The following is a 72,089-nucleotide window of genomic DNA, read 5'->3' on the forward strand; positions in this document are numbered from 1 at the left end:
TACGAATGACAGAAACAATTAATTGACCCTTCTAAGAGACTGATGGCAGATGCGACACTTCTGATGGTCGACAGTGATAACCTCAGCTTACTGTTTGCTACTCCCTGCCACCATCTCACCCACTCGGCCCTTACCCTCGATTAACGCTGTGGATGGACACTGCTGTCAGCAGTGCTGCTTCCCTGACAATGTGCTTTCAATGGCCCACCAACTCTATCATCTCCCTCGATTCTTATCTGCAGAATATCATATCTTGTCCTTTCTACACTGATAAGCCACAGCGTTATGACCAATGCCAACCACAGCGTTGGATGCCGTCGGTAGCGTTGTGGGCATGTGACGCTGAAGCAAAAGTATGTAAGCAGAGCAGATACGGACAGGAGGAGCACCCAAGCGAATATATGAGTTTCAAATGGGGAAATCCATCGATACAAACTACATTGAGAAAGGGCACATTATAATTACACAGATCCAGTCATGTAGTATCTCGAAAGTGTCGAATTTGGTCAAATGTGCACATGCTACTGTCGTGGGTAACTACTGAAACTAGCACTAAGAGGTAAATCGTTGGACGTCAATGACTCACTTCAGAACATGGGATTCTTAGGTTGCTCTGTAATGTAGGACAAATCGAGATCTGTGGCATCTGTGCTGAGACAGCACAATTCAGGTGCACGCACAAGTGTTTCGGAGCACACCATTAATCGAACGTTGTTGAAAATGGCGCTCCTCAACGAGCCACCCATACGTGTTCACGTGGTGACTCAACGATATCTTCAGTTACTATAGCAGTGGGAACGGGGCTATCGGCTGGCCGTGGTGGCCGAGCGGTTCTTGGTGCTTCAGTCCGGAACCGCGCGACTGCTACGGTCGCGCGTTTGAATTCTGCCTCGGGCATGGATGTGTGTGATGTCCTTAGGTTAGTTAGGTTTAAGCAGCTCTAAGTTCTAGGGGACTGATGACCTCAGATGTTGAGTCTCATAGTACTCAGAGCCATTTGAACGATTCTTTTGGGACTATCGGGACTCACCGTCGATCAATAGAAACACGTTGACTCTTCGGATGAATCCCAATTTTTGAAGCACTAGTCGATGGTCGTCTCCACAAACGCAATTGTGGAAATGAATGGCGAGTCGAAACATGCAGCGCGCCACGGACGCAGGGTGATGGGAGCAGTATTATGCTACGAGAGGCATTCTTCTGCACCTGGATGGGACCTGTTGTTGTAATCAAAGACAAGTTCACAGCTGCGAACCACCTGCATTGCTGCATCTTTGATATCTTCCCCTGTGTCTTGGAGCCAGAACCGTGGTTTGTCGAGCATTACAGTGAACTCACGTTGACTTCTCGGTGACCAAATCTGTCTGATGCATATACATTGAAATCCTTTGGTCCTCTATCGGGCGCCATCACTGCGTACGCGAATCATCGGCCCATTATCTAGGCGAATTACACGACCTGTGCATAGACATATAATACCATATGTCTACTAACACATACCAACAAACTGTGTGTTCCCTGATAAGCAGAAACAGTGGTGTGTGTTGTACCAAACATGGTCAAACAAGCTATTACGTAGGTGGTCAGAATGTTTTGGCCCTTCAGTGTACTGAAGGAGATAGATAGCACTTCGTATCATTTAATTTTTCGTGTAATTCATACGCTGATTATATGTGTTGCATTCCTTATCAGACGATAACAGTATCGGAACATGAGAAGAACTTACCACTAACCTGTGATCTAGTCTGCAGTGATTTATTCTTGTTTTATCTCATTTTTGCGTAATATATGAAGAAGCGGCTTGATGCTACACTGTCAACTTTCAGTAATGTGATCACCCCTACATTCGGCGTCAACTTGCAACGACCACTCATACACGGCAGGTTGCAGCACTAACAGTGCAAGGTATATAAAGACTGCCGTGGGGTGGGTGGGGCGGGGGGGGGGGGGGGGGGGGGGAAACGTGCCGTCGTTGTTGCAGTACTTAAACGAAGCGATTTATCTGACGTCCAATACGGCATAATCATTGGCTTTGTAAACTGCTCGCTGTTGCCGTGGGCAAAGAATACCATGCACGGCAAAATGGCGCTATCCAAAACCGGTGCCGGGGCAAGTGTTACGAACCACGGAGTATGGATGACAGGGGTGAACGACAGTTGCGGAGATGTGTACGGGCGAACAGACCTGCAACTGTTGAGCAACTGACTGCTCATATGAGCCAATGAGCAAGCAACAGTGTCTAGCGACCTACCGTTCAGCGAACGTTGCTGCATATAGACATCTGCAACAGGCACCTGATTCGTGCATCCATGCTGATTGCTGTTCATCTACGAAGAATGCTGGAATGTGCACGGAAGTAGTGCCACTGAGTGGAGTCAGGTGACCTTTTTAAACAAATCACGTTTTATGCTTCGCACTGAAGGCAAACACCCTGCGACAATGGTCGGAAGTATGCACGGCGGAGGTCTGGGGAATATTTTCGTGGCATTCTCTGGGTGATTTCGTCATTCTGGAAGGCATAGTGAATCAACAAACTTACGCATCTGCCCTTGGGATCATGTCCACCTTTGCATGCTGTCTGTTTTTAGTCGACACGATGTCATGTGGCAGCAGGACACTGCAACGTCTCACAAAGCGCTCAGTGTACGCGCTTTGTTCGAGGAGCAAAAGGATCAGTTTACCGTACTTTCCTGGACACCAATCTTGCTGCACGCCATACGTTCACAATCGGCAAACCTAGGGCAGCCGGCCACGACACTGGAGTTGGCATGACTCCACATCACTGTCGATGCCTTCCATAACCTCAATAATTCTCCTCCTGCGGGTCTCTAAGCCGTCCGTGCTGCAAAAGGTGGCTATTCAGACTTTAACTTGTGGATACGTTAATATGGCCAGGCTATGACTAGACGATGGAAACTACTGACTGCACTGATTTCCCATCAACTTAGTCCCCTGAGATGAATAATTGTTCTTAAATGCCTGCCAAAAAACATGTATTTTTATACTGCTGCACCGTGCTTTATCTTTCATTCTTTGCGCGACGAGTTTTCGTAGACGATATTTGTCTCACTCCCATTTAAAGGTGGGCGTTACTTATATTGAGACTTCCTCACTATATTCTTCGGTTATAACGGCAAATGGTTGCTGGACCGCTATCGATGTACAACAGCTCTACCGATAGTTCAGCTACAGCAGTGCCGGGGTGTGACACGGACAGAAAGATAAATGAGCACAGTTGTCTCAAAACGAGGAGCTGTTAGCACATGGTAACAGATGGATCATTGTGGAGGGGGGAGTGACTTCGAATACCAGATTGGCTTGTCTTGTGCCCTGGCTGTGGCTCACATCCAAGATCTGTACATATGAATCCCTAACTGATTCGTGGTTTATTCAGCTGAGTCGCGTTCATCGTGTATCCTTCTGTTTCCGGATTCTTGCCGTTGAACCATTTTATCATGTTGAATGCTTTCGTGTATCAGCAGTTGAAAACATGGTGATATGGAAGCTATTACAGGTCTTGTTGAATGAATCTTCCGAGACTTGGAATTTTACAATGGTGCTCATTATCACAACGTGGAGTACTAAAACCAACACTTTTCTTTTTCTGCCTACAGTCGTACAAGGCAGGCACTGAAGCCTCGTGTGAGGTGCAAGAGACGTTTTAGACTGTATGAAGAATTCGAAGTAATGTGACATACAGACAACGCAGAATGGACGGGTATTGGTAATGTGAAGTAAAAGTTACTTACCGCGTTTTTTAAAACAGTCGTAATCAGTGCGATGCACTTAACGACGTCATTATCTTGTGGGAATCGATGGTGCAGTGTTTCATCAATTCCTTATACTAAAACGATTGCTGTAAACCCAGGAAATTCCGATTAGTTTAGCTGATAGACGACATCAAGTATCTAAGGAGTCTCGTGTAAATACTCCAGGTGAATGAAGCTATCATAAAATATTATTAGGGAAGAAAAGGCTCTTGTATCATTCCTTGGAGGTGTTTGATGATGTCACACTTGGAGTGTTCAATCAACGAGTCAAAAGTCCTTCTGATGAAGCTAATTAAAGTAATTATTCTATAGGCACCTGTAGATTTCGATTTTAAATTAGTTTCGGAAGCAGTTTAATAGACATATTAGGCACCTGTAGATTTCGATTTGAAATTAGTTTCGGAAGCAGTTTAATAGACATATTCTTCCATCAATGCGGAAAGAATTATCCCTACCACCTTAATTCTTCTCCATTCTTAGTTGGCGAAACATTTCGTAACGTACCCCTCAGTACCACTGGCTACTTAATGTAATAGACAACGCATATCGTAAGTTTCCTTTAATTTACGTCTATGGTCACAAACTTTTTGTTAACAGATTACCAGTTTCGGTCTATAGTGAACGTCATGAGATCTGTTTTTATAAAACAGATCTGATAATGATCATTACAGACCGAAACCAATAACAAAATGGAAACGAGCGTTTGGGGTCATTGGCCGGGAGGCACCTTACGGGGCAAGTCCGGCCGTCTTGGTGCAGGTGTTATTACATTAGATGCCACATTGGGCGACCTGCCCGGCGGATGGGGATGAAATGATGATGAAGGCAACACAACACCCAGTCCCTGAGCGGAGAGAATCCCTGACCCAGCCGGGAATGGAACCCGGGCCCCTTAGGATGCAGCCCGTCACGCTTACCTTTCAGCTATCGGGGAAGACACCTGATAACAAAAAGATTGTGACCATAGACGTAAATTTAAGGAAACTTATTCGATGTGCGGATCACTGTTTTATTCGCGACAATTTCGCAGCTTGTGAAACGCATAGTATGTTTTTCATACCAAGAACGGACAGCAGTAGAGCTCTAAAGTTCTTGAGTCAATGGATTTACGTTCCCCGAAGGAGTGGATAAGAAAAGCTATTAAAACGTAGAAACTAATTTTATAATGACAATTAAGTTTCAAAAGAATCGCGAAGTTGGTGGCTAATGGCGCTCCGGTGAAGACTATGACGACAGAAACAACGGAGACGACCGACTTCTGAATAGTGAAGCTGACAGAGGGGCACCGAAACTGCTGTTTACGGAGGCGAAAGATCTTCAAAGGCCAAAAAATCAGAAGGTCACGCCAGTCTGAAGGCAGAGAAATGGCAATACAAAACATACCCCTCGCACTGCCAGTAACACCGCGGGGCAATCCCTGCAACATAGCCTCGAGTTTCAACTATAAGATGTAACAGGAAAATGATTAACACTTCAAGAAAAGTAAGAACATTATCAATCGATATCTTTTGTTTATTATGGTAACTGTGTTCTTACTCCCAGATACCAAATGGTTCAAATGGCTCTGAGCACTATGGGACTTAACTTCTGAGGTCATCAGTCACCTACAACTTAGAACTACTTAAATGTAACTAACCTAAGGACAACACAAACATCCATACCCGAGGCAGGATTCGAACCTGCGGCCGTAGCGGTCTCGCGGCTCCAGACCGTAGCGCCTAGAACCGCTCGGCCACTACAGCCGGCTCTCGGATACCCTCGAAGAATTCTCACCACAGCGTATTTTCTCTTCTTGATGAGGCTCCTTTCTTCAGAAACTTCAAAAAAATGAAGTATGTCTCATCAGCTGTTCTCTTTGTAATCTACCACATTGTCGCTCACCTGTCACTGGGATTTATCGCTCCGCTACAAGGAATATTCGTACTGAAAAGCTGTGGACAAGGTGATTCTTATTTGTGCTGTGGCCCACTCAATGCTCGACTTTTAAGTTCTGCTTCAAAACATTTTACATATTCACTGCGCTGTTCACGCTGCAGATCATTAACTTCCGTAAACCCCGACTTTACTGGATCTGTACTCGTCTGAAACAGACAAGTCCCCCATATACTCGGCATTTCTGCGCGACTGTTAGGACACGTCTGGCTAATCGAATGATGTTGTGGATAGAGAAGGTGCACTTGCGAATGTCAGTAACTTTAATATCTGCAGCATACTTGGTGTACGGTACAACGGATCAACAAGTTAAATATTTTCATCATCTAAATTGTACTATGGTCTTTGACACATTGCTAATTCTACTTCTAAAGTATGTGGAAAGTATGTCCGCAATGCCAACTTGGAATGTTTATGTGAAGTGTAATTTCCTTTACCCCTCCTCCAACCCCCCCACCCCCCACACACAGACACACACATTCGTAACAGTTTCTGCGTAAAACATGTTTTGGAACTCACAAATTAACTGCTGCCAAGCTATTTTCATGCTTGAATAGTTACAAAACACGTGTGGCTAAACGATAATTTCTTAACAGGCAGCTGAAATTTCATGTTGAGGCCTAAATAAATAAACGCAACGAAAAATATAACTGCACAAAACGGATGTTGACTACGATACTATATTAAGCTGGAAAGCAGACAAGCGAATATGCAGTATTAATTACTGCCAGCTACTGGAACAAAGCGGTTAATCCAGTATTTAGTCCTACACTTTGTGAAAGCGACAGTAGACCTTCAAATTAAATATTTCCACGTCTAAATTGTTCTACTATGCTACATAAGTGTCATGATGTTGATTCAGCGATTAAAATGTCTCTGAAATTGAGTCAACAAAGAATATTTATGTCAATGCTATTTCCTCTTCCTAAGAAAGAATGCATGAGCAACGCGCATTCTGTCTATGTCAAGTGTCACAATGCTATCCCCTTGTCTGAAATACGTAAGTGGTGATAGCGTCTAGATCTGAGGTAATGTCATGTGTGGGTTACAGAACGAACTGGCGTCACATGGTGTTTTTACAAGTTTCCAGTAATGGGTCACATTAGCAAGCATCAGTATCGAGGAAAGAAAATAATAGGTCTCGAAAACTAGTAAAAATGTTCGATATTATTAAAAAGCTAATACCGATTTTTATTTGCAGTAGAACTTGACCTACTCGAGGTTCTGTACAAAAGGATCTCCCCATAATCAACTACGTAATAACAAAAATCGAGTGAAACCATGCACAGCATAATCAGAATCAAATGAATTTGCGAAACATGATTTTAGGTTGGAAGTAAGACCTTTGATGGGATTCTTATACCGAAACGGTATTTTCGTGATACACTAGAATAACTTCATCATATGAGTGTCTGCATACAACGCCACCAAAGAAAGTGGTGGAACATGACAAAGATGAGACATAGCCAATGACAGTGGCGGCACAACACTGAGATGAAAGGGTGATATGTCGAAAACACTGTCATTATACCGAAAAAACTATAAGAAATGATTTATAGTGTACACACACACACGCACACACACACACACACACACACACATACACACACAAACACACACACACACACACACACACACACACACACACACACACACACAGGTTGCTTATCATAATATGCAAGTAGGATTACAATTGACGTATCATTAATGAAAATTCTAAATTTGCACCTAAGTAAAATTGTATTATTCTGAAAATATGTAAGACTTCGACTACAAAACGCAAATGGAATTACCGTCGAACCTCCATTGTTCTGTAACAATCAATGAAAAATACTCATGACTGGCATATAGGCACCACAGAATAAATCTATAGGTAAAGCAAACACTCGCGAACTTCGTAGGCTTTCCTTGGTAATCTGCTAGAACGTAAAATCAACATGACTCAATATTTCGGCGGTCCATTTGTCCACCATCTTTAGGAGAATATAGATGCTAAGTCGCACTGAAACCTGTTACCCAGGCTGTAGCCCTCCGTATCACACACGACTCTAGCCGAGCCCAACACAGTTGCCGCTTCCAATACTGGTCTGGTGGCACTGCCGTTAATAGAACACCATCGCCAGCGGTATATCACACTCAAGGACTTAATTTAAACGCTCTATCTGGGCACACCAAAGAGCTTTGGTGCTTGGTTACACGTCCTGCTAGGATGAAATTGCTTCTCTTTATTGATCATGTACCCTGCCAATCTTATTTCGTATGCAAAGCCCGAAAGTACTGGCAACTATCAGAGTCGTATCAAATCTCATTCCGTGTCCCTCGTTTAAACAATATTCCGATGTCACTGATTTTTCAAGCTGTTATAGCCTCGTGTTCCATTCACCTTTCCTGACCGGTGCAGATCGATTGGACAACGTATATCTCCCCACACTGGCAAACAATGTTGTATACCACAGGCTTCCTGAGTCCCACGTCATCTTCAACACAGCCGAGTGGTCCCTAATCCTGGAACGCGGAAAGAACACACTCGTAATGTTAAAATTGCTTGAAATATTTCCAGTCTTCAACAATACGTCCCAACCGTAAGGAATAAATGCCACTTATCTATGATGGATTTCATGAATTTCTGGGGATGGAATCTGCTTCTCGGGGTAACCATTTTCGTGAAACAAACTGCAAGTTTCTGGGATAAAATGTCCGCGTCAAAAATTGCATAAGCTATGCATGCAAAGTCCTGTGGACGCCGTTGTGAGAGGTCAATGGTCTCGTCTGTGCTGCTAAAGGGTGTGTACATGCGGAAGTGGCCTTGGAATAAATCGGCCTGTTACCGGTTACGCTACAGAATAAAACGGTGGTAACTGTTCAGGTTCTTAAAGTTCTGCTGCATATGTGTATACTGAATTTCATGGTGTTTGCAGTTAACGGCTCTCCCAGTGTTTGTTTGGACGCCCACGTTATTTGTGTCGTATTGACCACTGGTGCACAACTTATTGAACATTGATTACTTGTGTGAATGAGGTTTCCCTGTTTCTGACGGACTTAAGATACGGTTAAGGAGTGCATACCTCCAATATAACCTGCTGGTATTTAGGTAATGCGTTTAGAGGTTAACAAGCTGGGGGTTAATGATGAAAAATTAATTGTGTGCTAGAGTCCTGTCATATGGTTATTATTATGTGTGGGTTTATGGTATATATATATATATATATATATATATATATATATATATATATATATATAATTAATCGGCTCTGGGATTATGGTATGAGTTAAGTTACGAGGAAGTGATTTGGCACTATGACCAGCTTCTTATATATTTGAGTATATCATCACTACCTGCTCTGGCACTAATATGCATGTCTGCTCACATTATTAATGACAGACTAGTGCAGATATTTATTTCTGATTAGGAATTTTTTCTAATGTTTAAGGATTGTGTTACTCTGGATACTGCCCAGTTGCAGTTGTGGTTCTGTGTTGTATGATCAGCGGTGCGCATCGTCCGTTGTAGATGGTCGTTTAAGTGGGGGACGCCGCCTTGGCGGTGACCACTTTGACTTGTAATCGATAGCGCTGTCGTAATGTTTATCAGTAGTTCTTCGGCAAATTTCAGTTGTGTATTTTATTATTTGTTCCTGGTGCGCCGAGGCGTTCGTCTTTCCTTCTTCACCGTTCCTTTCAGCTTTCATTCACACTCGATCTGAGTTATAGTTTCCGCGCACAAATGATGTGCCATTGCTTGTCACTGAAATTTTTTGATACCTGGAAAATGCCTTTCATTGCACTGGGTTTTTAATATTTTATTCAGAAAGAGGAACTGTGAATTCTTTCTGCTGTTATATCTTAAAAGATGTCCTACTTCTGCGGGAGTTTTTTTCAGAGAACCATTCATTGTTTGTATGGTACTTAAGATTTATGTAAAGAGGGTTTTAAAGTTATTTATTGTTTGGGGTGGGCCTTGACGCCCGTGAACATAAAAGAGCAATTACGTGTATTACTCTAGGGTAACAGCAGTTTGCTGTTGTCATGCAATTGTTAAACAAAATCCGCTGAAAATTAAAAGCCAGAGTTTGTGTTTGATTGGTAATTATTGCCTTGAGTTGAAGTAACCTTGGGCGTGTCTCCCACGTCTCATATGTGTGTGAGCGTGTATGTGTGTGTGTGTGTGTGTGTGTTTCTATGTGGAAAACATATCAGATCGTTTGGATACCGTTTCAGTGGCTGCTGTGGGGTCTATATTCCCATTAGATTTCGTTATAATGGCTACTAAAATATGTTGTGTGGTTATTTAGTTTTAATAGTGGGTAACATATTAGGCTGGCAAACGGCCTTGCCGCAGAGGTAACAGCGGTTCCCGTCAGATCACCGAAGTTACGCGCTGTCGGGGTGGGCTATCACTTGGATGGTTGACCATCCGGTCTGCCGAGCGCTGTTGGCAAGCGGGGTGCACTCAGCCTTGTGAGGCAAACTGAGGAGCTACTTGATTGAGAAGTAGCGGCTCCGGTCTCGGAAACTGGCATACGGCTGGGAGAGCGGTGTGCTGACCACATGCCGCTCAATATCCGCTTCCAGTGATGCCTGTAGTCTGAGGATGACACGGCGGCCGGTCGGTACCGTTGGACCTTCATGGCCTGTTTGGGAGGAGATTAGTTTCGGTTTAAAATGTTGGGTTCAAATGGTTCAGATGGCTCTGAGCACTGTGGGACTTAACTTCTTAGGTCATCAGTCCCCTGGAACTTAGAACTACTTAAACCTAACTAACCTAAGGACATCAGACACATCCAAGCCCGAGTCAGGATTCGAAACTGCGACCGTAGCGGTCGCGCGGCTCCAGACTGTAGCGCCTAGAACCGCCAGGCAAAATATTAGGTTGTAATTGGAGTATATGTGAGAAGGAGAGTTGGTAAGAGGGAGGGCCAGGAGGAATGAGTGGGTATGACGAGTAGGGATAATGACGACATGTGTATGGTTGGCATCCTTTCTTCTGCATGTAGGCAATCGAGATTTTCATAGATCTCTTTTTTAAGATTCGGCATTGCATTCCTACTCATAAATATATTTAGTTAACTTGTTGTGACTTTAGAGTCACCAGAACTAAAAATCCATATCTTGTTATGAAACTAACATATTAAATAGTAATTTATCACTCACTGCTGCCAAAATAAGTTTAACTTTGATACCAGCTGTGCTTCTGCTGGCACAATAGATGATTTTAATTTAGTTACGCTCTGAACTTTCATATCAAGATACTGGATTTTCATATCGAATAAAGATTTGAGTCTAAAGTTGTTAATTGTACTACATCTATGAAATATGAGAGAAATATTCCTGCGCATTGATATTTCAAAATTATTTTCAGCTTTTTTCATAAAAGAGTCATAGTGACATCGGACGAAGACAGTGAACGTTGAATTACGGAGAACGTTATTCATTAAAGTTTTCGATAGCAAATTAATTATGCAATTACTGGTATCAGTTGGTGATGACATTCTTCTGACATCTTAACCTGGTAATGCTAATGTGTAAAAGAGTAACACGTTCTACTGACATAGCATCGTAAACCGTAACATAGCGCCAGTGGTTGTTACGCGCACATAGTAGCAGAATTTTTTACGTCCGTTGATGAAAACATCTTTGAGTAAAAGCCTACGGATTCTCCTAATCGACGGAAACTGGCCTACGTTAATTATAATGAAATGGAAGCACTTTCTATGAAATGTGAACGCAATACAAAGGCCTTCTGGAAGATTCTGTCAGCACACATATCACATTTGCTTTACTTTATATTCAGAAAACATTAATTAAGAAATTTGGTACGTGTTATGGACTTGTATTATTCATGTAAATGTCTTCCCTAAGACTTAATTAAGTCGTTCAAAGAATTTATGTTAACAGGCATGAGAAACACATCAGTTGATTTCAAGCGTTTTTGTTTTTCATCGCCCGCATCTCGTGGTCGTGCGGTAGCGTTCTCGCTTCCCACGCCCGGGTTCCCGGGTTCGATTCCCGGCGGGGTCAGGGATTCTCTGCCTCGTGATGGCTGGGTGATGTGTGCTGTCCTTAGGTTAGTTAGGTTCAAGTAGTTCTAAGTTCTAGGGAACTGATGACCATCGCTGTTAAGTCCCATAGTGCTCAGAGCCATTTGAACCATTTTTTTGTTTTTCATTTGTTAGTCCCCTCTGAATAAATAAGTTCCTGTATTAACGATGTACCACTCATCAATTATCACTGGACAATAATAATTTATCTACATTTAGTTGCGAAGAAGATCTATTTTTCAGGAGTTAAGAACAGGAAAATCTTGAAGTACATCGCTGTGTGAAAGGTATCAGCGTGTTCCGTGCGCTAATGGAGATTGGATTCTGTAATTGCTCACTTTCAGCAAAAAAAAGGAACCACCCATAAACCGCGAAGCTAAAAGTGATATCAGCACACGCAGAAAGTAATATCCCAGTGTCATATCAGTGTGACCACGCAAGTTTTACGACGCCATATCTACGCACGTACGTACGCCATATCTGAAAACGCATCAAGGAGGGTGGTTCGTTCTTCCGATTTACTGCGCAATATAAGCAAAAAGTAAGAAGGCAGAAATTTCCAGATACTTGCAGTTACAACACAAGGTGACACTCACTGATAACCTACTAAACAGCAATTATGCTCATTGCTTTGACAAAGAACGGATGGGAGAACAGTTCATCACAAATCCAAGCTAGGGGCAGGGGCAGCATAGGTCGTACACTTTTAATCTGTTTATTGCAGATCGCTTTCAGCTACTTTGTAGTTATCTACAGTGTAATTATGTTCAGGGCATCGTGACCTGAATATAATTGCACTGAATGCAGCCACACAGTTGCTCAAATCGGTCTGCAGGAAACAGATTAAAAATTTACGACCGGGGCTGCCCTTCGTACTACCTCGGATGTCAATTACACGGTCATGGAGCACGCAATTCCTGATGGAGACGAACCTGAAAAATTTCGTCACATAAATATACAACACACATTCAAGTTAATATCTTCACAGACTGATGGACCACAGTAAAATGAACTTGCAGTGATATCAAGTTTTTATCGATAAAGTACGTCGGAAAGATTCCGTCCTGTTCCTCTTACGTTCTTTAGAAGCGACGATATATCGTAGAATATTTTCTAACACAAATTACAATTTTCCAACTCTGTCAACTATATCGTATCCGTAAGCAGCTTACATATCCCATAAAACAATCTCTCTAATGTCGTTACTAATCTGTAGCCAAACGATGTCATGGTGCTTCGCATACAGCCGCTATATTCGTCGTCCATACTTGCAATACAAGACTGATCCTTCAGTTACTTCAGACATGTCATTTAACGTGACCAACGATGGAATGTTTATTGAGTTTGTGATACTACGAACTGCTGTCTACATAATGGGTACTGAAATAAGAATTGAAACGAATAAATTTGTAACGTCTGGCGTTAACATATACACTGAGGAGCCAAAGAAACTGGTACACCTACCTAATATCGCGTAGGGCCCCTGCGAGCACGCGGAAGTGCAGCAACACGACGTGGCATGGACTCGACTAATGACTGAAGTAGTGCTGGAAGGAACAACAACATGACTCCTGCCGGGCTGTCCATAAATCCTTAAGTGTACGTGGGTGGGTGGTGGTGGGGGGGGGGGGAGGGGGGGAGGTAAGGATTTCTTCTGAACAGCACGTTGTAAGGAATCAAAGATATACTGAATAATATCCATGTCTGGAGAGTTTTGTAGCCAGCGTAGATATTTAAACTCAGGAGAGTGTTTCTGGAGCCTCTCTGTAGCAATTCTGGACGTGTGGGGCGTTGCATTGCCCTGCTGGAATTGACCAAGTCCGTCGGAATGCACAAAGGACATGAATGTACGCAGGTGATCAGAGAGGATGCTTACATACGTATCATAAGTCAGAGTCGTACCTAGACGTAACAGGTGTCGCATATCACTCCAACTACATACGCCCCACACCAATACAGAGCCTCCACCTGCTTGAACAAACCTCTGATGACATACGGGGTCCATGGATTCATGAGGTTGTCCGTCTTCATACCCGTACACGTCCATCCGCTCGATAGAGTTTGAAACGAGATTCGTCCGACCAGGTAACATGTTTCCAGTAATCAACAGTCCAATATCGGTGTTGACTGACCCAGTCGAGGCGTAAAGCTTAGTGTCGTGCAGTCATCAAGGGTACACGAGTAGGGCTTCGGCTCCAAAAGCCCATATCGTTTATGTATCGTTGAAGGGTTCGCGCACTGACACTTGTTGATGGGCCGGCCGCGGTGGCCGTGCGGTTCTAGGCGATGCAGTCCGGAACCGCGGGACTGCTGCGGTCGCAGGTTCGAATCCTGCCTCGGGCATGGATGTGTGTTATGTCCTTAGGTTAGGTAGGTTTAAGTAGTTCTAAGTTCTAGGGGACTGATGACCTAAGACGTTGAGTCCCATAGCGCTCAGAGCCAACTTGTTGATGGCTTAGTACTCAAATTTGCAGCAGTTTGCGGAAGGGTTGCACTTCCGCCACGTTAAACGATTCTATTGAGTAGGCGTTGGTCCCGTTCTTACAGGATCTTTTTCCAGCCGCAGCGAAGTTGGAGATTTGATGTTTTAATGGATTCCTGATATTCACGGTAGACTCGTGGAATGGTCGTACGGCTTGTCTGCCGACTACAACACCACGTTCAGACTCACTTAAATCCTGATATCTGCCATCGAAACAGCAGTAGCCGATCTAACAACTGCGCCAGACACTTGCTGTCTCACGTAGGCGTTGCCGACCGCAGTGCCATATTCTGCCTGTTTACATACCTCTGAATTTGAATACGCGTGCCTATACCAGTTTCTTTGGCACCTCAATGTAGCTCGCAAAAGACTTAGATATTCATCTACTTGGAAAATCACTTTGTGAGCATTACATATAGCAGTGAAGTAGACGGAATTGTAATTGAACCAGAAAAGTAAACGAATTGTTATATCTCGGTCTTAATGTAAGCATCAACTGTCTTCAAATAGCAACGAAGTCTTGTTTAAGACGTGAGTAAACTTGGATTTTATGTTAGTGCAAGGAAAATGTAGTCAGTTGCCGCTTTCAGTGTTTCTTGCGTTGATAATGTTGTAAAGCCATCACTTCGAGCTTAAGAAACTCTCATTCGTATGATATTGTCGCTTATGTCCGCCCCCACCTACGCCACTCACCAACATCAGTCATGTTGCCTTCACCTTTCACCAATAAATCTATCCTGAAATCTCTAAATTCTATTCCAAAAATGTCGCACTCAAGGGTATTAGCCAGCTTTGGTCTTTCCACGATTGACTAAGACGGAAATGTATGCACAATGTTTAATACTCCGAATGTGATGCCATCGCTACTAGGTACAAATAGATCACATCACAAATGCTCCAATAAGTGCACAGAAACCACATTCCTTGTCTGTATTCATGAATACTTCTCATCGCCCAGTAATCCAAATGTAGAATATCTCATCAGAGATAAGAGTACCGGCTCCGATTTTCAACCATCCATCACTTATAAGCCCTCAAATCAAACAGTTCAAACGTTCTGAATGTAAGAAAATGTCAGATCTGCCATATGTACTTCATGTCCTGGAGAATTAGCAAAATGCTAAGAAGTACTTGATCTGCAGGAAAGTAATCTGTTCTACATATACTTTTTTAGTTTATTAATCCTCATTCAGAAAAATTGCAACATATGAACGTCATTGCATATCAACTCAGCGTAATGGTTTTCTCCCTGCAGTTCCCATGTTGCCCTCTCCAAAGACCAACAAGGATATTAATTGAAACAAGAGTCGTTAAAAGCTCTATTGTTGAACAGAAAACAATTTCTTTAATCTACAATGTAACGGAAAACTAAGAATATCTGACTTTAGTAATGAAATGACGACTCGATATTCCGGAAAAAATCAACAAATTAGGTGTTACAGTTCACTTGTACAAGGTGTAATAGAAACAGTTACAATGTGTACCGGTTTAAAGATGGTGAGGTTCTGCTATGGAAACTTATTAAATATCACATATGAATAATCATTAGTTATTTTCCTTTGATGATTTAATAACTGAAGGTTTAAAATTTGGAAGGCGTTACTGTTGCATTTTAAATATGTAAAGCATGCAACTACAGTCATTACGTGCAAAGCCTTTAAAAAAGTCGATTCCTAAATTTTGCTACTTACCACTGACATGAACTTTCAGATTAATAAGCGAAACTATAATCGAAACACTCACTTAGTTAAAGAGAATAATTAATTAACTGTGTGCGAGTTACCCTCATAATTTGTTTTGATGGCCAACGTCGCATAGACATGATGACCTGTAAGAGTCTCTGTACCTTTATTTCAATTCTGGGACCCGTCGGGGTAATCGAGCGTATTAACTCGTCGCTTCAGGTATTAGGGGAGACGAGCTTGCCACAGATCCAAACCGCCTCACGGATTAACGACGAGGGTTGGTGAATCCCGTCGCCACATCGAGCTAGGGAAATTGCGGATTGATTCCTATGTCCCACCTCAGATACAGATACGCAGACGTTTCGATAACGTTCACACACTTCAACAAGAGATTTTCTCTAGAAGCACGCAGGCGGGATACGCAGATTGCGTCCTTTCAGAAAGAGGGGGGAGTGGGGGTGGTGATGACGTGAGAAAGCGCATCGCGCCACCAAACGTCACTTACATTGCCAGCATCTACATGACAGCGACGACCCCACGAAGAAACTGATACTACTAGCGAGTATTTGGGTGAGCGGAAGGCACCAGTTCCACAGGAAACTTCATTAACAGTATTTCAGAAATCTTGATTTCAATTTTATTTTAATAAACTTCACAAGCAATAACAAAGACCGCTGTATTTCCATCAATTACGTTTGTTGAACCAACTTGGCGAAGCTGTCTTAAAAACTTGAAATAAATGAGAACACCAGGAAAAAGGTCAAGCTGAATTCTTGTAGACCGTCGAATTTAACACTTAAAAAAGATTTTGATCATAGCAGTTTGGAGGCCCGTTCAGCCTTCGCCTCTGCTCATCTCTGTTCAAATCGTTAGACAGAATCCGATAATACAAAGAAACGACAACGTTTACATAGTAGAAAAGTCGCAACACACAACTTAGAAGTGCAAGCGAACACAGAGCAAACGCAATCCTGACGCTAAATTGATGAGTTAAGACCAGAAGACAGCATGAAGCATGACATGAATTTAGGGCATAATCCGACTCGAAATGAGCCAGTGGAAGAGAAAGCAGAGGAAGGGACGGATCTAATAAATCTGACAGAATTAAAATAGTTATTTCAAAATCCCCCCATGAACCATGGACCTTGCCGTTGGTGGGGAGGCTTGCGTGCCTCATTGATACAGATAGCAGTACCGTAGGAGCTACCACAACGGAGGGGTATCTGTTGAGAGGCCAGACAAACGTGTGGTTCCTGAAGAGGGCAGCAGCCTTTTCAGTAGTTGCAGGGGCAACAGTCTGGATGATTGACTGATCTGGCCTTGTAACACTAACCAAAATGGCCTTGCTGTTCTGGTTCTGCGAACGGCTGAAAGCAAGGGGAAACTACAGCCGTAATTTTTCCCGAGGGCATGCAGCTTTACTGTATGATGAAATAATGATGGCGTCCTCTTGGGTAAAATATTCCGGAGGTAAAATAGTCCCCCATTCGGATCTCCGGGCGGGGACTACTCAGGAGGACGTCGTTATCAGGAGAAAGAAAACTGGCGTTTTACGGACCAGGGCGTGGAATGTGAGATCCCTTAATCGGAGAGGTAGGTTAGAAAATTTAAAAAGGAAAATGGATAGGTTAAAGTTAGATATAGTAGGAATTAGTTAAGTTCTGTGGCAGGAGGAACAAGACTTTTGGTCAGGTGAATACAGGGTTATAAATACAAAGTCAAATAGGGGTAATGGAGGAGTAGGGTTAATAATAAATAGGTAAATAGGAATGCGGGTAAGCTACTACAAACAGCATAGTGAACGCATTATTGTGGCCAAGATAGACACGAAGCTTACGCCTACTACAGTAGTACAAGTTTATATGCCAACTAGCTCTTTATGTGTCCATACCATCTTAGCTTTGGCGTTTCTTTCCTGCTCTGCAAGTGTTCCTCTTTCCTATTTCCCTTACCTAAAATTCCTTCTTATTTCTATCCTACTTCTGAGGAGCTACGTTTCACATGCCTAATCTGCTTACATCTCTTTCTTCATTGCCCTTGTTATAGATGTATTGGTCAGTGCTGAAATGTAGTAACTTCTATAAATCACTTCTTTTCGTTTTTGTGAAACGTCTTTGTTTCAAACCAGGCTCCGGGAATGCTTCTGCACGTCTGACACATTCACTGATCTCTTCCTCATTTCTTCTATTTTGCTCTATCACACTTCCCAACTTCTTCAATTGTTCACCTCCACTTCTTATTCTGCTAGTTGGTCTACCTTTCTATCTAGTTGTTACTTGGCTCTCACATTTCTTTACATTAAATTTCATTTCGTACAGTTCCATTCCTTACAGTCTCTTTCCAAGTTTTCTGTTGATACGGAATCTCATCCTCTCTGTTTTCCCAGATAATCAAGTCGTCTGCGAACACTACTGCTTTAAGCTTGTCTTCTCCAGTATTTTCTGCCTCCACAGCTATTATCTGATCTAGGACTACAATGAAGAGGAGAGGTGACAACGCCCAGCCTGTTTCATACAACTTGTTTAGTATAATCAATCTGTCCCTCCATTTCCCATATTCACACTATTCAGACTTCTACATTACATGTCCTCCACATTGCTTGTTTCCTCTATTTCCACTCTTTTCATTTCTAGTACGTTCAGTACCTTTCTAGTACATTTGTGAATCGTTGCGTGAACAATACCTAGCGCCACGTCTCTTGGAACACGATTTTTCGCATGAAGGGGGTGAAGGAGGTTTGCCGCGAGTGGCGTTGAGGTCACTGTCTGGGAGAAGAAGTGTGTGGAGCAGTACAGACAGTGCAGGCCTGCAGGCAACGAGCTGGCTGTATCTTCTAGCAGTGGTGTGACTTCCAAGATCATCAGGTTAAGCATCTTCCGGACACGAGGGTCGTACATCGGAAACGGAAGTGGATACATTATTCCTTTGGCTGACAAGATTTGGAGGAGGGAATGGGTCGTTGTCATCCAAGCATCTTCTCGCGGCTCCAAGCTTTACCACTGTTTGTTACCGCACAGCGACTTCGGAAGCTAGTTCGTAATTTTTCGCCGCCGAGACCACGCGACATTCATTAGGACTCTTACTTCCCAGTGTGACCGTGATAATTGTGACTGGTTCGGTTCCTGCTCGTGTTTGTGCCATGCAGCTTCTGTGTCTGACTCCGTTCTGCTTGACGTTGCTCTTGATACCCTGTTCCAATCTTGCAAGGCGATTTGAAGAGCGTGTCGCTTGTATGTAAACATAAGAGCATCACGTGACTCCCCGTATAAATAGGCACGCGCGAACGCTATGAACTCAGTCTCCGACTCGCCTTGAAGATGGCTGGGAGGTTTCTAGCCGAAATATCGCAAGAAGAATTGTCGCTGTCCCGAGTGCACGCCCGAAAGATGAAGGAACATAAGAGTCTCAATTTGGTGACTGTCATAGAGTTGTGATTTAACTGTGTGTTTTAAATCATTGTGGTTTGGGACTGCTTGGGGTTTTTTCTTAAGTGTTCAGTGTGTCATTATTCGTAATGTTCAAAAATTTTTTGCCTGGTACAATGTGCGCTGAATCGCCAAGTCGCTTTATTTAGTTACCTGGAGCCCACAAGCTTATGAGTCTTATCAACATTTATCTTGGTGCATATACTTTGGTGGGTTCTACTTCAGAGCCAAGCTTGTGTTTAACGTAGATGAGGTTCATCAGCCAACCGTTCGCGTTTTCCTTTTCCCTGCTTTCCGTCCCATTCAATGGTTAAGTATTTCTCGTGCCGTGAATTGACGCTGAATCTCGGTTCGAACCTGAACGTTTTTACAATCAGCTATAATTGGGGCTGGTTGCCTTGGCCAGTTACCTTATCAACTTTTAACGACTTATTACAACTGTTTTGTGTGCACTGCCAATGTCTAATCTGCTGACTTAAGCTTTTACCCATCTTATTCAAAAGTTACTTTTCTGTTGATCTGGCTGTCGTTGTATGTGTAGCCACTAGTTTGCTTAGAAAAGGAAGAGTGTGGCGGACAGTATATAGGGGCGTACCCTAAGTAATTCGGGCCCATTACTCTGAACCACGTTTCCCGGGGCATAGTGATTTGATATCAAGTAGCTTCAGTTGTTTCTCCTCTATTTTAATGAACTCCTTTTGGATAAACATGATTTATTTTTTGGACTTTAGTGAAACACATTCTAAAAATGTTTGTTGCCTGTCTGTTTTGGACTGTTTTTTTATTACGTTATACATGTTGCAATACACTGTTATTTGGTACAATCTACAGTCTTGTAATTAATTGTTTATCTTTTTAACAAAGCAAAAGAACATTTGAAGGCATTGTTTTATGAATTATCAGTGTCTGTTTTTAAATTGTTTTATGTTTTGTCTTTACATCTCAAGGCACTGTTAGCCCTCTTAATCTAATTGGTAAAGTTACTTTTCCTGAGGAGTGTTATTCGTCTGTTACGAAGCCTCGAGTGATGGGTGTGGGTTGTCTTCGCCAAGGCCAGCTGATATACGAGGATGCGAGAATAAAATACGAGGATTGGCAGAGAAGGGGGACGAAACAGAGCTATCGGGGCTTCTTCACACAGATATGTGTGCTCCGGTGTAAGTGACGACGTAGCGAATTGGTCACATGAGAGTGACCTTCGAACACTTTATCGCTTCCCTGCCAGAGATAGAGCAGAGCTTGAAGTTATTCTGTTTCAGTGCCCCATCGTGTTCAGCTGTGCCGGATGCAGGGGTAAATTACGTATCGGCTGCGGAGAGGTGAAGACATCGATACCCATATCAGACCTAACGTTGACCAACTCCAAAATAAAGTGATAAATTGGTAAATTAGTTTGAGTGTCTTAGAGTGGGAAAGTGATGAGGGGCTTACTGAATTGCCATATCCGGTGGTTACCGTAAACGGAACAATTCCTCCGCGGCCCAGAATTATCCATAGAGAGAATCCGCAGTCCAGTTTTGCTAAATTACCGAATCCATTCTTGAATGTGTTGCATAAGGTCTGCCTTGCTATAGATATTCAACGAGAGTTGCTTAAATTTTCGGAGTTTTCTCTTACCTTGGATGAACAAGTTAATGCCTTTAGGATGTCGTGGGAAACCACTTTTCAGTTAATCTGTCATTTGCGTCATGAGTCCTTGGCCGAAATGGTCGGTGAGGTCTTAGCGAGGACGGTCTTTTAAGGCCACAGGCTATTTTCCTATGTTAAAAATATGGTTCATATTGTTGTTATTTTGATTGATTACAACATGTAAATAGCATTTAGGGTCTATATTCTCACAAAAATCTGTTATAGTATGTAATTAAAGCTTAAAAGTTATTATATATGAAGATCTGGTCACATGATGGATAACGCTCTGTTACTGGCCGATGCTCTGGTGGCGTCAGAGGCTAGGAAAAAGACGAAGTTATAATTTCGTAATGGCAGCGTTAGCCGACATTGCGAGATTTTTACGGACTTTTACTGCCAACAGACGGAAAATGTAATTACAGTTCTTAAGAAATAATAGAAAGTAATTTTCTGAATGCTGATAGTGGAAACCTTGCCAAAGTTGATGTGTTTGAGCTGCAACCGTTTAGAGCGGCGACAAGTGCAACGACGGCCATTCTTTTCCCTGCTCCCTGCAACATCATTAAACTCCCTCAAAACTAAGGAACGATAAAACTTTTTGCAAATGGTTCCTTATTTTATAACTAGATTGTCGATTAGCTGTCATGAGCTACAACCCAAAGCACAAATTATTCTTGCTAATACTTAGTGCTGATTTCCTGTGTAGAGACGACTCAAGAGACTTAATGCGTTACGTGGCGCAACAGACAGACATTTCGATTAGAATGTAAGAAATCACATGTCCGAATCCTGGAAGGATCATACAGTTTGCAACACGAAATACCAGTACACGTTTAACCAGGAATGATGGTAGCTGTTGTTTCGATTGTGGGTTGTATTATTCACACATTCACATTAGTCTTAGTCGGAGAAACGGACAACAGAGGATAAACGCGTTACTTTGCGAAAAATCAATTCATCTTTTTGGAAAGCATTGCTAGTAATGAAACTATAACTGTACGTCCGCAGTACAACGAGGCGTAGGACGATGAAGTGATATGAAGAGATATAAAGCGTCTACAACGTTCAGGTGACACAAACGTAAGAGCTGTGATGTTTGTGAGAGTAAAATAACGTTAGCGTGTGAAGCAGACTTACTTCATCCTTATGTAAGATGATGAAACTGCCGAAGTTTAAACAATAAGAGTCCTAGCTAGACAGTACGAAGATAAAAGAAATAGTTTCTAGTATAGCAAAAGGAGTGTGGTGACACTAACTATAAAATATCTCTTTTAAGTGACGAGTGCGAACAGCGATTGCAAATATAAGCCAATGTATACACCAAAGAAAACAGAATAATATTCTCCAGAATGAAATTTTCACACTGCAGCGGAAGAGGCGCTGATCTGAAACTTCCTGGCATATGAAAACTATGTGCCGGACCGAGACTCGAACTCGAGACATTTGCCTTTCTCGGACAAGTGCCCGCGAAAGGCAAATGTCTCTAGTTCGAGTCTCGGTCCGGCACACAGTTTTAATCTGCCAGGAAGTTTCAGAATAACATTCTGTTCCTAATCGGTGTGGTGAAGTCTTTTAATTGTGATTTGGCTTTCATATTATTGTTGAGTCGTTTCACGAATAAGTTAAAATGTTCTTTTGGGTTACATGAGAACCACCGACCTAAGGACATCGTCTTATAAAATTCGAGAGTTCACTGCTCTAACCACTGCGTTCCCAAATAAATGAGGTGTAAGTAGGTAAAACGACAATTTTCACTAGGTGTTTAACTTCACTGAATGACGCTATCCTTCACTGTAACAGTGGGAGTGCATATCTTGGAGATAAGTTATAGTTAACTCCACCGTGCAAGGCATTTTTAATTAAGTTATTAAACTTTTTCGTCGACGTGGTGGCAATTTTCCGGTCCTTGCGAACATATTTTAGGGACCTCCTCATTCCCTGGAACACACAAAAACAGGTTTCCAGGAATTTTTGTAGATGTAGTTGTACAGAATGGTCCTACTCACCATTTGTAACCCATTTTCCGAAACGTAAATTCCAAAACAAGACATCACTGTGAATTAGCATTATGACAGTAGGAGCAGCGAGCTAGCCAGTGACGCCACAGCCATCACATGACTCGAATGGAGCTTTTGGCGAGCGTTCACGTTGTTTGAATTTCATTTCCATTTTTTAAAAGAATACTGTAAATCAAGAGGTTAAAACATGTTAAGAGCATAAAATGACATAATTAATCATTAAAAGCAATTTCCTGAAATCAGTCAAGTACCCTATTGCGCCCCCGTGTGCTAAGGGAGCGCCTATCTTCCAGGGTTAGGAGCAACCTCGTTAATCTTTTTTTTTTCGTGTCCAGCATGATTATGAGAATCTGGTTGAGTAAATTCGTAAAGTAATCACGGCAGCCGTGGATTCTGATCTAGATTTGTCTGAGCACGGAGTTATTGTCACCATTTTGCAAATGATGAAGCTGTAGTATCGTTCCAGAGTCTCATTTGTCGAGAGGGTGACAACTTATCGTGATTTGGATAACTTAATCACTGTTGTAGAGGGATTAAACAATTCGATCAAAGGAGAGGCTCCGTCGCGGCACCGTCTCAGTCTTATGCCAAACCACCTAGGGCGCGGTTTCCGCCAGCAACATGAAGTTCTCCCAAGGTAGCTATTATCGCTGTGGTCGGCAGGGGCATATAGCTCGCCAATGCGAAGTCAAAGAAAAAAACCGTTTCGGCAGCTGACGCGATAGGCAGGAACGGCGTGGCACCATTTTCACGTTGCCGAATGCATGTAATAAAGTAAAAGGTATCCTCTTCCATTTGTGTGCGTGTACATTAAACATGAGCCACTCTGTGCCCTGTTAGATTCCGGCAGCAGTCTTTCTTTAATAAGTCGAAGGTGGTACTCCGGATACCTGATCATTAGTAAGTTTCTCTATTTAAAGCCTGTGGGTAGAACTTGTAGAACTGTTAATGGTCACGTTCTGCCTTTGAAAGGATCCGTGCTCATTTCTTACGAATTAGGTGAATTTTGTTGGCCCGTGGAGGTGTTTCTGGTGGATGGTTTAAGCACCGAACTCCTCTTGGAGTGTGATATTGTAAGTAAAACTTACTAGTTTCGGATTATGTCCTTGAGATATTTTACATTGGACTTTGGCCTGCGGTGAAGATTCGCCGTTCTAGGAGGGCGGGTTTCTGCAATACTAACGTTAGTGGGGCGGCGTTCCATGTCGTGCGCTTACTTCCTGATCAGGCTGACGATCTCCTTCAGATACTGCTTGGTTTCCCGGAAGTTCTGACTGATAAATTGGGTGTGACTAATCGTAGTCAATATCGGATCTTACCCTCTGGTCTTCTTCCAGTCAAGCAATGACACTACCTGCATCTCCATGTAAGATGGAGGTATTGCGTGAAGTGGTAGGTAAAATGCTCACTGAGGGGGTTACAGGACTGTCCACCTCGCTATATGCCTCTCCAATTTTTTTGCTGCCTAAGAATGATGGGGAAGGGAGATGGGTATCCCAGACCCGTTGTGGACTAACGTGTCCTTAATCATTAAGTAATTTTGGAGTCTGTGCCTTCCCATGATTTATACGGGTATTTTTCATTGTTTTTCGGGGCCCACTAACTGTCCCGTTTTGATCTTAACCAGACTAAATACTCCTCGCCGAAGAATCCTAGGCGGCCAGTGCCACTGGCACTGATTGGAACTTATATGAATTCAACCGGGTGCCTTTCAGCCTTTCTACCGAAGCGACAGTTCTTTCTAGGTTACTCAATTCCATTTTCGGAGATCTGATCTTCAAGTGTGTGTGTAACTACTTGTAAGATGTTGTAATTTATAGTTCCACCTTCTCCGAGCACGAGCATTCAGAGCATTTGCGATTGGTTTCGGACCGTCTGAGGCATGCAGGGTAACCGTCAAAGCGTCTAAAGTGAGTTCATTGTGAGATATCTTTTTTCAGGCATGTAACTTCGGCTGAAGGGATCAGGAGTGATCAATTTAGGACCTGAGCTATGTAGAGTTCCCTCCCTCCTAGCACTAAGATTTTCATTGGAGTCACTAAATTCTTCCGAAAATTCTTTACAAAGTTTTCTGTACTAGCTGATCCTTTAAACCTATCGTGAGAGAAGGGCACGCCGTTTGTCTTGGCCGACATCCAGCAGGCTGCATTTGGTGTGCTTAAGATTTCTTTGAGTAATGATTGTGTTCTGGCCGTTTTTGACTTCATTGAAACCATTGTGGGCCAAACCGACGCCTCTAACTCAGGGGCTGCTGCCATATTGCTTCAGGAGTTAGGGTGCGAGCAGATACATGCTTTCGAGGTTCCGATATTGTTTATTGATCTTGAACAACAGCACGAGCAGGACACCACGTTGGTCACCAGCGAGCAGTTGAGAGCCAGCCAGCAAGTTCCCCGGTACGAATTGTGGAATCGTGAAACCATTCACAAGATCTGTGAGCCCTAACCAGACCCACCTTCTATCGTGATGTTCGAAGAATGGTTAGTGAGTTTCAGGAATGCAAGGCGGCTGAGTCAAATTCCGATGGGCGGAATACTCGGTGGAGCGTCTTTTTATTTACTGTGGTTGTCCTCTTCTGCGGACATGAGGTGTGCAGCGCTATATATTTGTGGTGCATGATGGTTCAACTCGGTTCAGCTGGTAGCTCTCCATTAGTGTTATTACGCTGGACAAATTATCGCGCATTTGAGTAAGATTTTATCTTGGGTCGGTCTTCCGAAGGTCGTTCTAGCGACAGTTCACCTTGTTTCTCTTTGAGGAAGTTTCAGAACTACACTTTCAGATTAGGGGTCAAGCGCGTCGCCATGACACCTTATTACACCCAATATTCGTTTGCGGAGAGGGTTAGTTGTAATCTAAAGTCCTGTCTGATTCTTTTCCACTCTGAGGCTCAGACTAAATAGGATCTTTCTTTACCATGGCAGAATCTAGCCTTTAATGCTGTTAGACATGAGGCGCGCAGAGGCACCGCCGATCTTCTGATGTTTGCTGTCCCCTTAATTCCCCGTTATGAAAAATCTGATATTAGTCCTGAGTTAATCAAGGATAAGTGGAGTACATCTAGGGCAAATAATCAGAGCGCCCATCACCCATAAATGGAAAGCAGCACGGGGTATTCAGGGCCAAAGTCCAGGGAACATTTAGGTCAGGGATACAGTCTTCATGAGATGTTTTGGAAGTGGAGAATCTGCGAGAAAGGCATCAGGAAAAGTCTCCTCGCTTTGTTGAGCGTATACACAACGTTCAAATGGCTCTGAGCACTATGGGACTTAACATCTATGGTCATCAGTCCCCTAGAACTTAGAACTACTTAAACCTAACTAACCTAAGGACAGTACACAACACCCAGTCATCACGAGGCAGAGAAAATTCCTGGAACACACCGTTCACGCTTACCCTCTGTAACGAAGAGAGTGGAAATGAGTTACAAGTACCTATTAGCCCAGACACACGTCCCGGAGTTCCTGTTTTGAAGGGAGGATGTATTGTTGCGCGATCTATAGCTAATGCCACGTCTCCTGGAACAAGATCTTGGGTGCGAGGGTGGCGTGACACGTATACCACGAGTGACGGTGAGGCCAGTTTCCTAGCGAGGCAGTGAGTGAATCAAGATGGACAACGGATTAGCTGTTTGTTCTACCACCAGTGTGACTTCAAAGTTTGCCTGGTTCAGCATCATCCGGACACGAGGGACACGCATCGGAAATGGGAGTGGACACTCTAGACCTTTGAAAGAAATTACAATGAAATACAGACCATTAGCTGCTTACAGGTGTTGATAAATATCAACGGGCAGAGTTGAAAATGTGTGCCCCGACCGGGACTCAATCGCGGGATCTCGTGCTTACGTCCGAAAGAACAGATACCACCTTCATGTAGATAATGCTTACTGGCCAACGATCTTCTTCAGTGCGGATGCACTCATATTTTCCATACTCTTTATGGGAATCGATAGATTGACTGCCGCGAGCAATGAGTAAAGTGGGTAGGGGCACTACACGTGTAGTGTGTGGACAGTAAGCTGTAAATGTGGGTCTTACGGAGAGCGCGTCAGAGATAAGTCCGTGCAGTTGTACTATCCTCTGTCTCCTCTGTGGTTCAGTGGGATATAGTTTCTGCCATGCAAGCAGGATATCCCGGGGTCCAGTCCCGGGCGGAGCGTGGATTTTCAACTGTCCCCGTGGATATTTATCAACACCTGTAAGCAGTAAATGTTCTGGATTTCCTTGTAATTTCATTTTTCGAGAACTGCAAGATCACTAATGTTAATTGTTATTTCGAACATTCTGAGACCAATTTCCGAGAGAGGCAGTGAGTTAACACTGTACGAAAGAACAGATACCATCTTCATACATACGTTATTCCTTTCGCCGACCAGATCTGTAGGTGCGCGGTGGGTCGTCGTCACCCACGCTTCAAGCTTTTACACTGTTCGTTACTGTACAGCGGCTTTGGACGCTCGGTAAACTACTTTTAGTTCGTCGCTTCGATGTCGGGCCACACGGCATTCGTAAAGAGGGACATTTTTGTGCACTGTGACCATGATAATTGTGATTTCTTCAGTTCCTGTGCGTATTTGTACCGTGCTTTTTTTATTTATTACTTGGTTCAGCCTCCTGTTGTTGTTGTTCCCTGTCCCTGTGTTTGGGAAGGCGATTTGAGGAGCGTGTCACTCGTATAGAAACACAACATCCTCAATTTGGTAATTTTCATAGAGCTGTTATTTGATTGTGTGTTTCAAATTATTGCGATTTTGGCTGCTTGAGATTAACCCTGCAGTTCTGTTCGAATCTGTACGGCTCGGAATGGTTTTAAATTTGGTTTTTTGTTATTTAAATATCAAAGTAACTTTATGAAATTTGGTGAATTTGTCTGAAAATGCAAGGGCAGTATGTGGTTAAGAAAGTTTTAAAGTACTTTAAGTCATCTGTTCATAAACTGTAAGGGATACATATGTAATATTCGAGTCAGTGTGACCTGACAATAATATGATTACTCTAAAGTCAAATACTTGCTGGTTTCGTCATATTTTATAGTAGTAATGACTTTCATTGTTGATACATACTCTCAGCATTCAACAAGTCAGCGAAGGCGCAGCGTTTACAACAATGGAATTGTCATTACGATTTCTCAACTGTTCGAATAATCCATTGTTTCTGCTCAGTTTTTGTTCTCTATAGTTGTGATCAGTTTGAATTGCGACATCATGACGATTACGTCATTACGTCATTGACTGACGGCGAGTTGGAAGAATTAGTAAATATCTCAACAGACGAAGGATTACTTTCCGTGATCGAAGATCACGTCAGTAGTGCATCTGAAAGAGAGTGTGCTGATGATATTGACGACAGCCCACAGCCTGTTCAAAGTAGTGTACAGACGTGCAGCACAACATGGCCGCCTACCTGCTTCAAACGTCATTAGGACTAGAATCAGAATAAGTGATGTAAAAAGTTCATTTGCAGTATTATTTCCCACAGCACTTCAGAATAAAATGATAGATACATCACATATTGAGGTACAACGAGTTTGTGGTAAACAATGGACAAAGATTTGTTATTCTCTTTTTCAAGTACACTCCTATCCCTTGTGGGTGTATAGGGCTCACATGACGATCCGACAAAATGTTTTTGGGATAAGGATATTGGGCAGAACATACTTCGAGCAACCACGTCCCTGGAAATATTCTGTAAAATATCGCACATCTTACGATTTGGCAACAATTCCACAAGAGAGGAAAGACGACGTTAAACTCGTCGCAGTTCGCAGTATCTATGAGAATGGTTAGAAGTCCTTCCTAAACCGTATAATCCACGGGAATATGTGACCGTTGACGAGGAGCTGGTAGCATTTAGAGACGGTTGTCCATCCAAGAACTATATTCCAAGCAAACCGGCAAAATATGGAATGGAGATATGAGCTCCATGTGGCAACAAATCCTCATATGCACTGAAAGTCTAAATTCATACAGGAAAGAGAATGGTGCAGGAACCAGGAAAAAATCCGGGAATAAGAGTAGCAGCCGATCTTACCTCCGATTTGCGAGGTCAGAATGTAACATGTGACAATTTTTTATCTCATACAGTTTAGGACAGCTGCTCCTGAAAAGGAAACTGTTAATGTTGGGAGCCATACGTTAAAATAAGACACAGCTTCCACAAAATTTGACCAACGAGGAGGTTCATAGCTTTTCATTTTACTTCACAAATGACACTAAGATGGTCAACTATATTCCTAAGACAAATAAGAATATTGTACTAATGATCACTCTCCACAATGATGGGGAAACATGGATGATAAGAAGCCAAAAGTGATTCAGCCAAAGGAGCTGTAGACACACTCGATCAGATAGCAGGTACATATACGAAAAACCAATAGATGGCCCATGATAGTTTTCCACAATATTCATAAAGTTGCTGCTTAAAATGCATGTGTATTGTGGGCTTCGGTTGACCCTACCTGGAATGCAAGAAAATTGACTAGACAGAGAACATTTTTGGAGGATCTTGAAAAGGCACTGGATGAACGGAATACTGCATCAACGAATCATTTCCGAAGAGCAGAAGATTTTTTTGAGAATGGTCAGGAGCATTCAGGCCTTGGAGGAGAAGCAGGTGTGGCTAAATCAGTAACAACCAGGAACTCTGCCAAAGGCGCACGCTGTAAGTTATGTCCTTCAAGCTATGGCAGTAAAACAAACTTGTTGTGTGGAAAATGTAATAAACATGTATGCAAAACACATCCCACCTACTTGTGCCCAAATTGCAGTGAGTAAGAAAGAAAGTGATGTGGGCACACGGACATAGTTGTTGAGAATGACTATTTTGGGGGAAATGTCTGTTGTTCCTAATGTACCCTGCATAAATATTAAAATGATAAATTTTCTTTAGTGATTTTGAGGGAAATGTCTGTTGTTCCTAATGTACCCTGCATGAATATTAAAATGATAAATTTTCTTTAGTGAAGATCTTTCTCTTGTTAATGTTATTATTATTTGTCGGTGTCCTCAAGCTGTACGAAAAACGCGTGTGAGTAAAAGTTTCTTTTCAGCATTTTATTATGTCGGGTCCCGTCGACCCGAACAGTACATTTGTATGACAAAAGTCAATAGAAAGCAGGGTTAATGTTCAATGTGTCATTATTCATGATGTTAAAAAAAATTTTGCCTGGTACATTATGCACTAAATCACTAAGTCATTTTCTTTAGTTTTTTGGGCCCGAAATCTTATGCGACTTGCCGGGGCATATATTGTTGTATATATTTTGGTAGGTTATACATCTAAGCCAAGCCTGTGTTTAACGTAGGTGAGGTTCATCAGCCAATCGTTCACGGTTTCCTTCTACCTGTGTTTTCTGCCCCATGCGACGGTTAAGTATTTACCGTTTTACCTCGTGGCGTGATTTGAAGCTGAATCTCGTTTGGCCCGTAACTTCTAGAAAAATCACGTATAAGTGGGACTGGTTGCTTAGGCGGGTTACCTTATCAGTTTTAACGATTTATTTTGTTTACATGGACAGCGTGTAATCTGATATGTTTCTCCTTGTTTTACTTAAAAGTTACTTCTATGTTCGTCAGCTTGTCTTTGCATGTTTGTGCCTTGGCGCGTGTACCCATTGGTTGCTTAGAAAAGTAAGAGTGTGTGGGGCAATGTATCGGACCTGCCCTAAGTAATTTCAGGGCCTGTCGTTTGGGCCACATATCCCGGTGAGCGGTGGTTTGATATCAAGCAGCTTTAATTGTTTTTATTTCTTTTAATCAACTCCATTTAGGTAAATATGAATTATTTGTTGAATTTTAGTCAAACATATTCCAGAGATGTTTATTGCTGAATGTTTGAAGACTGTTTTTCCATTATGATTTACTTGTAAAAAAACCCTGTTATTTGGGACAGTCTTGAGTTTTGAACTTGAAGAGGTTGTTTCATGTATTATCAATAATTGTTCATAAATTGCTTTGTTTAATTGGATTGTTTTGTCTTAATATGGTAAGGTCCTGTTGACATATTTTAATAAGATAATTTTATTGAGGAGTGTTAATAAGAAATATAGGTAGCAATGATATTTAGTACATTATTTTGCCCCGTTCTTCCACTCCCAGGCAAACGTAAGCCAGTAGAGTGTACGAAGACGCTATGTCGAGAAAGGCCTACCCAAGTTCTCTCTAAAATTCAGAGTGGTATTCCTGGAGCTGCCTCACTAGAAATATGAGGTCAACATTCGACCTCATAGGTCTCAAGCCATGCTGTTCCTCTCTCAATTTATTCTCGGCCCTTGTCGGGATTCTACTCTCCAGTAACAGTGTGACTCCCTTGTAATTTCTACCAGCTATCCTACTACTTTTATTGAAAATAGGGTCATTTAATGCCCTCTTGCAATCTTCTGGAGTCCTCATTTCACACCACCCTGATCACACCATAAAACCGTAGTCTCTACATACCCTAGCTGCCTTCCAAATTTCGACACTTTCTTCATACAGACTTGGTGCCTTTTTTCTTTTGTCCTGTCCAGTGCCATTTCCATTTCTTTCCATATCACGCGTCGCCAGAGTTTACTTCTATCTCTTCAGTGTACTATTGCCATCTTCATGAGTGTCTGTATCTACCAGATATACGAAGTACCCTTTCCACTTTATCTTCAGTCGCTCTTTGTCATTATCCTGCTTCCAATTTTTATCTGCCATTATTGCATCCTCCCTCATACGCCTTATCTTATTTTTGACCATTCTGTTTCTTATTTCCTCTTCTGTCTTCCTCCATCATCTTATTCTATTCTTCTATCCACTTTCTTCTCTACTCATCCACTGTTTCTTATACTCCTCTTTTGCTAATTCGGTCGTTTCTCGGGACCACAGCAAGAAGGCCATGTTCTTTCTCCGTACTTCCTTCTTGACTTTTTCATTCCATCATGGTGTCTCCATCTAGGGATATACAGTAATTGGAATATATCCAACAGATTATTGAGGATGTTGGGTGCAAGGTCTAAACAGAAAAAATGAGTTTGTCACACCTGAGGACCTCTGGTGGGCTACGTCAAAGCGGTTAGAGGGTTGATGACATAAAAACAGTTTAGCGTCCCATCACTAATGGTACAGAGCTCAAGGGATGCCTTCCATAAACCTCATTAAGCCATAGTTGTTGGTTACCTCTGGCTTCTTTATATAACAGAATCGTAGAATTACTTAACTTCGGTAGTTTGAAACCATTGCGTAGTTTCAGAGCGGTCTTTAAACAATATTGAGAACAATATTGAGAATGGTACAGGGAGATTAAGAAAACTTACCTGCCATCCGTCTTTATTAAACTACAGGTGTTGGGGAACTATTATTTCACTATGTAAAATACGTACATGCTCTTTATACTACGAGGAATCTTCAATAAATAACGCAACACTTCGTTTTCTCGGTCAATTTTGGTTGAAAAAAATGCGGAATTTGTTGAGAGATATCCTGGAATGTTGCGGTTTCAGTCACTAAAGATTGATGGCGCTATACGTATTATTCAAACTCGTGTTTGTAACGGAGGTGCGTTCCATGCCGAGAGATATCATTGAGTTTATCTTGGTGTAAAACCAGAGCACCGCAGATATTCGTGGGGTCTTGCATAATGTCTACGGGGACCTCGCAGTGAACAAATGCACGGTGAGTTGTTGGTAGACATGTCCAATTTATCGCGTGACGACTGGTTGCGCACACCCTCAGGAAACTGAAGAAAGGACTTCAGAGTGTTTGACGTCACAAAAATACAATTGAACTTCTCCTTCTCCAGACAACGCAAGGCATTACACAACTCTGCACACTCGAGAGGAGCTCACAAAGCTTCATTGCACTGTTCTTACTCATCCAGCCCACAGTCCGGATCTCCCAACTACTGACTTTGATATATTTTCGCCCAATGAAGGATGCACTCCGCTAAAATCAGTACGTGGATGATGGCTACGTTATTGATGCATCAAGACGTTGGCTCCCATGTCGAGCAGTAGAGTGGTACAATGCGGGCGTACGGACCCTCCCAATAAAGTGGCGTAAGGCCATGGAACTCAACGGAGATTATGCTGAAAAAGAGGGTTTTGTAGCTAAAGGAGTAAGAATGATATGGTGTACTGGAATCTTGAACAAAATGAGCCTCGTTTTAGGACAAATGTGTTGCATTACTTATTGAGCGCCCCTCGTATTTTTCGCTAGAGACAGTTAACTCGATACATGGTATGTTCTCTCCACGCCTAGAGGGTGCGAAAAAACAGTTTGACAAAAAGTGTAGAGCAGAAGGACAGCATCAGAGGAGGAGATATGAGTGCAGGAATAGGAATCACAGCGATATTTACAACGCTACATGCATCAACACCAACACCATGGTCTTCAAGTATGAAAGTGTTTTGTGACTGCTAGATATAAAGAACTGCAGTCTACCCATTTTCGCTAAGTGAGACTGATGTGCACTGCAGACAGTTGATTTTAAGTATCTTATTCAATAGGTACAATGGTCCGAATGGACTAGGTTCCAACAAGCGGGTGAGTGCTGTGGAGCAGCAAACTGGAATATGATTTCACATGGAATAAGCTGAGTGGCACACACTTGGTTTGTGAATCTGCTGATGATAATGCAAGGGGGTCTCGTACGATTTACCAGGAATGTAATACGCGTCACAGGATGCCTCAGAAACATAATTTGTGTCCGCTGACAGACGTACAACGAGCCACGATCTTCTCGGGATGATAAGCGTGATACAGGCAGGAGACACACCGTACAGTTCAGTCTGACGAAGATGTGCTACATCGCATAGGGAAAGAGCCAAGGACCACTACCAAACGAATCGTTCAAGAACTTGGCCCTGGCCGTTGTGACGTCTGGAATGTCGTTCATGCGACTCGTCTATATCCCTTCTAGTGGCAAAAGATACAAGCTGCCGGTACGGACGACTTCTGTAGGAGTCAGGAGTTTGTTGGCTGGTTTCTGCAATGAGTGGCACGCCAACCGCATTTCTATGAACGTGTGTTGTTTACGGACGATGCTTGGTTTATACCCGAAGACATTTGCAATTCACACAGCAGCTACGCTTGGGAACTAGAGAAACTTCGTACAACGCACGTCTATGGTAATCACGATCGATTGGCTGTAAACATGTTGACAGGAATTTTGAATGCTCACACGTACATAATGTTTTTTCAAAAATTTTGCCTGCATCCTGAGGTATACTTCTTGCACTTAGGCAGAACCCTTGGCTCCAATGTGACAGCGCTACTTCACGTTTTGCTCATTCTGTCAGAGATCACCTAGACAGGACACTTTTCTCACAGTTTGATCAGATACGGCCGATCAATGGAGTGGCCTCCATGTTCATGGTAAAATGAAAGACAGAGTGTACACAACACGGTTGAGGATGACTAGGACTTAGTGACACACATTAATGCTGCTGCAAAAGTGATTCAGACTATTCTTGGTGTATTTCAGAGAACACGCAATTTTCAGCATGGCCGCTATGTTCCAAGCCAGCATGAAAACTGTGGTAATTTGAAATTTATGACACATACATAATGAAGTGGTGATACGTTTGTGTACAAGAGTGTAGTCGTTTTTTATTTACTTTGGTCTTTTTAGGACATATTGTGTGATGATGATGATGATGATGTTTGGTTTGTGGGGCGCTCAACTGCGTGGTCATCAGCGCCCGTACAATTATCCAATCTTTGCTCAGTCCAATTTCGCCACGTTCCTGGATGATGATGAAATGATGAGGACAACACAAACACCCAGTCATCTCGAGGCAGGCGAAAATCCCTGACCCCGCCGGGAATCGAACCCGGGACCCCGTGCTCGGGAAGCGAGAACGCCACCGCGAGACCACGAGCGGCGGACGACATATTGTAACGTTAACCATATACAAGGGATTGATTTTATTTATAAAGAATCTCTACATGGTACATCACCAAAGTGCGATACAGTGTATTTGATGCTTGAGGTGTTTCTTGTTCTCATCGTCCCTTATTCACGTATACTTACAGTGGTGTCTGATATATCAGAGAACAGGAGTACGTCAACACCCTAACTTTGAATAACTTGGATTTATTGGTTATTTATCTTTGAATTATGTTAAACGCAAAATAGACGTTGTAATCTAAAACATGAGGCAGTTAAATCTACCGAGCTACGCTGCTCCTCTAGACTCGGTGAACCTGGGCATCAGCGTCGCGAGCACATCTTCAGTTGTATACGTTTTAAGGAGCATTTGTGCATGTGTACCTGGCTTGACGTGATTGCCTTATGGGTCAAATAAATATTGATTTGATAAAAGATGTGCACGGTTCATCACGTGCACAGCTAGGCCTTGTGAGTTAACGAGCATTTCGCTCTCATTTAAGTATATGGCCGAAAGAACCAGCCTTCAGGAATCGTGAAATGAACTCTATAGTCCAGGACCGGATGCCACAAAGGGCGCAGATTCACCACGAGATGGGGAAACTCAAAGGCGTCTATTGTCTACTTAGGCATAAGCGCAGTAGTGTGCGAGTGAGACAGACGAGAACCTACGTCATAGAGAAACCCAGTAGAAGGCTTTTGTGGCCAAGGAGACGTAGCAGTGTTAAATATGGCAGACCCAAGATCTGCAATAAAGAGAAACATTTATGAAAATAATTTAACTCTGTAGTAGTGCAGGTAGTGAAGCCACAGTAATTTTAATCTGCAATCCTCCATAAAATTTTCATGGTAATCCCAATAAAGCTTGAATATTGATCATATCTATACTAGCTTTAGGATTTACTATAGAAGTGAAATTAACAAGTTTTCTAACAAAGACCTCAATGCTGAAATCAGAAAGCTTAGGTCTATCTTAACTGTCTACATTTCATACAGAGGCGCGTCATTAAAATGACATGTTGTAAATATCAACTCTGCAACTATATTCGTTTAAGAGACATAGTAAATTTGAGTTATCAGTATTTTCAGTTATGCATCAAATCATCATTTCCCCACACAAAACACAGTGAACGATGACAGCTTGACACCTTATTGAATCATTAGGGAATAGAATATTTGTTGCAAAGTTCAGTGCGTACGACGTACTTTTTTTCTTTATTTATTTATCGGAAAGCACATTGGTGCAAGGTTACTGGCAAAGTTAAGAAGGAAATTGGATTGGTTTTTTGTAAGAGAATTTAACGTTTATTATGTAATGGATATTATTGTTACTTCATTTAGCATGTGAAAGTGCTCAAGCCTTGATTATTACAATATGTTAAAATGTAAAACAATTTAGAATAATCTGTAGCCGATCAGATGGACGGCTTCAGAAAAGAGAACTGACCTAGTCAGTTGAACGATATTCGGCGCGCGGAAAAAAATGGTTCATATGGCTCTAAGCACTATGGGAGTTAACATCTGATGTCATGAGTCCCCTAGACTTGGAAACACGTAAACCTAATTAACGTAAGGACGTCACACACGTCCATTCCCGAGGCAGGATTCGAAACTGCGACCGTAGCAGCAGCGCGGTTGTGGACTGAACCGCCTAGAATCGCTCGGCCATAGCGGCTGGCGGCGCGGCAAACGCGTCCGGGAACGGGCAGAGACAGTGCTGGTGCAGAAGTGAAAGCGGACAGTTCCGCTGGAGACACCAAAGGGTATAGTTCGGATTGAGACGCGAAACCGGCAGTCTGTCTTTAGGTTGATAGAAAGTGAAACGACTTAGAAAATTTCGCGTTGTGTGGTGTTGTGGGACTTAGTCTCTGAGCGGTGAGCAGCAGCACGCCTGGCGTGAACTCTAACTTTCCGCGTAGTTAACGAGGCAGAGTGTTGGACTTTTAATTCACGATGAGATTTTGAATGATCGAACTGTGTCAAATGGATATGCGCTCGAGTGTAATAGTAATTCTAAATACGACCTCTTTCGTTATTAGTTTTCTTTATGAATAAATATTGTTCTAAACAAATCGCAACTGTGTGGCCTACATCATTTATGGATCGTTAATTAAGTTCCCGATATTATTATCGCTGTTATTGTATATTATGTTAACTTTGTATTTCGCACACTTGCCATTAGCCTGACAATTTAACCAAACGGTCACAAGTGCCTAATTTAGGCCGTGTAATGTGACACGTGCGGTTCAACCCCTAGACGAGTTTGATCCAAGACATTTCGACAAAGAGGAACCGCATGTGAGCCCGAACATCTATGGAATGTTAGCTCGCAGCCTTGCCACTCAACTACAAATTTACGTCAGTGCCACTAGGTCGTAACACATTGTGGCACATGCTTATCTCTTTTAATTTGACGGCTGGCATAAATCATGTTAAATCGTAGTAAACTCCACAGATATACCAATTCACTCATTATATAGTAAAATTCGATCACACTTTGTTATTACTTTATTATTATTATTATTATTATATTGTCATTAGCTACTGTTGTATACATTTGTTCGTAATCGTATCTGGTATACAACAGATGCTGTTTCAACTTTCATGTTTATCCGAATAAAAAAAAAAAAAATGTGAACATCCAAATTGTGTAGTCACGAGCTGCCACTGTATACATTTTCTGTTAATTATTTCACGTAAGTAAAGTAAAGACGACAGTATGTCAGATTTCAGTTACTTTCACGTAACGCCGAATATATGCAACTGTGACCCATAGTCCTCATACTCAAATTTTCTGCCCTACATTTACAGTCAAATTGTTTCTTTCGTACTCTGTATATCGTCACCATTGACATTTAAAATCAGGGAGGGAGAAACACCAAATATTTCAGAAGGAAGTTCAACGTTCTTTGTCTAGCGTGAGACAGAAGGATAGCGCTGAGTGTTGTTTGTTCTGGAGTCTGCAGAGGGAAACAAGAAGAGAACAAAGCGTGTCCGCGCGCAGGGCAGCGGAACAAAGCGGACGCAGAGAGTGATGCGGCCGTGTGTTGCGCGCGGCCTACTCTGGCAGGGACGGCGTCGCGTTACGGCCGCTGCCGTCTCGCGGGCTTGCATATGCATGACCCTCAACCATTCCGCATTCACAGTCCAACTGCACTCCGTGCACCGCCGACCGCCGCTGTCAGAATGGACAAAAAGTCTAAGGCGCAGACAAGAAATATATTATCTAGTGGCAAAGGAATCAACTGCAGAGGTGAAACATTAAAGAATTTATTCTGTGTTCGTGAAAGAGTGCTCTGATACACTCGTTAGTTCTATTTCTCTCTTCCTCTTCTTCACTTGTGTTTCTAAGAGAAAGCGAAGTCAGACATAAATGGACGAGGAAATATCACTTTTAAAATTCCACATATTTCCTAAATTACATGAGAAAAAGACGAGTGACTGTGTTGGTGGACATCTGTATCAGAAAAGAAGGTATATCTACATCTATAGTACAGGAGCCACATTTTATGGAATGATATTTTGAGTATCACTGGTACATTTCACCTTTCCTCTTACATTCGCGAGTGGCGTACACATTAGACAAGTGATGATAATCCTCCGAGTGAGCTCAAATCTCTGTACTATTCCTTCATGGTATTTTCGAAAAACATACATAGGATAAAGCAGTATACAGAAAAAATGTTCTAAGAGTAAGCACTATCGTAATTGGTAGAGTAAACCACACTTTGATCGACAACGACTCTTTGGTATCGTCGGTCAATCTATTTGGATGAACACATTGGTAGCTCTTACTGAGTGAACGTGTGACGACATTCATTGCTTCTATTTGCATTCTTTCTGTTTCCGGTATCAATACTAATGTTGCCGAGCGAAAAGATGGCCCAAGCATGACTAGAATTACTCGACAGGCTATTGTTGTAACGTCACAGGCTCGCAATGCTGCGGAACTATAGGTGATGCATAAGTCTAGTGGTTACATTGTCATTGCCGTCTATTGAAATCACTGCTAGCATCATTTCTTATTTGAGTTATAGGGTCTAAGAGACGTTTTGACGATAACTGTGATGAGCGACAAGCAGAGTGCGTGTTCTGTATTGCAGGAAAGAGAAATAGTTCACAAGTGGCATTGCAAAGGGTAATGATGGCGGAGTTTGGAATGTGTTTTTGAAAGCAAGCGGCATTAGAGTTTAACTTCCCGTCGACATCGAGGTCATTATAGACGGTACAGAAGCTGATATTGTTTCAAGAAAAGGGAAGGAAACCGGTTGTATCCTTTCAAAGGAACCATTTCGATATTTGCTTGGAGCGATTTAGGGAAACCTCGGAAAACGTATGTCGGGATGGCGAGACGCGGATTTGAAGCGTTCTACGAAATGTGGGCCAGTGTGCTAACTACTGCACCGCGTCGCTTGGTATACACTGTTTGAGTTACATCTAGCAAGCATAAGCGTATTTACTTCTTCCTTTTCGAATAAAAAATGGTGCAGCATTGAAACCAATCTTGTGAAACGTATCTGTTACTTCTGCAGACATTAATCTCAGGTTGCGTGGTATCGTTCCTATGGTGGCTGTCTCAACAAAATATGGAGGCAGTAACGCTGGACAGCTACGGATGGAGGTTACATGCAGCCGCCACGGTGAGAAATTTCAAAGAAGTAGTGTCTTTGGCAGATTTTACTCGTAATATCGCCTTCGTGAGAGTACATCTTCTGCAGACAAATCACTTGCTTTTGAATTGTGACTCTTCCTCTCTTTTTCTGAAACTGCTGTTGATGCATCCCATAATTGTAACTGTGTTTCGTTGCTCTTCTAAAATATCGTTTAAACTGTGACTGTTTCAAACGGGACCCTTTAGGTAGAACAATAATTCATGTAATTTACATGCTTATACTAAAATATATTTCTGTACAACGCTGTTAAATTTTCATAGAATTAGCATCATCTCACATCCAGCATACAGTTCCAAACATTGCACATTTGGTCACTACCACTGCAAGGCCAAATTATACAGAATTCTGCATCAGACACTTATCGGACCACTACGTGGTGCAATACTTCATTCCACCATCCTCAAATTTAGAACTATGAACTTAAGAAATATGAAGAAAGTAATAATTCACACACGTGCAACCACTGTCAAATGGTGGGTCTAAGTCTGTTCTTTATCTCAAAATACGGACCATTCTACTTTGTACTTTTACTTCTCCTGTAAAAGGTGTCTGTGATTCTTATCACACTCTGATTACTGTAAATTGAATCCCAATGTAAAGAATGTGCCTGTCGGGCGAAGTACACATATAACAATAGGCCTACCTATCAGGTTCTTCATTGTTATTCCAGCGTGAATGTGACGTTGGCGGTCGCTAAAGCATGGTAAGTCCTCACAACTTTTACAGTTAACGTGTTATACGTTTAACTTTCGTAGATCTCTTTTTAGATCCCATCCGAGAGACACTTCCTGTGTCCTGCTAATGGTCATGTCATTTGTGTACTCTGTGAACATCTGTCTGTTCCTATGTGTACTGTAGTGAAACATAGATACAGAAAATTATTAAATAGCATCGAGTACCAGATGTGCTGTGTTTGAGACACTTTCAGGAAAAAATTTCGTCGCTACCATTAATGCAGATTTCAGAAATTATATCTGAGTTATCGGAAATTTTATGTTGGCCATATTTGATGCACAAGAACAAAACACAGAATGACGTATTCTATATCTAGCAAGATCTGAAAACGACAGTCATATCTGTTAGCCTAGCGATTTTGTGAAAACTATTGTGCAATCAGAGGTGCTTTCGTGCTTTTTGATTGGCTCCTGTCAGTTTAGCATATCACGATTGCACCTGTGAAATAAATTCCTCTGATTCGAGTATGGAAGGAGTTGAGAAATTACATAATTTTATTTATTTCCTTCTGTTACTCCAGTGAAATACACTTTTACATAATACATACCTCACACATTCAAAATATCCTGTGTCGACGACAGGGATATCTGCTGCCCATTCTCTCCTTTATTTACTTGCATGTTAAAGTTACGATGAATGGATCTTAGTTCCAAGAAAGTAACAGCATAACTTTCCGCCAACATAGTGATGGAAACCAGAGAAACGCCATAAGAGAAATGATACCCTCAGAACTTGTTATTAGTGTTTCATTATAAGCAGCAGCTGTCATGATGCTGTCGCTAGTGTTAAAAATTTACAACATACATAATTCAGAGTATATGTTTATTTGTGTATGTCCAACATCTCATCTCCAGCCCTCAACCAATGTCAACCAAACTTTGCACAGGAACAGCAGGTCTCACGTGCTTCAGCACAGCACGATTTATAGCCTCCTAGCTCCAGTATCAGCGGAGGTATGGATGAAAAGAATTTATTCACATCGTTCAAATGGCTCTGAGCACTATGGGACTTAACTTCTGAGGTCGTCAGTCCTCTACAACCTAGAACTACTTAAACCTAACTAACCTAAGGACATCACACACATCCATAGCGCGACCTCAATGACAGGAATGCTGTATAGTGACAGTACCAGCATGCAAAATGTGCCTGCTTTGCAGAACAGTCTTTGTGTCAGGTATGAGAAACAGTTTTCCAGGACCCAATATTTAGGCTACCACATGTTGAAGGCAACTTGTGTTAAGAGTTGCACCAACTTGCTTTATAGGCCTGCATTGCATACCACCCTGTATCTCAGGGACAAACAAATGAGTTTCAAGCCCCTGATGCATATCCTACCCTGCATAACAACAAATTGTGGGAATCATATGAGTATCCTTTATTGAAATTTGCAGGGACTACAAATGCTAACATGCATGGCTGGAGTCAGTTCAGAGGGAAATATGAGTGGATAGACTGAACAATGGGGAGAAGGAAATGGATAAAGACAGTGGAGAAGGGGGAGATGCAGAAGGATGGTGAAAGGTGTCGAGATGGCTGGGTTGGTGGTAGACAGAGAGAGAAGATGAGGAGAGATAGAGGGATGAGGATATGGTCAGAAGGAGAGGTGAGGAAGACATGGCCAGAGACAGCAGGTGGAGGAAATGAACAAATAGCTGGGATTAAGAGAAAGAGATTGGCAGGAGGAGATCGACGGAGATGCGAGGATGTGGACGAGTAAGAGGTGGACACAGCAGGGATGGGGGGAGGGGGGAGGAGAGGAGGAAGAGGGGTGTCCAATATGTGTGTCAAACGCATATATGAGGGAAGCCGTGGGGAAAAGACTCGTAACAAATGAACTGAGTCAAGTAGTTTTACACATTGAACAGTGATAACTGTATTTAAAAAAATAGATTTTAGGTACACAGAACTTAAGATTTTTGGATCGAAAAACATTGGTGGTAGTTATCAGTCACAAAAATATAAACTACCTGAAAAACGTGTAAGAGTGCTGTAGGATAGGGCGTGCCGACAAATTATCGTTAAGAAAAAATTCGATACATTGCGCCGTTTCTGTGTTACCTAACATCAAAGTTAATCTATCATGTCGCTCTACGTGAGGATTCAAGCAGCCCACCAAAAACAATTAGTGTCAGTCGTCGTCATAGTGTAGATGTTGGCGCACGAGACTACTCAGCCTTTGGCTCTGGTTAGATCTTTACTACCGTTTCATGTCCAATTTTTGTGTCGCCCTCTTGTTCAGTTTTAGGTAACCAAACGATGCACATGTTTAGCAATACCATCTCTGATAGGCTGCTCGAATTCATAGGCACAGCGACCTGATTGCCTAACTTCAGCAGTAAAGAGATTGGAAACGGCATAACGTTTAGAAATTCCCTCAACAATTATTTCTCAGCACAAAGTGCCCTGCAACGCTCCTATAAGTTTCTCAGACTATTTCTAACCTCCTATATATACCATGAACAAGATTTGAAAACAGTGATAAGGACACGTCTTCTTTTCTCCGTGGCCGTTTACTTCGTATAGTTACGAGCCCAAGTGGACTCAAGTTTACAGAAATTTACATAATTTATTTATACCTGTATATCCATCCTGTCGCCGCAGTCATCGTTTACTCGAGGGAGGCAGTCATGTGTGTCTGTGAATTGTGTTCGCCTCGTGTATTGGAATTTCTGCTGTGGAAAGTTGGTTCAACTATGCATTTGCCTACACTAGCATGGGAATACGTAAAGGCTTGCCAGTGCACCAGCCATAGTAGTAAAGCAGCTGCACAGGTTCAACCCCGGTATGGGTTGCCTTCCTGTATAGCAAATTAGATAGCTGTGCATTACGATATACGTCAAGGTCGTGTGGCCATTGAGTAACCAATAATTTAAAATAATTTAAGCATCTCGTTCCAGACTATAACTTATTAAAGACATTGAGACAAATGGTTGACTTGAAGATGGGGATGCTGCAGTTTCTATCAGTCCAGTCTGTCAATTACGCTGTCGTCAGCATTGGCTATGGTGTGGCCTCAATAGAGCTGGTGAATGCAACATCTGCATCCTGCAACTGCTGTTGGGAAGCCTCATTTCCCCAACAAATGTAGACAATCATTGCATATATTATTTCTCAAGTCAATATCTGATTTTCTCAAAACGTATTAAGCGTACAAGGATTAATGAGGTATTGTCAGAAAGGTTTTCTAACCAGATTCTGACATTCCGTACTGATTTTGCGTTAAATCTTGTGTTTACCAAATACTGTCTTTACTCACAGACCTATGTATGTAGTATTTTCAAAGGTAAACAAACCAAGTAATATTTTTGTGTCCCTTAAATAAAACGAAAAACAAAAGTAGACGATGATTACGTTCTTACATCAAACATCGTTTACACAGAGGTTGATGCTCTGTTCAGAATTTTGATCAAAATTAAGTGCATGAAAATGTATATACAGGACTGTATCACAAATTCAGGATTATAACTACTCTTAGGCCAACGACCACTTTTTTCTAAAAACTGTCATTATCTAAAACCATAAAACTGTGAAAATTTCTCACTACGAAAGTTCCGCAGCATACCCCCAAAGTCACTCTCTGGTTCTTTTATCAATCAACTTCAGAAAGCGAAGTCACCTCCACTGCCCCTGTAGAAAGAGAAAGCAATGCCATGTGTTATTCAGCTTTAGTGCTGAAATTGGGAAACGGTGGAGGACAGAATTCCCTCAGGACACAGGTAATACAACGACGAATCTTATTTGATTCTCTCTCATTTATCTGTTTTATTTTGCACACTTTGTTTCAGCTCATCTTATTTCATTCTCAGGCCACGAATGCTCTACTGACGTGACTTCATGTTAGCAACAGCACTTAGTGTTCCGAAATAGCAGAATAATCTAGAGGCGACCGTTGTTGCTTAAATGGAACAGTTTATGGTTCATCACGCTCATGCTCCGGTGAGTACTACTGCAGACAGTGTGTAGGGAAGCAGCCTACTAACGCCATAGTAAATTCACATCAGTCTTTCCATTGTGTGCCAGCCAGTCCGCTGTAACTAGCTCTGACGTCATAAATGTTGCGCAATACTTTAAAAATTAAGCAAATAACCTAGAATGTTTCTAGCATGTCAGGAGTATTACTAAATTAACATGTGTGGAATATCAGTTCGATAACTTTAACCATTTTCGAAATTTGGACACTTTTCTGTAAAAATCATTGGAGCAGCAGAAAAGAGATAGAGACTTCAAAATTTATAATTAGATTCCCTTTTCACAAATATTTAATACAAACAGTCTTCTGGATCTCACAAATTAAGTTTTTAGTTGAAATTCATGATTTTCTGGTTTTTGTCTTAAAAATTAAGGAAGCAAGATAGATTAAGTAGGCTAATAAATAAGGCTAGGATGTTTATATTTAAGTAGAATGGAGATCCGCTATAACCATAATGATGTGAGAAGTTTCATTTGAATACCTATAAAACTATAGTGATAGCGTATCTCCAAAGGGCCAGTTCAGAGCTCGTCTACTGCGTGCAGTGTAATTAAATTAATTCTCTCGCCCATAATATTTAACTTAGCCACTTCAAACTTTTATTATGATTACTTACCTGTGTGTCGAATGCACATTTAAATTGAGAGCTTCATCGGCCATCAGCAAAAGAAGCTATGATTTATTTAATAACTTAATGCGGTGCATTACTAGCCCAGCAGCTAGCCGGGAGAGCCGATTTGATCAGGCGTTCCCTTAACCGTCCGCACCGCGGCTTTATATATAAGAGCGCTGCGCGAGGAAGCAAGGCCCCAGTTCTCTCCAGACGCTGAATAGCACGCCATCTGTGTCGGTTATCGCGTCGCGTCGGCATCATTGCTACAAATAGGCTCAGATGCCGTATTAAGTTACTCGGGATACGCGTAACCATGAAATCATTTTCGAGTGAAGTGTTAATTCTGGGATGACTTTAATTATCGATCTTCAGTTTGCATATGTCGTATTTTCACGTGCCGCCACGGGACAGACATTCTACCATTATTTAGCGTGGCGTTTGATGAACATTATCATCAAATTATGGCGAGCATTCATTTAAATATTTAATTAGAACAGTTATAGTGGCATCAGCGCATTAGACTCTGAACTGCTCTGTTAGTTAGATTGTGTGGATTCTTCTTTTTTTTCATCTGTGACTTTGAGAATACAGAGAAAGTTTTTTTTTTCACGATCGTTTTTTATTATGGATCCCAGACAATCTCCTCATTCTTCAGAGCTATAAGCTGTAGCTATAAGTGTATTTCTCAGATGAAGTGGGCACTTCACGTTTTGCTAATCACTTTCTGGTTGCGAATATTGTAGTCAGAGAGCCAGTGTTGAGAACGGCAAACAACAGCATAAATAATAGGAACTGGTTTTACATTCTACAAACAAACATTTAAATAATAACATTTAATTCCACCCGCCGCCCCACATATGGTTAAACGGCCGGAAAGTGTTACAACATTCAAACATTTATACAACAGTAAATTTTCCAACCAGCTGCCCCACATATGGTGCTAATCCACCAGGAAAGAAACTGAGTAAAGTGAAAGTCATTTTTAAATATTGGGATTCGCGAGTGAAATGCGACACGCAACTGAGTAATAGAACAGTGAAAGTGTTACGTGTGTATGTGGACGACGCAATTGGATTAACGACGTATCTGGATTGACGGAGCTGGCACTGAGTATAGCGGCGCTGCCGGCATCGCGAGAAGCCAGTTTCGCCTCACTGCAGTCGTCTGCCGGAGCAGCCGGAGCCGCGCCTGCAGTTACGGGCCACGCAAACACACAACAGCCGTTACAGTGCCGTCTGCAATTCAGCGAGCTGCGTCGCATCAGTAATCCTGGTACACCACGCCGGCAACGCCATACGTCGTGCAGAAGGAACTAAGTTAAGTGAAAAGCTGTTAAAAATTTTACTAACCTGCACTAAAAGACTGTCGGCGATGGAACCGCCAAAAGTAACTGAGGTTAAACTTAAATCAGAACCTATGTCTGTTGAGGGAACTGTAAATCCAGGCACCGGTTCAAGTGTAAATATGGATGAAAATAGTAATGTTAAAGTGAAATATGAAGTATTGTCTCCTGACAGTAGTGTGAAAAGGGGCAATGATTCAATAATAGAGACCCCTGTAGTAAAACAGAAATCAGAAATTGTTAATTTATTGGATGATAGTTTATCTGATGAATTAAAAACGAAACAGTCATCAGAGGTGGTAGAGTTTAAACAGGAGAATTTAGATATGACTGATCAAACAGAAGTTTCATTTAGTTTTGATGGTTCTGGTGTTGGAGCTAGTTTTTCGTCACTTGAGTGTGATAAAAAGCCAGCTAGTGAGCAACCCAAAGACACTGGGGCTATTGATTTACATGTTATATTACAAGCAATAGCTGCCAGTAATGCAAAAATGTCAGCCAGTAATGCTAGAATGACAGCTAAATTAAACTCTGAAATTGTGGCCAGCCAAACAAATTTTAATAAACGATTGGAGGTAATGGACGATACTTTCAAGGCTGGTTGCAATAAGTTGAAAGAGGATCTGGACAGTTTGAATTATAAAATTTATTACAATCATGAGGATATTAAGAAAAAGGTTGCTCAACAATTTTCTGAAATGTATAAAACAGTAAAATCCGAAGTTGCTGAGGTTCGCAGAGACTTCCAAATGGAAGATGCGAAGCAGGAGCACAAGTTAACAGAAAAGATCGAGGCGGAATCTCAACTGTGCTCTGACAGGTTTAAAAATGTTAATATAAAAGTAAACATATGTCAAGCAGAAGTAGACGCAATCAAAACTAATACTACTCATATTGTGCAATGAGTAGATAATGTTGAAATGAGAGTAGAAAATATTAGTACTAACATTGCTAACATTGAGAGTAAAGTAGCTTCAGTAACTTCTGGTAATGGTAGTATACAACAAGCTGCAGCTGCAAACGCCGCTTTTATCGGGTGTCGGCAGTTCTTGCGGTTCGATCCAGATAAAAATATCCACCCGCTAGATTTCTGGATCGATTTTGAAGATGTGATTCCACCAACTTGGTCTGAACGAGAGAAAATCTCATTTATTAGAAGCCATTTAGCAGGTGACGCCATGCGTTGGTCAGCTGATGTTATGTTGAAGTGTAAAACATTAGCGGAGTTTAAAACAGCTTTCATTAATGAGTATTGGTCTAGCAATAAGCAAAATGAAGTGTTGAGAAAATTTTGGAGTGGAAAACGCTTCAATGCAGGCAAGGAATCTATTAAAGAGTTTGCTAGGTCATGGATTTCACGTTTGTCACATTTGGCCGAAAAGCTGAAACCTGAAATTATTATACTAGGTCTTGAAGCCAAACTGCCATGTTACTGGCAAACTAGAATTATATCTGCCCTAGAGACAATCTGGATCTTTTCATTGAATATTTGGAACGTGTAGAACGTGTTGCTGCCAATGAGGAGCAAGCACGTAATAACAGAAATGCTAATAACAATAGTAGTAATTTTAAGAACGAGCAGAATGGCAACGTAAACATCAGAACAGTAGGTGTTCGCCATCCTAAGAGAGGTAGGAATTGGAGAAATAATTATCAGAACCAACAATGGCATCCAAATGATAGTAATTTTGTTCCAAACAAATTTATGCAGGTAAGCAACAGTGCGGAAAGCAATGCTGTGCCAGTTAACTATAATGGAAATAAAGGAAACAGTAGTAGGCCGAGGCAGGAAAACTAGTTCCTGTCTATGAGGACACTGGCGCTCACCAGGCGGTTACTTTTCCTGAGCCAGTAATTACAATAATTGGTAAGACAGATCAGAATACTCAAACTGAACATGTGGATGAAGTGTCGGTAGCATCTAAGAATACAGCAGAAATATTAGATCACTCACAGTATTTAATAGATCCCGTGTTAGTGACGCTTTCTAAATGGGATGAGAAAGAGAAGGCGGAGCAGTGTAATGGTAGGGAAGAGCTACAAAATACTGAATTGTCTGGTGAAGAAGCAGAAGAAATTCATGCTTATATTTACGATGAGGATGATGTGCAGGATGCAGGATGTTGATACTGTACTAATAGATTTAGGACAGGAGGTAAGTGAGAATGTAGAGGGTAGTCTGTTGGGGGTCGATGAACCCAGTAGCTGTGACCAGTTGTCACTTGAGAAAGGACCCGACGATAATAGTAAAAGTGATTTAGCTGTAACTAGTGTTATGCCCGGTCTGGAGGCGCAGAATTGCTCAGACTACAGTAATTTGGGTCATGTTCAGCAAACTAAATGTAATGAAGTCGTGCGGTGTTTCGATTTGAAATTAATAGATCGACTGGAAAAGGCAGCTGAAAATGTAATTCAGGAAAACCCTACACACTGTGACCTAAATGTAATGAAGACAGATGTCGATCACTTTAGTTGGAGACAAATACAAAAGGAACTATTGGATGAGTTTGAGGAACCACCTGTACAACCTAGAATAAGCCACCCTATAATAATAGTGAATATGTTGGGTATCAATGTACGTTGTCTCTTAGACAGTGGAAGTGAAGTGAGTACGATATCTCAGTCCTTCTTTGATGCATTACCTGGTAGAGACAAGCTTACAGTAATGAGGGTATCAGGATTACGAATAATTGGTGCTACTGGCAAGGTGTCAAAAACGGTAAAGCAAGAAGCTTTGCTGCCCTTTAACATTAATGGTAATTTAATTGATCATCCATGTTTAATTGTAAACAATCTCAGTATTGATATTTTAATTGGCATCGATTTCTTGTCAAAATATCAGAGTGTTGTTGACTTTGAAAGCAGCCAGTTAAAGATGGTCTTGCCAATAACCGGAGTAATTACAGTACCTTTTAGTGATAAACATGTAGTAACTAATGATGAAACTTGGGAGCTGCCTATACGAGTTCTGAAAAATAGGAGATATTGGGACGAAGGTGTTAATCTTAATAAATACCAAGGACCTTTCAGGATCATAGGAAAACCACATGCCAATGCATATAGGCTAGTGTACCCTAAGAGTAAAAAGCTATTAGGTCTCAGGAACGTGATCGACCTAAAGAAATTCATAGGTAGTGAATGAATGCTGTAGGGAAGAGGTTGTTCTGTAACCTCTACACAGTGTGGCAGCTGTGCAGTCCCAGCTGTGTGAGATCTTCTTTCCTCTTCAGGTCTCACTCACTCTTTATCTTTCCTATCCACCTAAAATTTCGACCTCTTCTTTCCAACACATTAAATTTTCCATCATGGCTATCAAGCCATGAGTTCTGTAACCATTCTATCCACCGATTAGTGAAGAAAATACCTAATGTGACAAACCTGACAGTGACATAAACAACAGAGAAGTATAACGTAATTGAGATACAAATGTATTTGAGTAACAAGTATGTATAGAACCCTGGTAATATTATAAGTACAAAGTTGGTGTTTTATTGGAAATGGTCCACCAACAGTAATTTAAAAAGATATACGAATTCGTGTACAAGCAGGATCTGAAGTGGCAGTGAAACCTGTTGTATGCTGCAGAGCTAACTAATTAATAGTAAAAGAGATTGCTTAGTGTTATGAAAAAATATGCAGATAAGTTGTAAGAATGAACTCACCTTGTGTAGCATGGAATGGCAGTGTAACAGAATTGAACAGTGTTTGTGGTTGAGACGTGAAGGACACGTCCCTGAAGTATTTATAAGGTTGGAGCTGGCCGTTATTTGGTGTAGTGTGTGACAGGACACACCTACATGTATTGAGGTTATGAGTTGCAGGCGTGAATGTGACCATAGGTACCCTTATGTTAGATGCGACAGAGCAGCTCATGGTGTCCTATAGGTTGAAGGAATTTAGCATTACGCTTGGCCATAATTACTTAATGCACTTTAGTGTTAGGTCGAGAGAGACTACCTGTGGTTTCAGCGTCCGACCGAGTGGAAATGGATTGCCACGTGAGCAAACTGATCAGCTGCAATACACTATAGATATGAAATAAATGTGCTATCCTATGCTTTAAATGTTAATAGAGTGAGTGTTAAATAAGTACATACACTAACAATATAATTGAATAACATAATGACAGACGTGAAACATTATTTTTAGCTCAGCATAAATAAACTTCGATGAAGTAAGTACATAATTGCAGATGTGGAACTGACACAGCAGCAGAGGACCAATAAGTGGATTTTTTAGTCGACAAAACGTAGTGTCTTTTGAACACTCAGAACTGTATTATTACCAAAAGTTACTCACATGAACAAAGAAGCTGAGAAACAACTACTAATCAAATATACTCATACTATCTCTAAGGATAAGGTAATCAAAGATGAGTCAGCGAAGTGAATAAAATACAAATGTATCAGGAATGTACCGAGCATTGGTTCAGTCTTCTGGCCCAGAAATAATAAGTTGAAATTAAATAGGAGTTATGATTGTATGCCTTGAGCATAAATTTTCTCTAGTACGTCATTAACGGCGTTTTAAGCCATTTGTTTACCGATTTTATGACAATTAAGTAACCACGAGAGTAAAATTGAAAAAGTTCTGTTAACTTTGTTCCAGCAAAATATTGAAGGATAAAATGTATATATCCCCATTTCATTGTGACCCACCCATAGAGATTAAGTGAACAGAGTCTGAGGCACTCTTTTTGTTTGTTCTAAAAGACAAACCAGATAATGGCAGCCTGGTAGCTGCATGAAAGCGTGGAGTGACTTGGACACAACTCACAGTGACCCCTCCCCTTTCCCCATGTAATTTAGAGTGAACGTGAAGGACGCACAACATAGCAACTTCCCCTCCTCTACCCTTGTGAATGGAAGTGTAGAACGCCAGCCAAAGAGGCTCCAACCACGTGTGAAAAAAACATTTGTGAAAATTTCTTTCAGGTTTAGAAAAGACTGTTAAGAGATAATCATCTGTTTATGTAACATGAATAACTTATTTTCTTTGAATTTGTGTATGTAAAAATGTATTTAATGGATTTAAGATTTTCATAATTTTACATATTTTTATGTATTTATTTGTCTAAGGCAATATGTATGCCAAAGTGTTTCATTGACTTTGCTTAAATTTTGAGTAATAATGTTGCTTAAGAGGCAGTGAACATGCTCACAATTTAAATAATTAATGTAGGTAATCAGTTTTCTTTTAACATTTCTACATGTTTACATTTCAATTTTAATTTTTCATAGGAAGTTAAGCTGTACTCTTGCTTCCCTTTTTGTAATTAATTTTTTTTTCGTTCATTAACATTCAAAAACAAAAAATTTAAGTAGAGGGTGATGTAGGGAAGCAGCCTACTCACGCCATAGTAAATTCACATCAGTCTTTCCATTGTGTGCCAGCCAGTCTGCTGTAACTAGCTCTGACGTCATAAATGTTGCGCAATACTTTAAAAATTAAGCAAATAACCTAGAATGTTTCTAGCATGTCAGGAGTAATACTAAATTAACATGTGTTGAATATCAGTTCGATAACTTTAGCCATTTTCGAAATTTGGACATTTTTTTGTAAAAATCATTGGCGCAACAGAAAAGAGCTAGAGACTTCAAAATTTATAATTAGATTCCTTTTTCATAAATATTTAATACAAACAGTCCGTGCAGTGTAATTAAATTAATTTTCTCGCCCAAAATATTTAACCTAGCCACGTCAAACTTTTATTATGATTACTTACCTGTGTGTTGAATGCACATTTAAATTGAGAGCTTCATCGGCCATCAGCAAAAGAAGCTATGATATATTTAATAACTTAATGCGGTGCATTACTAGCCCAGCGGCTAGTCGGGAGAGCCGATTTGATCAGGCGTTCCCTTAGCCGTCCGCACCGCGGCTTTATATTGAAGAATGCTGCGCGAGGAAGCAAGGCCCCAGTTCTCTCCAGACGCTGAATAGCACGCCATCTGTGTCGGTTGTCGCGTCGGGTCGGTATCATTGCTACAAACAGGCTCGGATCCCGTCTAAGTTACTCGGGATACGCGTAACCATGAAATCATTTTCGAGTGAAGCGTTAATTCTGGGATGACTTTAATTATCGATCTTCAGTTTGCGTATGTCGTATTTTCACGTGCCGCTGCGGGACAGACATTCTACCATTATTTAGCGTGGCGTTTGATGAACATTATCATCAAATTATGGCGAGCATTCATTTAAATATTTAATTAGGACAGTTATAGTGGTATCAGCGCATTAGACTCTGAACTGCTCTGTTAGTTAGATTGTGTGGATTCTTCTTTTTTTTCATCTGTGACTTTGAGAATACAGAGAAAGGTTTTTTTCACGATCGTTTTTGATTATGGATCCCAGACATTCTTCAGAGCTATAAGCTGTAGCTATAAGTGTATTTCTCAGATGAAGTGGGCACTAGGAATTCTAATTACAGGCTTCACGTTTTGCTAATCACTTTCTGGTTGCCAATATTGTAGTCAGAGAGCCAGTGTTGAGAACGGCAAACAACAGCATTAATAATAGGAACTGGTTTTACATGCTACAAACAAACATTTAAATAATAACATTTAATTCCACCCGCCGCCCCACATATGGTTAAACAGCCGGGAAGTGTTACAACATTCAAACATTTATACAACAGTAAATTTTCCAACCAGCCGCCCCACAAGTGCAGTCCAGTCTTTGCCAACGTGTTAGACACCCATCCTTGAAAGTGCTTGTTATAACCAAGACCGCATTATGTAATATTTATCGTTGACATCCGGTTGCAACAGCTGAAACAGTCATCTTCTAACCTACAAAAGTTTTTGGTTATAAATCGTGTGTCCATTACGAGTTTAGCATCCATACCTTGTCATCGTTACGGTGAGGAAAATAGAGCACATTATACGAGGGCTGTCCAGGAAGTAAGTTACGATCGGTCGCGAAACGGAAACCACTGGGAAAATCTGGTAAATCTTCGCACATATGTGTTGGTCAGTGTCTCTAGTATGCCCGCCAGTAGTGTCGCGACACTCTTTTCAGTTTTGAGTGAACAGTGAGCACGTAAAGATGCGTAGGGAATAGCGTCTCCCGCCAAGCATGAGGGCCCGGTTGGAGATATCCCCTGTATCATGCAGCCCACATAACACATCTGTCGAACAGTTCCTTCTTCAAGCCAATTCTCGGCCGCACACTGCAGGGGCAACGAAGACGCTCCTGCAGCGTTTCCGATGAGAAGTGTTTGATCACCCACAATACACTCCGTAATTGGCTCCCCCTGAGTCTCATTTCTGGTCTCAAAAACCGCCGGCCATGAAGACAAAATTTTTCGACAGACAACGAGCTGCAGACCTGGCCGAAAGCACAGGCGGTTCCTTTCTATGACGAGGATATTGGAAAGTTGATACAACACTACAACAAAACTCGAAGTTGGAGCGGCGACTATGTAGAGAAGTAGATGGAAGGTGTACCCAACTGTTCCAAATAAAATGTTTCTGGTTTTCACTGTGGTTTCCGTTTCGCGACCGATCGTAACTTACTTTCTGGACAGCCCTCGTACGTAGGTTTGTCAAAAGTAAAAAAATTATAGAGATAAAAAGCAACTTGTGTAGATGAGCATGTTCAAACACGTAGGAATCCACTTAGGTTTATTAGTTCTTAAAATACACGATATGTAGTAAAAATTCACATTTTTCCTTACATTCACGTTTACATGACTTTTTGTGTACATCATTGATATAACATGTCATGCAAGTTTAAACATTTGTAGGCGAGTGCATTTTCACTATGTATGAGAATGCCGTCATGTGCCAGTAACAAGTTTGAAGTTACAGCTGTTGTGGCATGACACTGGTGACTCAAACAAGACATCATATCGGGTGTATGAAGCACCTTACCTTAGCTCCTTTGAAATTCTGAAGGCGAGCTTAATCGACAAGAGTAGATAAATTTGAGTTGCTGAACATAAACGGGCTAATATTTTTTTCTGCAACGACCATTGTAGAAGTCTTTAAAATTTTAGATTTTGAAATTATTGTGTGTTACCTCCAGTATTAACCAGATCGCTAGTGCAAAGTAGTCATGAGTGTCACAGAAGTGTTTCTCACACAGCACACAGCAAAAACTAGCATAAATGTTCTGAGTTTTGTTTACATTAAGCGTCCAAAAAGGAAAATACTTGTACGGAAAGACAGCTATCTGCCTCACTTCTGGGAGTACTGCTAGGGCCACCTGTCATGTAGCGTGAAATGGACAAAGGAAACATGGCAGGAGGAATGACTTTGTGTTGTTGGATGCGTGTCCCAACAAAGAGCGCGCCGGGCTACTGCCGGTGACAGGGCCCTTGAGCAGAATACGCTGTGATACGGCGTGATGCCGTATGCCAGCGCCTGTGAGGAAGATGGCGGAACAGCGAACGCTCTTGCAAAATCTATTGAAAATCAAATTTCACCACATGAGCCCTCAAAATCTTAGAACGTTCTTATTGGCACAGGAATCGTGTTTGTAAGCACCCACGCAAACGATTAACCACATCCTTATAAGATCGCACTGGTCTCTTCGGAGCACTGTAAAAAATACTCTTGCAGTGGGTACTTCGCTTATGGTTCATCGCAAAAAGCCAGTGCTCATAGTGGTCGTAGCGCTGCAGGTCTTCCATGTCCCTGCTATACACAAACTGGACAGCACCTGACTGGACGCCTTTAGGGTGGTCTGACGAGTTGCGATCTTCCCTTCTTCTTGTTTCAAATGACACACGGCCTGCGGCCCCGCAGACTCACTTAACCGGCAGCGTGTGGAGGATGTTGATCAAGTCAGAGTACGCAGTGTTTTGGGATGATTCCCATGCTGAATACCTTCACCAGCGAGGAAGTCGTCCAATGGCTGTTCAAAGTAGATGTCCTTTACCATCCAAGATCCAAGGATATGACACCTGTACAAATTACACTTATTATCTGCATCGTTTCAGTACCTCATTTGCCTACCCCGTGATGACTGAACGTTAATACACTCCTGGAAATTGAAATAAGAACACCGTGAATTCATTGTCCCAGGAAGGGGAAACTTTATTGACACATTCCTGGGGTCAGATACATCACATGATCACACTGACAGAACCACAGGCACATAGACACAGGCAACAGAGCATGCACGATGTCGGCACTAGTACAGTGTATATCCACCATTCGCAGCAATGCAGGCTGCTATTCTCCCATGGAGACGATCGTAGAGATGCTGGATGTAGTCCTGTGGAACGGCTTGCCATGCCATTTCCACCTGGCGCCTCAGTTGGACCAGCGTTCGTGCTGGACGTGCAGACCGCGTGAGACGACGCTTCATCCAGTCCCAAACATGCTCAATGGGGGACAGATCCGGAGATCTTGCTGGCCAGGGTAGTTGACTTACACCTTCTAGAGCACGTTGGGTGGCACGGGATACATGCGGACGTGCATTGTCCTGTTGGAACAGCAAGTTCCCTTGCCGGTCTAGGAATGGTAGAACGATGCGTTCGATGACGGTTTGGATGTACCGTGCACTATTCAGTGTCCCCTCGACGATCACCAGTGGTGTACGGCCAGTGTAGGAGATCGCTCCCCACACCATGATGCCGGGTGTTGGCCCTGTGTGCCTCGGTCGTATGCAGTCCTGATTGTGGCTCTCACCTGCACGGCGCCAAACACGCATTGGCACCAAGGCAGAAGCGACTCTCATCGCTGAAGACGACACGTCTCCATTCGTCCCTCCATTCACGCCTGTCGCGACACCACTGGAGGCGGGCTGCACGATGTTGGGGCGTGAGCGGAAGACGGCCTAACGGTGTGCGGGACCGTAGCCCAGCTTCATGGAGACGGTTGCGAATGGTCCTCGCCGATACCCCAGGAGCAACAGTGTCCCTAATTTGCTGGGAACTGGCGGTGCGGTCCCCTACGGCACTGCGTAGGATCCTACGGTCTTGGCGTGCATCCGTGCGTCGCTGCGGTCCGGTCCCAGGTCGACGGGCACGTGCACCTTCCGCTGACCACTGGCGACAACATCGATGTACTGTGGAGACTTCACGCCCCACGTGTTGAGCAATTCGGCGGTACGTCCACCCGGCCTCCCGCATGCCCACTATACGCCCTCGCTCAAAGTCCGTCAACTGCACATACGGTTCACGTCCACGCTGTCGCGGCATGCTACCAGTGTTAAAGACTGCGATGGAGCTCCGTATGCCACGGCAAACTGGCTGACACTGACGGCGGCGGTGCACAAATGCTGCGCAGCTAGCGCCATTCGACGGCCAACACCGCGGTTCCTGGTGTGTCCGCTGTGCCGTGCGTGTGATCATTGCTTGTACAGCCCTCTGGCAGTGTCCGGATCAAGTATGGTGGGTCTGACACACCGGTGTCAATGTGTTCTTTTTTCCATTTCCAGGAGTGTAGCTCGCATATGCCCTACGCCCAATTAACTCGTTGCCTCCCCACACTAGCCTCTTTCCTTCTGTAACATAGTGAGGAGGTGGTTGTAGACTGTAGTACGTAGTCCTCGTCTTAGTCCATCAATTAAATGATTAATGATTTGCTGCAATGTTGCTGTTCTATCCTTTTCTACAGTCCGTAAGACTGAAGGAGGTGCGCTATCAGGAATACATGTTTTGCGACGAAGTTTTAAACCAGGCTGTGAAAATTGTCCCCATTACATGTACTCTCAGCGCCTGTCTGTTGACAGTGACATATAAAGGCACCAGTGGCTGCGAGACGTAGCCGCCAGAACGTCCCTTACAACCGGGATCCGTTATTCGATTGGAAGAAAATGCTCTGATCAAACTTTTTTTTTATTCCAATCTTTGATCACAATATCAATTCTTTTGACGATGACTGATTTCAGTCAGTAATGACCATCCTGTACTGAATATATTTATATGTTTTGACGATGCCATTACGGCCTTATGACTTTAGGACATAGTGTATAGAAAAAGATCTGAGGATGGTCATTACTGACTGAAAACGGTCATCGACAAAAGAAACGATATTGTGGTTAAAGACTGGAATAAAAACATTTGACAGTATTGGATCACTGTTCATACACGTGACTATGTCGCAGCTGGTGAAATGCTCTGATACCACGCAAATTGCTCCTACTGTGCTCGAGAATGAATGACGCTCGTCTTTCAGCAGAACGTCTGACGTCATCACTGTCACTGGACCTCACCGAACTGCTCCATTACTCACAGCTTCGAGAGTGATCTCGCTCAGTAGGTATTTCTAATTCAACTGCTCCAGGATATATATACACACACAGACCAGCGTAAGAGCGTCATACGAAAGAGAGATTTTTTTTAGTAACACAGGTAATTTAACTACATTCCTGCCTGATATTCGAATCCAAAACTGAAATTATATTCTTCAGAATTTTCTGTTGCGATAGCGTATGGTTCATAGAATTCTTCAGTTCATATCAAAATGTTTTATTGCTTGTGGGTCGTAGGCTAATATAACTTCGCTAGAAGATAACGTTGACTGAAGCCTATCTGTTGTAATAACTGCGTTTTATTTCTTGTCACTGACAGTTGGTTGTGTTAGACATTACCTAACTCATGAAATGTTTGCGAACAAGTTCTGTAGTGGCAAACCTCTCAAAAAAATATGCAGCACTATGTATATAGTCTCGGAGAAGAACTAAATTCTCTGCAGAGTTCAGAAAATGCAAAGTAAAAGAATAACAGAATGAAACGTATGTACAACAGAACTATAGGCTGTTTCGAAAAGAGTATACGTATTTCGAATGGATATATTTATTAAACTTTAAGACATACGAATATGAATCCATACACACAAATTTATGAACCTCTCAAGTTCAGATTACAGATGTTCAATATGTCCTCCATCAGCGACACGAACTGTTTCACATCGATACTCAAATTCCTTCCATACTCGGGCAAGCATGTCGTTCGTCACTGATGTTACGGCAGTACGGATCCGGTTCTTCAGCACTTCCAGGTTATGTGGGAGTGGTGGTACATAAACGTTGTCTTTAACGAAAGCCCACAGGAAGAAGTCAGAGGGTGTCAAATCCGGTGACCGTGGAGGACTACGTTGGAAAGCAGTTTGAATTCGTGCAACATTAACTTCTGAAGCACGAAGGAAGCCAGGACTCTTTCCTTTACGTACACATCCTGTATCTTGAAACTGTCGATACCATCTGCGAATGTTCAGCCCATCAGGAGGATCAATTTGGTACCACATCCTCAAACGTCTTTGAACTGTAATCACGGAATTGCACTCCGCAAACTCGAGAACACAGAATGATTTTTGTTGCGGAGTAGGCAATTTAAACATATGACGGTTACCAAGCAAAACAGAAGGCGACTGACATTTAGCGGCTATTAATATAAACTATGTATTCGTATTTCCAATGGCCGAGCCGAGGTGCAGCTGGCTCAAAATGGTTCAAATGGCTCTGAGCACTATGGGACTTAACATCTATGGTCATCAGTCCCCTAGAACTTAGAACTACTTAAACCTAACTAACCTAAGGACATCACACAACACCCAGTCATCACGAGGTGCAGTGACCGATAGTTTGGAGAAAATAATACTTTGTAATACGTGTATTCTTTTTCAAAAACGCATTGTGTAATGAACAAGATTTAAAATTTGGGCCATTTTAAAACTTTCTAGACGGCTGATTCAAACATAAAGTTTATGATTTGAAAGCAGATTGTTTGAAGGTGTCGGAGTTTAGTGACAATAGGCGGATACAAATTTCTAGTTGGTGTGCTGAATGGCACCTAATTTCAAACCTGGAAAAATACATATGATCGGTAGAAATAAACCCATAATGTTCGAATACAGCGTTAACAGTGTGCTGCTTGGCACAGTCATGTGAATAAATCACTAGACGTAACGTTGCAAATCAATATGAAATGAAATGGGAATGTATGGATTGTATTACGGAAAGCGAATGGTGGACCGCGTTTATTGGGAGAATTTTAGGAAAGTGTCATTCAGCTGTAAAGGAGAGAGCACATAGAACGCTAGTGATACCCCTTGTTGTCTGCTTTTCGGGTGTTTTTGATCCGCACCAGGATTAAAGAGAGACAGTGACGCAATGGGAGGTGGGCTTCTAGATTTGTTACCGGTGTATTCGAACAAGACGTAAGTAATACAGAGATACTTCGGGGAACCAAGTGACAATCCCTAGAGGGCAGGTGACGTTCTTTTCGAGGAACACTACTGTGAAAATTTACAGAAACGGCACCTGAAGCTGACTCGAGAACGATTCTACTGTCACCAATGTACATTTCGCGCAATGATTTTGAAGATTATATTTAGAGAGTTTAGGTTTCGCACGGAGGCATATAGACTCGTTTCTCCTTCACTGTATCTGTGTGGAGCAGGAAAGAAAATGACACCTACCATCACGCAATATACGGCGGGCTAGAAGATTGTTTAAAGCTTAGTAATTCATTGTGTATTTTATAATTAGAACTGAAGGTTTTGATAATTTGGCTTTGGGACAGTGGCTGGGTGTGAGAGTATGTGGTAATGAATAAATAAATCAAGTAGCACATATTGTGTTTGATCGTGGCATTCAAGTAGCACACATTGTGTTTCGCTGTGTCATTTGTATTTACAGTTGATTTTCGTGCGTATATGACTCCGTTCATTCTGCTTTAGCTCAGCGATGTGACGTTCTGAAGCGAAGCGGCGTCACATTGCGATGCGATTCTGACGTTCTCGAAGCCGAAGACGAACGACCGTCGCAGCTACAAATTCCACGCAGAGCGAGTGCGAGTAATCGACTGTGAGTGAGATATCGACAGGCAGCGCGTTCGATGCTGCCGCACGGCACTGACTGCCGCTTTCCAATTAGAAGTACTGTTTCTCTCTTCTCTCCTCAACGTTACATTGCTTTGCGTGTGTTCGTAGGATATGAACACAGAAAAAATCAGTAACAGTAAAGAATATAGCAGAAGTCGTTAGCAAACTCCCATTCACTGACACATGCATCAGTATTAATATCATTACTATGGAATGTAGTTGTGTCAATATATTAAATCCGACAAATTCGGCGAATTGCAGCACCAAATCGGACCATTACGGGGATCATCCAAGCTGTTACCTAAAGCACCACAACAGAACACATAAGCGAATTGACACATTTTTGGTAATTTGATGGCGAGAAAAATAGTAATCCTTATCCTAATGAAATGAAAGTCGGTACCTACACAATCCATCGCAGCAGCGAATGTACTGTGATAACCGTTTGTGACCTCTAAAGCAACGTTAAAAGTGTTAATGAATTAAGAACCTTCGTCATCGACTCTCTGATGAAATTCATTGCTAGTTTGTACGAGTGACAATTGTAGTAGGCGAGAGTGTTGTACCTTGATGGTAGTGTGTCTAGGAGCATTTGATGTTTTCTTGCCGGTATTTCAATCTGTTGACCGATTTTAGTTCACCTGAACTTATGTTCACTAGAGACAGCCATATATATGGGATTCTCTCGTTTTTGTTTCTCAGGACCTGAGATTGTATTTTGAGCAGCAATTGTAAACTATTTAGCTGTTCGTAGTTAAGTGCAGCATAATATAGTCAAACTATTTGGAAGACGTTAATTCTTTAGCTATAAAACTTTATGGTGAGTAAAATTCTTTATGTTCTTCATACTAGTTCCACATCGTGTGGACTACATATACCTTCTCAGTCTTGCGCCACCTTGTAACTTGAACCGGTAGAACGTCTGTCGGATGTCTGTGGTGGTATTTTGCATACCCCTGTGAAGCTAGATTGTGATCCCCGGTGACTTGCAGGGAAAGGAAGTACCCTATATGACAATCAAATTTAATTTAAATAAATAATAGTGTTATGCAACGGAAACATCTTACTGCGTGGAAATTAATAGAGATAGCCCAATCATTGATTACAGTAAGGGTACCGTAAACCGCATATACACATATTAATGAGACGAGGGATCATCCAATACATAACAGAAGAAGGTGGTCACTATAACACTCAAGTTTATTGCAGAAAAGAAAACTACATAAGTTATCTACGTGTACATCTACATTTACATATATGCTCCGCAAGGCAGCGTTAGGTGCGTGACCACAGTTAGACATCTTTTTTCCTACTCCACTCGCAAAGAGAGCGAATTAAAAACGACTGTGAAAGCCTCCGTATGAACCTAAATTACTCGTAAATTACCTTACACAAAATGTATGTCGGTGGGAGCAGGATCGCTCTCCGGTCGGCATGAAATGCCAGTTCTCTAAATTTCCTCAAAAGTACCTCGCGAAAAGAGCGTCGTCTTTCCTCCAGGGATTGCTATTTGAGCTCACGACGCATCTCTGTAATACTTAACTATTGCTCGAGCCTACCGGTAACAAATCTAGCTCCACGCCTCTGAATTGCTCCTATGTCTTCCTTTAATCTGAGAACAATGTACAGGAAAGTTACGAACTCAGACAAATAATTGAGCATATAATACATAAATCAAGGAAGTTGGGCACAGATGCACGGAGACAATATAAGCAGAGATGTGTGAATAATATACGAATACGACCAATGTATGCAATTATGGTAAGTAATTTATAAAAAGAATATGGAACAAGTAGTTCGAACACCACAGCGACCGAAAAAGTGCATATCGCACTAACTGGCTACGAAGTATTACAATGGAATAACTAACTGCTGAAAGGAGTGAATTAATCTCACGTCCCTATAGGTATTGGCGATAGCAGTGATGGCCCATCTTACCAAACTCATCGTTTAATGCGGAAGGTAGCGGCAGTAGCGGCCGGATTTTCTGAGTTCAGATTTCTCTATGGACGCAGTACTCAAGTGGAGACATCTTTCTGCATGACAGTAAGACTCGCATCATTATCCACCCACCAACAAGTCAATACTCCAAAATATCCTTGCATTAATCCCTTAAGCTTCGAAAACCTGATGTGAAGTGTTTACTTCTCCATTTTCTAACCTGAAGTGTACTCTTCAATCGCCTTACATGAAGTGCTTCTCTATAGACGCCCAGAATCTTTGTTGCCCCGTCGGAGCCAAAATTCGCCTGCTAGTTGTGGCAGATATTTGTAGGACCGTCCGTAAAACTGAAGATATTAAATAATTTCCTTCTCTAGTGCGTTTTCGCTATGTTTAACGGTAGAGCTGTGTGGTAGAGAGGCTAGCAGAACATCTGTCTCACTCCATGTTACAACTTCGAAAATAGCCTGATTCTGAAATTTAAAAGTCGCTCCTAAGGTGACGGCCATGCACGCGCCAGTCGCTATGAGGCGGCACATGGTTAAGATCTGGCTAGAGATTACTTATCTTCTTAAGAGGCTCAGCTAATCACAGTTTGGGTTAATGAAGAGTTTCTCCACTGGAAATGCCATTTACATGTTCACTCACAAAATTTTGTAAACATTTAACACCTAACTGGCCATTAAAATTGCTCTCAATGGACTAATATATTATACTAGAACGGACATGTGATTACATTTTCACGCAATTTGGGCGCATAGGTCTTGAGAAATCAGTACCAAGAACAACCACCTCTGGCCGTAATTACGGCCTTGATACGCCTTGGCATTCTGTCAAACATATCTTGGATGGCGTGCACAGGTACAGCTGCCCATCCAGCTTCAACACGATACCACAGTTCATCAAGAGTAGTGACTGGCGGATTGTGACGAGCCAGTTGCTCGGCCACCATTGACCAGACGTTTTCAATTGGTGACAAATCTGGAGAATATGCTGCCCAGGACAGCAGTCGAACATTTTCTGTATCCAGAAAGGCGCGTACAGGACCTGCAACATGCGCTCGTGTATTGTCTTGCTGAAATGTAGGGTTTCGCAGGGATTGGGTTGGGTTGTTTGGGGAAGGAGACCAGATAGCGAGGTCATTGGTCTCATCGAATTAGGGAAGGATGGGGAAGGAAGTCGGCCGTCCCCTTTCAGAGGAACCATCCCGGCATTTTCCTGGAGTGATGTAGTGAAATCACGGAAAATCTAAATCAGGATGGCCGGACGCGGGCTTGAACCGTCGTCCTCCATAATGCAAGTCCAGTGTCTAACCACTGCGCCACCCCGCTCGGTCTCAGGGATTGAATGAAGGGTAGAGCCACGGATCGTAACACATCTGAAATGTAACGTCCACGGTTCAAAGCGCTGTCAATGCGAACAAGAGGTGACCGACACGTGTAACCAATGGCACCCCATACCATCACGCAGGGTGATAGGCCAGTATGGCGATGACGAACACACGCTTCCAATGTGCATTCACCGCGATGTCGAGTCGCCATGCTGCTGCAAACGTCGTCGAACTGTTCGTGCAGATGGTTGTTGTCTTGCAATCGTCCCCTTCTGTTGACTCAGGGATCGAGACGTGGTTGCACGATCCGTTACAGCCATGCGGATAAGATGCCTGTCATCTCGACTGCTAGTGATACGAGGCCGTTGGGATCCAGCACAGCGTTCCGTAGTACCCTCCTGAAACCACCGATTACATATTCTGCTAACAGTCGTTGGATCTCGACCAACGCGAGCAGCAATTTGACGATACGATAAACCACAATCGCGATGGGCTATATTCCGACGTTTATCGAAGTCGGAAACTTGATGTTAGGCATTTCTGCTCCTTGCGAGAGGCATAACAACGTTTCACCAGGCAACGACGGTCAACTGTTGTTTGTGTATGAGAAATCGGTTGGAAACTTTCCTCATTTCAGCACGTTGTAGGTGTCGCCACCGGTGCCAACAAAAATGTTAAAATGAGTGTGAAATCTTATGAGACTTAACTGCTAAGGTCATCAGTCCCTAAGCTTACACACTACTTAACCTAAATTAACCTAAGGACAAATACACATGCCCGAGGGAGGACTCGATCCTCCGCCGGGACAAGCCGCGCAATTCATGACTGCAGTGCTTTTGACCGCTCGGCTAATCCCGTGGGGCCCGGCGTCAACGCCGGCCGGTGCGGCCGAGCGGTTCTAGGCGCTACAGTCTGGAACCGCGCAACCGCTACGGTCGCAGGCTCAAATCCTGCCGCGGGCATGGATGTGTGTGATGTCCTTAGGTTAGTTAGGTCTAGATAGTTCTAAGTTCTTGGGGACTGATGACCTCTGAAGTTAAGTCCCATACTGCTCAGAGCCTTTTGAACCATTTGAACCGGCGTCAACCTTGTGTTAAGTCTCTGAAAAGCCAATCATTTGCATCTCACAGCTTCTTCTTCCTGTCGGTTAAATTTCACGTTAGTACCATGTCATCATTGTAGTGCAGCAACTTTAATGGCCAGTAGTGTAATACAAAAGCTTCAGGTGGTGTTTTCTGCGACCTATCTACGGCATTTGGCTGTGTGAATCGGTGTTCTCCTTGACTAACTGTAATGTAATACTTTTGTTGGCATAGCTAACCAGTGGATAATGTAATATGACATACGTATTTAGTAATAGAACCAATACAGTCCAGGGGCGTAATTTTGACTGCTTAGAAATCGTGTTTGGGGTTTCCTAAAAGTTCAATCGTGGGTCCTCTGTTGCTTCTCATATATGTACAAGATCTTACATCTATTACACAAGAAGCAGGATTAGTCCTTTTTAAACATTTCACTGTTCTTGTTATCACTTCAAGCATATGCATAGAAAAGGAGAGACAGTAAACAATGTTCTTAAGAGTATCAATGACTGGATTTCAATGAATGATCCTATCCTCAGTTTTGGAAGGGCACAACATACTTAGTTTACGACATCTAGGATTACCGCACCAGTGATAAGGTAACACACGGTGCGAAAATAATGAATAGGGGCAGAAACTTTTAATTCCTTTGGTGTCCATATTGATGAGAGTTTAAACTGGTAAAAGCACTTTTTGAAACTGTTTAAACAACTTAGTTGAGCTACATTTACACCTTGAATCAATAAAAATCTTGATGAGAGACATTTTAGTTAGTTGACATATTTTCCATATTTTTGTTCAGTAATTTCATATGGAATAATCTCCTAGGGTAGCTCATCTTTAAGAACGGAAGTATCCCTTGCTCAGAAACATGTTGTAAGGATAATACGTGGTACCCTCAATAATCTTGTAGAGATTCATTTAAGGAGTTGGGTATTCTGACTAATAATTTTACCTCATGAAGGTTATTGGGAATAATCTTTGTTGTGAATAATCCACCACCTTTCAAAATGAACAATTACGCATATAATTAAAATACCAGAACTACAAATGCCATTCATTACCCCAAAATAAGCCTCTCTCTAGCACAAAAACAGATGCACGATGGTGCATCAAAAATTTTGAGTGCTTACACAGTGATATAAAATGTCTGAGACACAGCAAAATGGAATTTGAAAACAAATTGCTAAAGTTTGTCCTTAACAACTTCTTGTATTCTGTAGAAGAATTTCTATTATAGTACTGTGTAAATAGTGTTGGGTGGAAATTACAAATATTCGTCACCGTATATAAAAAAAAGTCTAGCATGTAATCGTACTTACAAACTTATTCGTGATGTGAATGTAGAATGACTTGGTTTCACATTATTACGATTTATCGTGTGAAATGATCCATGAAAACTGAAAATAACTAACGACAGAAAATAAATATTGTGTATCCCGCCTGAGAGGGTAGGACGGTGAACACAGTTGCCAGACTGGCTACCTGAGACTGCAATTTTGCCATGTGCTCTGAACATTTTTAACGTTACCAGCAGCTTTTTAGGCTCTTATCTTGTGCTAGTGAGCTGTCACTGCAGGTTCTAAATTTTCATTGCAATTATTGTGCGGTGTCCTATCGACACCTTGATCGTGGGAACCAGCGTAAAATATTCTTAAATATATTACATGACATTTTCAGAGAAAACTTACTACCTAAAACATGGAACATGTGATATTTGCAATTGAATTAAATTTCTTTATTTTCATAACAATTTCACCTGTATTGAATAAGAAAATTTCGGTTATTTTTCAACATTTCTATTTCCAAAATTTGTAACTCATTTTTGATAATAATTATATTCGCTTCACTTTCTGATGGTTAGTGAGTAGGGTAGTATAATAATGTAACAGATAGACTACAAGATACTGTATAGGCAAGATTTCCCCATTGTAACACTTAAAAATTGCAATAGTTATTTTCTCCTAGCTACTATCACGTCCAAAAGCACGATCTCAATGTGGTTCTGCCTGAGTTAAGTGCAGCCCACATAACGTAACTGTCTTGCACGTCCGCTGACTTCTTTGCTGTACAGTCGTTTGACTATAAAAATGGATACCATGGGAGACGACTAGAGAACATTGTTCTTTATGGAAAATAGTCCAGATGTAAAATGAAACAATACTTCAAATTCTATGAAATATGTTATCAGACGTGAAGCTGCCCTTAATGCTTGTAAACTCAGCTGCATTACAATATTTCACTAACATTATGACACTCATTAGAATCTTGGACAACCAAGTCTGTCACAGAATGCATTCAGTAATCCTTACGCTACATTAAACCTTTTTATGAACAAGTGATTTGCAGACAACATTTGGATATTACGACAATTCGAAGTGTGTTTGTTCTCTAAAAGGTTTTCCCACACCCACTAAAAATCTTTTACGTGTGGTTTTGCATAAACTGGTTGTTGAACTAACCAATTAAGAAAGAAACTATTAATAGCGGCAACGGCTTTGTAGAAACCTTAAAATTGACAGAGAATCATCAGTAATTTCACTGTACTTACGATTCATGAACTTGTGAATATTTTCGCATTTCAAATGACAAGACGAACTTTTTAGTTCTAAAGCTTGACTGAAACCCATACCTATAGCCATTGCTAACCAAGAAAAACTTGAATGCTTGACCAAAACTCGATTACAGCAACGGTCCTCATTGCTGACACAAGAGAATTGAAATATCAAACTTTTCGCCAGTGCTAACTAGAAAATCTAAGCCGGAAAATAAACTGTGGAAATCTCTTTATAATCCTCTGAAGACTATTATCTCCCTATTAAGTAACGACGAAAGACACATAATATACTTCTGTCCACGAGTAAACAAGTGCGTATGTCTTTAAACTTGAAGAACGAAGACGTAAGGTTTTGTGATGGTGACTCATACCCTGCACATGATCTGTATGTTAACCAAGTAAAATCAGAAGTAGATATCGATTTTTTTCATCAACATCGAGGTGTTTTAATTTAAAACGTGGACAAAAATCCTTTTATCTCTTTGGGAATCGAACCTATCACCCACAGTCGTTCTCATCTACCTACAAATAAACAAGTGTTAATTGCTTCTCAGCAGTAGTGAGATGTTTGCATATTTCACTAGAAACGGTGACACCTCTAATTATTTTTGACAACATATGAAGAGATATTACAAATGAAAATTAATTTTACTAGTAGTTAGATTTACACATGGTATGACTTGAAGTAAATTTATGAATATTTTTGTTCTGGAGAGGGATTCTGACCCAGATCGTGCCTTCTGGAGAGACAGAAGAGTTTGCCATATTGGGAAAATGAAGGACTTGATTTCACTATATAGTTTCGAGAGGGTCGAAGACTGCGAAAAAGATGAGGAGTTAGAATTCCAGTCCAGTACCAAAGTTCTTAACGTCTCAAGATAAAATAAATTAATGAATGACTCAAAGAGAGGGAGGGGGATTTGGTGCACTAAAAACTTCTCCACTGGTGTGTGTCCACCACAGCTGAGATTTGTTGCCAGCAACTGCGGCACCTTTTGTAATTATATGTTCAATTGTATGTTAATTCTCTACTGGTTTCGGTTATTACAATCATTTTCACAGGAGAAACAGTAAGGTGTAATAAAAAGGAATGTAGAATGTAGATAAGCATCACAGAAAATGGAAGAATTGAAAAGGTAATTTTATAACCACTCTACTTACACAGTGCATTAATGAATCAAACATAGATTTTCGTCCATCGTGATCGATCCAAATGTACAACATACATAACTTTCCTAATGATTTTTATTAATGCAGATACTACAAAGGCACAATTACGGTAGTGTATGTTGGTGATAACTCGAAATGTAATAAACGAATGTTATAACTGACAACAGTATAAATATTAGGTGATCACCAAAGAAATCAAGTTAAAACACACACAAAGTACGAATACTTAAAAGATTACAAATGTTCTTTAGTCTAGTCAAAGATTACAGTAAGAGATCTACAAAAAATACATGGCGTCTAATCTATGAGCAATGATAGAAATACATAACCTGTTGTACAGTGTTATATCTAATAAGAAGTCGCATAGCTGAAGTAAACACTGTGAAAGATGTCATTTAACGTATTATTATGGAGTAAAACAGTAAAAACAGTCACAAATGAAGTTATTATAGGGCGACAAGGGCTATAAACACACAAGAAGTATTGAAAGCAGTTGTAGAAACTCTGTAATAACAGTTCACCCCATCCATCCTAAAAACTGTGTTAAAGTGACTAAAAATCTTATTAAGGTATTGTTTGGGTCTTTTGAAAACCATAAGCTAATGACAACTCCACAATAGTGGTCATACCAGTGAATATATCCATATAGATATAATCGGTGTTATCATGTTCAATTTAATTGTTGTTTAATGGCACATGTCAGTAAAAAGCGCACAAATGAATGTAATCCTAAGGAATGTAAATCTTAGACCCAGTCACGTAATGTACTATTAACCATCTGAAGTGGTAGGTTATGTAAATCACAATATTTAGGTGACATACATGCATGCGGTCTAAACCTAAAGCGAAACATGGTACAAAATGTACACCTCGAGTAATGGATGGCGTAAATCTCATGTACACCTAATCTGTACCATAAATCATGTTCTAGAATTTAAATGGTATGTGCCTATCTACATGGCATTTGGAACTCAGGCGATGGGTAATATCATAGTTACTGGGTGGCCAAATCATGGTGTCAAGTATGTGAAACTAAGAATACAGTTGGGAGGTGGTGTAACTCTTAAGTGTCAGATTACCTGTACCTGGAATACATGCCTATATAAACATGGAGCTTAACTGGCCAGTTAATTTTTGCATTCCCTGATTAGTGAAGTAAGATTTATTAATACAAATTGTACTATTATTCTTCGAGATGTCATTGCTGTCATCAACAAACATGAAACTTACATCTTAAATATTGTGTGACATACATTTAGGATTAAAACATCAGTCAATATGAATATTATACTAAAATAATTAAAAATGTTCTTCCTGAAATGTAACAGAGAAGTAACCATTTCAAAACTTATTACTTTCAGAATAAAATAAGTAATAACAGGAACTTTTACGACTCATCTTAGAGCCATTGTCATTAAAGGTAATTAAGCATATAACGATATATTTAACCTGTGCTTTGTCCTATCAGTCATTCAGGTAGATGACTGGTAAAGTTAAATGGAAACAATTACTGATAATGGTTACTGGTATGTATCTGGAGAAGGAAAACATTTGTAGTTGTACTTTATGAAAATCTTTATGGAGAATATGAAAAATACAATAGTAAACATTTCAAATAAGACTGTATAACAATACTATGCCTCTCCTAGCAACCAGTGGATTTTTTTTTTTTTTGCGTTAAAACTAATCATTCGCGGTCAGTCCTAGCTAAAACTGAGCCACTAAAAACCCATGTGTGGTCAGTGTATCTCCAGAATTACTTACATTTTGAAATAGAGAAATGTATGCAATACTATAACAAAATCCACTGTATATAAATTGAAGTAGTTAGCAATCCATTAAATTTCTTTATTTTATTTATTTACTCGTCAAGTTCTGTAGGACCAAACTGAGGAGCAAATCTCAAAGGCCATAGAACGTGTCATTACATGAAATTACAACATAAAAGTAACAACAAATAAAAATAAATAATTATTAACCAGAGAAAGTCAGTCCATAAGTTTAAGTAAACACAGTCAACAATATAATAAGAATCAGCTTAATTTTTCAAGGAACTCCTCGACAGAATAGAAGGAGTGACCCATGAGGAAACTCTTCAGTTTCGATTTGAAAGCGCGTGGATTACTGCGAAGGTTTTTGAATTCGAGTGGTAGATTATTGAACATGAATGCAGCAGTATATGGCACACCTTTCTTCACAAGAGTTACGGAAGTCCGATCCAAATGCAGGTTTGGTTTCTGCCGAGTATTAACTGAGTGAATGCTGATTATTCTTGGGAATAAGCTAATCTTGTTAACAAGAAATGACAGTAAGCAATATGTATATGAAGCCAATGTCAAAATACCCAGACTTGTGAACAGAGGTCGACAAGAGCTTCGTGATCTCACATGACTTAGTACCCGAACAGCGCATTGCTCAGTCAAAAATATCCTTTTAGAACGGGAAGAGTTACCCCAAAATATAATACCATACGACATAAGCGAATGAAAATAAGTAAGGTAGACTGATTTTCGTGTCAAACGATCACTCACTTCAGATACCGTTCAAGTAGTAAAAATGGTAGCATTAAGTCTTAGAACAAGATCCTGAACATGCACTTTCCGCAATAGCTTACTATCTATCTGAACACCTAGAAATTTGAAATGTTCAGTTTCACTAATCATATGCCCATTCTGTGAAATTAAAACGTCAGGTTTTGTTGAACTGTGTGTTAGAAACTGTAAAAACTGACTCTTACTGTGATTTAGTGTTAATTTATTTACTACAAGCCACGAAGTTTGGTCACAAACTGCACTATTTGAAAACGAGCCATTATTGCACACCGCATCCTTTACTGCCAAGCTAGTGTCATCAGCAAACAGAAATATTTTAGAGTTACCTGTAATACTAGAGGGCAAATCACTTATATAAATAAGGAACAGGAGTAGCCCCATCACTGATCCCTGAGGCATCCCCACTTGACTGTACCCAACTCAGACACCACATCACAGTCATTCTCAACATTGTTAATAATGATCTTCTGTTGCCTGTTGCTAAAGTAAGAGGTGAACCAATTCTGAGTTACTCCACATATTCCATAATGGTCCAAATTCTGGAGCAATATTTTGTGATCAACACCATCAAATGTCTTAATAAAATCAAGAAATATGCCAAGCATTTGAAACGTTTTGTTTAAACATCCAGTACCTCACATAGAAAACATAGCTCGTCATCACTGTACGTCGTCATGATATATGAGAAGAAACCCATTTCGATTAACTATGGTAACATAGTGATTTTCCCCCCATGAACCATGGACCTTGCCGTTGGTGGGGAGGCTTGCATCCCTCAGCGATACAGATGGCCGTACCGTAGGTGCAACCACAACAGAGGGGTATCTGTTGAGAGGCCAGACAAACATGTGGTTCCTGAAGAGGGGCAGCAGCCTTTTCATTAGTTGCAGGGGCAACAGTCTGGATGATTGACTGATCTGGCCTTGTAACATTAACCAAAACGGCCTTGCTGTGCTGGTACTGCGAACGGCTGAAAGCAAGGGGAAACTACAGCCGTAATTTTTCCCGAGGACATGCAGCTTTACTGTATGATTAAATGATGATGGCGTCCTCTTGGGTAAAATATTCCGGAGGTAAAATAGTTCCCCATTCGGATCTCTGGGCGGGGACTACTCAAGAGGACGTCGTTATCAGGAGAAAGAAAACTGGCATTCTACGGATCGGAGCATGGAATGTCAGATCCCTTAATCGGGCAGGTAGGTTAGAAAATTTAAAAAGGGAAATGGATAGGTTAAAGTTAGATATAGTGGGAATTAGTGAAGTTCGGTGGCAGGAGGAACAAGACTTTTGGTCAGGTGATTACAGGGTTATAAATACAAAATCAAATAGGGGTAATGCAGGAGTAGGTTTAATAATGAATAAAAAAATAGGAGTGCGGGTTAGCTACTACAAACAGCATAGTGAACGCATTATTGTGGCCAAGATAGACACAAAGCCAATGCCTACTACAGTAGTACAAGTTTATATGCCAACTAGCTCTGCAGATGATGAAGAAATTGATGAAATGTATGACGA

Source organism: Schistocerca americana, chromosome 2 (assembly GCF_021461395.2).
Source record: "Schistocerca americana isolate TAMUIC-IGC-003095 chromosome 2, iqSchAmer2.1, whole genome shotgun sequence".
Taxonomy (NCBI): Eukaryota; Metazoa; Arthropoda; class Insecta; order Orthoptera; family Acrididae; genus Schistocerca; species Schistocerca americana.